Raw genomic sequence first — 57,500 nt, 5'->3', positions numbered from 1 at the left:
TCATCGCATGGCCTCATCGCATGGCCTCATCGCCTGGTCGGATCGCATGGTCTCATCGCATGGCCTCATCGCATGGTCTCATCGCATGGCCTCATCGCATGGTCTCATCGCATGGCCTCATCGCATGGTCTCATCGCATGGTCTCATCGCATGGTCTCATCGCATGGTCTCATCGCATGGTCTCATCGCATGGCCTCATCGCCTGGTCGGATCGCATGGTCTCATCGCATGGTCTCATCGCATGGTCTCATCGCATGGTCTCATCGCATGGTCTCATCGCATGGTCTTATCGCATGGCCTCATCGCATGGTCTCATCGCATGGTCTCATCGCATGGTCTCATCGCATGGCCTCATCGCATGGTCGGATCGCATGGTCTCATCGCATGGCCTCATCGCATGGTCGGATCGCATGGTCTCATCGCATGGTCTCATCGCATGGTCTCATCGCATGATCTCATCGCATGGCCTCATCGCATGGTCTCATCGCATGGCCTCATCGCCTGGTCGGATCGCATGGTCTCATCGCATGGTCTCATCGCATGGTCTTATCGCATGGCCTCATCGCATGGTCTCATCGCATGGCCTCATCGCATGGTCTCATCGCATGACCTCATCGCCTGGTCGGATCGCATGGTCTCATCGCATGGTCTCATCGCATGGTCTCATCGCATGGCCTCATCGCATGGTCGGATCGCATGGTCTCATCGCATGGCCTCATCGCCTGGTCGGATCGCATGGTCTCATCGCATGGTCTCATCGCATGGTCTCATCGCATGGCCTCATCGCATGGTCGGATCGCATGGTCTCATCGCATGGCCTCATCGCATGGTCGGATCGCATGGTCTCATCGCATGGTCGGATCGCATGGTCTCATCGCATGGCCTCATCGCATGGTCTCATCGCATGGCCTCATCGCCTGGTCTCATCGCATGGTCTCATCGCATGGTCTCATCGCATGGTCTCATCGCATGGCCTCATCGCCTGGTCGGATCGCATGGTCTCATCGCATGGTCTCATTGCCTCATCGCCTGGTCGGATCGCATGGTCTCATCGCATGGTCTCATTGCCTCATCTCATTGTCTCATCGCCTCATCTCATTGTCTAATTTTGACACTAATGGCACGCCATACTAACAAGCTGGGCGCAGCGGGGTGTATTCGTTTATACACTTGCCAGAAGGTCTATAACCACTTGTAGCACCCAGCTGAGGCGTTGATATCCTCTAGGCGCGGAAGTTCAAATCAGTTGTGTAGCAAAATGTTCTGAAATCGACTTGGGCATTGAAACAGCAGAATTGCCAGTTATTGATTTTTTGGAAGCTAGTAAACTGCTAGACGTTGATGTTGTTTCTGATCAGCAGTCTTCTGAATCTCGTTTCCAATTTCATCCAGTAGTTTTCATAAGTTTCTTGATTTGTGTGTTCCCCGTAACCCCACAAAAGCTACTGCATGTGCGCGGTTAGAGTGTTCAACGCATGGAAGAAATGGAGAAACAAGCTGCCAACTGAAGAGGGAGCACTCGGGCGGTACATGTCCGTGCATGATCTGCATGTTACGAACAACAGAGAAATGAACTACTGGCTTGCAAGGTTTGTGCATGAAGTTCGGAGACAAGATGGAAAGCCGTATCCACCTTCTACCATGTAGCTGGTTTACAGCGTTCTGTGCGCGCGAGTATCTTTCTATAGCTGGACGCCTAACTACGGTTAATTTTTTCCAGAAGGACGACTCTCAGTTTAGTTTGCTCAGGTCTGCACTTGCTACACGCATGAAAGAACTCATTATGATTACCGTATGCATCGGTAGACCCACGTATTGTTTGTTCTGGCTGACAGATATGTTTCAGTAGCCTAATTGTTATGTTCACGAACAATTCACATCTTGATATACCAGTAGCCCCAGGCAGTTATTCGGCCTGATTTATTGACCGGTCAATATGTAGCGGAAGTGGGATATGTCATTTATTGTAAGCGAATACTGGATACTGATTGGCGCAGACGAAGCTAGGGTGCTACAAATTCTAATGCAAGGTGAGGTATGGATTCACTGTTGCACTCTTATGGAATTTGAAGTCAGGTGTACGTGTAATTGCGATGATAAGTAAGCTACATTCCTTGCTGTGACTTAGTGACATGTGACATGTGGTGTGATTGTGATTGGGCAGTAGACCAGTCGGTATGTTTTGACTGAACTAAACTAGGATAAGAAAGGGAGTTAGTTTGACTGGGTTAGATTTGACTGGGTAGCATAGCCAATAGAAGTTGTGTTAGAGTACATAATATTATATATGGCATGGTCACCGTTGGTGCAGTCTACGTGTCCTGTCTCCTAAGGTGCTCTGTTAGCCTCGATAAGTCTTCGACAGTTGCTCACAACAAGACGATGAAGTCACAAGAAAGATTCAGACACTGTGAATCGGGAAATATTGCTCAGTTACAAAGATCTAGTCTCTCCAATCATAGGAATTTTCTTGCTTTTCTAAATGTTTAGGATCAGTGTGACTTGACACACCGCTTGACTCTTGATGCTAGGTCTGATGCACTAATCATGAGTTAGAATCTGATGATCAACTGAATCTATGCGAGCAGTACAGAAAGTCTGACCATATGTCTTATTTTCACATTGCTTTGTGGTCAGAAAAACACTAGTTCTGATATTTAAGCATCCAAAATTTTTGACAGAACCTTTTAGTATTCTTTTTCTTAAGTTTTCTTTTGACAGTAAAATAATTTGACTGGCTTGTCCATTTATGAGCAGGCTAAATGTCTGACTTGCTGGTGTTTTAGCATATCCTGTATTATTCTGCTTGTCATATGATTTTCATTTACCGTTTAGGTCATGAAATTTAGACTTTGACACACTATGTGTTTGTGCATGTCCATGCACAAGATGAATTAATATTCGTACTCGTGATATTTCATGATTGTGGTTCTCAGTAAAGCTTTGAACAACTAGTGATTGACCATCTTCAGAAGATCTTAGGGTTAATTCAAATGGGCAGTCTTCCTAAAAGTTCTGTTGATGAAAAACACAAAGAGAGAATACAAAACACTATGGAAACAAAAGGTGGAAATGGAAAATATTGTGTTGAGTGCAAATAGTAAAGCATTTTCGAAAGTTTCCATTTATACATGTATCAATAGCAATAAATTTTTGTATTGTGGATTATGTGCAGTTTGGTGAGTTTTGCTTATTTTTGAAGTTTATTTTTGGTATGTACAAAAAGCTTTATTATGCCTTGATATAGAATTGATCTTAAAGCAGGTGTCATCCTAACATCTCTAGGAAATCCCGTTGCTTCTATATGGCGTGCATACCAAACTCTTAAGTCCTACACCGGGTACCACACAATCAGAAGTTTCTCAAAGAAATTTTGTAATTTTTGTAATTTTATGCAACCGCAATTCCTAACCTAAAACACACCAAACATTTTCTCATGCTGTTATCAGGTTTGCCAGATGAATTTGACAAAATGGCTCAAATTGTGTTCCAACAACTGTTGATATTAATATCACTTTTGATAAATTGATATTAAATATGGTAATTTACTTAAGAATGTAGAATACAGAACATCCAAATAATCTACACCACTACTCTGATACAAACATAGAAGGATCTTTACATATTTGATCTCGAAAACACTTCATTAGGCTGAAAACACGTTCTTGTCTTTACAAAGTGTGAAGCAAGAGTGAAGACGGTAAAGCAGCGGTGCTAGCTTTCTACTTATATAGTCTTAATTCTGTACAGTCCTGACGGTACACTATAGCAAAGGTTTCACTGAATAAATATTTTGTGAACTGTCTTTGCACCAACTCTTGATCAACTAACTTGTGTACAATTTATCACATGTCTTATCAAAATTCTTCTGCAAACATGAATTGTTGCATTAAGTGACAAAAAGTCAAGTTTTTAATTAAAACCTTATCAAACTGATAATCTATTATAATAACAATGATTTCTTTTTTTATCCGAGATTACTTACAATATTTTAGCCTGGGGTTACAATTTGACCCATCACTATGGAAATGGTATCCCTGTGTATAGAAACGTGGATTTCCCAAAAAATTGTTAGCACACATGTCAAAGCTGCACTTATGATGTAGAACAGTTTCCTTCTCAAGCAGCAATCTTTTGCCTCTGAATACAACTGTAGGTACGTCAGAAAGAGGACGATTGAGAGTCGCTTCCGGAAAGTCTCAACAGTTCTAGAGTGTCTTCTCCTGACACCACACAGGCTGTGCAGCCACGGTCGCTCAGGTTTTCAAGAAGTTGACTTTGGCCTGTGTCACATAAAAACTGCTATTTCCGGTCTTGGTGTTCAGATAATTAGATAAGTAATATATTTTTTTCAAATTCCATTACTAGTAAACTGTAATACACAAGCTTAGAAAGTACATCGTCTAGCCACTTTGTCTGCTGCTTTGTCAGAACAAGATAGTACATGATAATATCAATGGAGCAGACAAGGTAATGGTTGCCTGATTGTCCTCTAAGGCAGTTGACGCGGGTGTTACTTAGGCAACGCCCATGTAACGCTTCTAATTTCACTCCTATGGTGCTGCAATATTAACTTCTGTTGTTAGCTGCTGCTCTTTCATTACATGACGTACAGGTAATTACACAAGCTACGACATATAATACAAATGCCACAGCACCCAATTTTGACAAGCTCAAGCAATGAATTGCTTCTTCATCTGCAACAGCCAACTCGGAACAGTAACAGCAATCAGATATTCACATATGACTGCCCTCTGCTATAGCGGTGTCCAAGCCATCTACGGAATATCATGCTCAACATATTGGGCAGTAGTCATAGATATTAAAATTTATACATCTTAACTGTTAGTATTCTTCACATACTGTTAAAGTTCGAAGGCAAGTTCCAAATGCATTGTTGTAGCATTGGAGTAATGAACTTTCCCTTTTCACCATCTGTATAGAAGAAACAAAATCTTACTTCCCATGCAAGCGTGGACATAATATGTATACTCTGTACCAGCTGCCAGTTGTGTCTAGTAGTATGTGTGTAACCCAGCAGATGACATAAACCATGACAAAGAAGTATCTAGAGACAAAAACTATAATGTTGTGCCTGTCCTCAAATTTAAATACACACACGTGTGCATGTGCACACACACACACACACACACACAAACATCTGGCATCAACCATTCAATTAAACATTCCAAACGATTTCTTGACTTGATTACGGTATATGTATAACATTCTAGAAAGTCAACCTTACTGGCACTCGTTCATCAAGAGTAGTATTCTCTTCTTTACACTGCTGCTGAATATAAGGCAATGCCAGCACAAGATCGCCTAGACTTGTGTCCCATGGCCCTGAACTTTGAGGTACATTGCCAGGATACATCACCTGTAGAAATAAAATATTATCACAACAAAATACCTGGACGCTATGAACAACATCAATTGAAAGGCAAGTATTAGTGAAAACAGATACAAACACAGTAGTTTTAATTAATATTAATATTAAAAAGGCTTTGGATGAAATGACAGCCTTCAGTAAACTACACCCTGTACTGACCTATCAACACCAGTCGTCCATTTTCTTATTTCACAAGGTTTGGCAAAAACAGACTAGACAATAACTTACATATCTATCAAAAAATCAGCAAGTATGCCAATTCTAAACTGGTGAACAATTTTAATCAAAAAATCTACAAAAAGTACTAAATAAAACTTTAATTAATAAAAATTACATTAATTAAAACAGCTAGAATTAAATTTTTTATAATTAAAATTTAAATTAATTAAACAGCTAAATTTCAACTAAAATTTGGGAAGCCTAACCAAGCAACTCTGGAGACAACTGCAAATGCATGGGGACACATTTAGAGTACACATGGAGAATTACACCATACTAGAACTTGTTTATGTCCAGTGACAAGCTCCAGGGGCGGGGCGGAGCGTGGCATGGGCTAGACGGGGCTATAGCCTCATCATTTCTAGGCGTGGTCTTAAAATTTCTGGGCTTTAAATACGTAATGCTTGGAAATGCACTTTAACCTAGTTAGTTCATGACTTTTACACATTTCATAAATATCAAATAACGATACTTATTGTTCTGTCAAGTAAACTAAATCCCTGGATTAGAGGTGTCACCCTTAGTCTGACCTGAGTAATTCCACTGTTATTGGGTCCACCATAACGTGAGTGACGTTAGTCGTCAGGATGGCAACCTTGCTGGAATAATTGGTCGTCACATGAACTCAGTTAGGCATCAAATGACAACTTGACGACGACTTTTTCAAACACTGATACCGTGATGCTACGTTGTAGATATGAAATTCATCTGGTAATGAGACATGTTTGTATACTATGGTATTCACAAACTTTTAGTGAAACCTCATTAAATTGTCCAAGTTTGCACCAACCTTTTCTCCAGTCTGGATTTGCCACTGATTTAATTAATTAACATATGAGTCAACTAAAAGTCAATAAGTGGGCGTGTCCCATAGCAGCTTGAAGTCGATCTCCCTATTTCTAGAGGTCATGTGCACTCTATGCCCCGGCAAGCTCTAAATTAGCTAAAATAGCCAAGACATTGACATAAAATAGCCAAGTCAACTCTTTGCTAGCCTCGCGTGCCAGACCTTCGGCGGGGGACAGGTACTGTACACGTACAGTGTACTATTAGATCTGATCTGAGTGTGCGAGGACCCCGCGCGCGTACACTGTACGCGGAAGGTCTGGCACGCGAGACAGCCTCTGCCAATATTAATTCAAATATTTAATAATTTATCACATGTTTGAATAAAACCTCTTTGTGTGAGAACGAGAGAACATCTGTGGCAGTGTCACGGCCTCGATATCTCCTGTTCAAACGACGCACAACTTCAGTTTCTTCTAACGCCACGCCAACATCAAGATGCTGGAGACCCAAACACGAAGCAAAGAATTCGGCTATATGATGTAGTTTGTGAACATTCACAGCAACAGAACGCTGCAGATTGTGCACGGTTACCAACATCCGGGAAACAAATTCCTCGAACATCTGACCATTGTTTGCGCAAGTTGCATATACGCTGTACAGTAAATGCTTTATGGCAAATAATTAGATATATTCTACGTATAAAATATCAAAATTTGCGTCTAAAGAAAGTAGTAGGTAAGTATGTGAGACTCGATACCGACGCAGTACGCGCAACATCAACCGGAAGCGCGAGGCTATGTTTACATTCGGGGTACATGTACGTCGCATCAGAAGCTCTGGTTTATTTGGTGTGAACTCGTGAACGGTAAATGGCCGGTAGGGTCACGGAGGCTTCAGTGGACAGTAAGTGTGATTTCTATTTGTCTCAGGAGGCAAAAACAAGACTTTCTTTTGTAGGTCTAGGTAGTCGGCCCACTTCATCATCCAGCTGTGCTAGCGGTCGCGGCGTCTCATTCAATCCGGCCGTCTCGACGTTCAGGCGGATTTCTCCTGGGCGTGATGACGACGGAACGGTGAAGTTTCGTTTCGAGAACAAGAACGCGTTGTCTGACGACCTCGCCTTTCTAGCCACAATGTCAGAAGTCTGCGACATCACTTTTGTGGTCGGCGATGACAAACAGCCGGTTTGCGGTGTAAAGGCTATTCTTGCGGCAAGAAGCAGGTCTGCGTTAGTTTCCTTCCTAGTCTGATACAGCGCGGCAACCGTGCGATTGTTGGTCATATCTTACCTCCTACTGATGTGACTTCTGCACATCATTATGATAGACTTGTGTTCTGTCATATGCACCGGAAGTGGTTAATTTAGAGTGTAGTTGCTACATGTACTCTTGTGGGTGTGGCCTGTAAGTGGTTCTGATCACATAGGAAGCACACTTTGTGCAATATTTTCTAACTAGGCTGTTTTGTGCAAATGTTTGTAATAGAACTCATGGAAGTGTGGTTGGAGGTGGTGGTATCCAAAAAGAGAGTTTTGTGGATGTTTCTATTTATCTGAGGCAGCTGACACTTTAGGAAAGCACTTAAAATGACAGACCATGCTCACCTGTTGTTTCTGATGTGACAACAGCATACATTAACTACTGTACTAAACAATTAGTAGGATCACACCTAACAACCAATTTGGCTGGGACTAAATTTACCAACTGAACACACCTTTAATAAATTAATACATCATCGGAAAATTCAAAATGTCTTTTGACCAAAATAATTTAAATATTAGTAGAGTTAGTGCTAGAATTGAGGTGAACTAATTATTTTACTATTATGCATCTTGTGTGGTATTCTGCATATTGTCCTGTCTGTTGAAAATTCTATAACTAACTGGAATGTTTGATATCTATTTTGTCAGTTTGTCTATTTTATGAATTTTCCTGGGGCTAGGTGTAGTCAGTTGTAATTTAATTAATAGACAAGGTGTGAATAGATGATTTAACAGCTTCTTTTGATAGGTGGGTTGGATATATTTCCTAAATTGCTGCTGTGATAGAACAAGAACAGTATAAATTTACTGTTGTGAATTGGGTTTCACAGTTTCTAGTATATAGTAGTGTAGGTGCCATAGCATCTGTCATTCACAGGAGACTTGTAATTCTGTCCCATGGCCAGATTTGGCACTTTGTAACAATATATGTATGATCTATCTGCTAACAGTTGTCACTTCCACCAAGCTTTAGCAAGTCTTATAATTGTTCCTGTAGCAATGAGATATACAGCTGCAAACTTGTGGAAGTACCTGAGCTATGCAATTCTGTAGGCAGTGTGTGAAGTTTATGGATTTACCTTGGGGAAATGCAACACCACCTTATTTACACATCAGTTAAGTGCTTAGTTAACTGTTTTATGCTAATTACATGAAGAGTAATGAGCTGTGGTTATTACTGAATTTGTTTTGGGACTAAAATAGGAGAGGGGTTAATTAAGGTCTTGCATGTGCCTGTATTTGAAAATGTGAGTAATGTAGGTAGCAATTTTATTATAGGGTGTGGTGTTACATGACATGGGAAAAGAAGCATGTTGCTACAGTACCTCATATTTCAGCAATTATATGTGTTCTTCACCAGCCATGATAAATTGCTAGCTATTATCGCGTGTTCTAACTAGAGCCGGTTTTGCCAGCAAACTGCCAACTGAACATGGTCGCTGCTGGAAATGATCGGTTTTACACTTTGGACATTGATCTCATCGGTTGAATTCAGAACCAAGTATATTGAGGCTTCATGTGTGATTATACACACACACACACACACACACACACACACACACACACACACACACACACACACACACACACACACACACACACACACATATATTTGCAACTGTCAATTAAGCTAATAATTGGTCTGGTTTGCATATCTTAGGTATGTACCTATAATATACTATATTATAGTTTTCACAATGGTTTTTCGATGGTCACAATAATTGAAATTAGACTATCACTCCACCCAGTATACACTGACATGGTTTGATATATATATATATATATATATATATATATATATATATATAGTATTCTGTTTAGACAGGGTTTACACGATGGTTTATAGATAACTTAACAAACAAAACTGCAAGTTGATGCAGCTGTAGTCTCTAACCCTTAGGTACCTAGGTAATTATGAAGGCCCTGCAAGCAGCTAAATAATGCAGTTTTCAACAAGCTTGATCATATGTGAAATTAGTAAGCCTGTGTAGTAGTACCAAGGAGTCACTGATCAGCGGGTATGTTGCATTATACAGACACATTATATATATATATATATATATATATATATATATATATATATATATATATATATATATATATTCATGCTGGATTCCAATTTATACTCTTCTCTCAAGGAGTCCACCAGCATTCATGATCGCGCTCGACTCAACACCGTTTCAAGTCAACACACCAGTGCATGGTTGTGGGAATCCCCAACCCCAACTTAGGCTTCACCATGCCTAGCAAGGAGTTCATCGCACCTTTACGGATCTGGCTGGGAATTCCAGTGTTTCCATGAGCCCTTGCCACCAAGCGATGTACATGTGGTGCAATCATCGATAAGTGTGGTGACCACCTACTTGGATGTAACCAGGAACAGAAGTTGAGAACATAAAACGCCACAATGCCCTGTGTGAAGTAATTTTTAATGCAGTGCTAGTAGATGATCCTCGTTGTCATCGTGAGATGAAATGCAACAGCACTTGCGAAACAAGACCAGGGGATGTTTTCATCTTGACTTTGAACAAGGTCTGCCGACTTACTTTGATCTTACCATTTAGTATTCATTACAGCCTTCGTACCTTGTCAAAGCAACCAGTCATCCAGGAGCAGCAGCTGAAGCCAAGGAGATTGAAAAAGATCAGAAGCATGATGGGATAGTCTCACAGTCTGGTGGTGTATTTCACCCCCTTGTGGTTGAAACTTTAGGACTTTTGGTCACCAAGTAGCCTAGAGGTTTTAAAAGTGATTGCACGTAGAGCATCATTCCATAACAATTCTTCGATTAGTCAGTCTGTATGTAATTTGCACCAGCAACTTTCTGTCGAATTGTGGCTTTTTAATGCAAGAATGTTGATAGCCAGATTAGCACTGGAAAGTAGAGTTGGTCCTGATTGGGACCTGTAAATATATACAATATGATTATATATATATATATATATATATATATATATATATATATATATATATATATATATATATATATATATATATATATATATATATATATATATATGGAAACTTACTCGAAGGAGGTAGTAGCTCTGTATCACCTGTTGTAGATTCAGGTGGCTGACTGTGTAGCAATTAAGAAGCAGACAAATATATGAAGGCACTAACTTGCAAGTTGCTCAAATAGTAGTGCTACACAGACCTAACTATTGACATGCATAGTCACTAGGTATTACACAAAACACTTGAAATTTTTAGCTTGCTTTGGTTGTTTACCCCTGACCAACCCAATCTCTCTTACATGCGTGTTTACCATCACAATTTTATGATGTTATTAAATATGATGTCATCAAACATGTGATACTACTATCGCTGGCTGGCAAAAATTTTCTAGTTAGAATACTGACTGTTTGTTAGTCATCTCTAAGAAAATAATGTAGAAAGTATTGCGTTTGACATAGCTTTGATGCAACTCACATTACTGTTAGTCACTAGTATGAGCAGTAGCTATGTAGGGTATTGTCTAGGCTGCTCTCGAAGGCTTCCTTTTTGATTCAGTCCGCAGGTACATTTATGGTCATCATTCTGTATTGGTGAATGGTCTTCTGGACATCCTCTTGTCTAGCTGGTAACTAGCAACTCGCTTTACCGTTGCTGTCTTAGTGTGTTTTCCATATGATCTTGCCAATGATTATGTCAATTTTCAAAAAGTTGGATTTTTTGGTGATATCCTGCATGAGTACATGCACATGTGCGTGTGTGTTTGCGTATGTGTGAAATTCTGATATGCAATGTTAGCTAAAATAATGTTGTTTGTATACTATTTGGTTATTAAAAGTCACATGTTTTTATTACCTTATTGTTATTATAGTTCTAGTTAGGCAACATGTGTGGTAGAGCAGAATGTGTAGCAGTGTCACTTTTCTTGATTGTACCGTCTGTTTTCAGAGTGTTTCGCCAGATGTTGTTTAAGGAGCGAGATCCTCTGACAAGAAGTGGCTCTACCAAAGCGAGGATGAAGAGTCCAACCATTGCAGAATCTCCTTCTGAATTGTCAAGTAATGGTAGATGCATTACAATAACAGAATTTGAGCCTCTCGTCTTCAAGCAGCTGATGGAGTACATACACACGGGTTGCTGCACATTGCAAGCACAAATGTTACCCGGTCTAATGAATGCTGCTGATCACTATGGTATCGAGGAACTCAAGCGAGCGTGCATAGGATTTGTTGATAACTGTATAAGTACCGACACGGTGTGTTCATTGTTAAACACAGCAGAGAAATACATTCAGTATAAGCCAACCAAACTGCTTGTTCGCAAAATCCTAGAATACATCGACAAACAAGGAGATGAAGTACTCTCTTTGGCAGCATTTGCTACCCTTCCTCAACATGTTGTTACACTTATATTGGAGCGAGAGGATCTGAAAGCTAGTGAGTTGACAAAGTTTAATGCTGCTCACATGTGGGCTGTTTCGCATTGCAAGAAAAATCCCAAAACGAGTCTACAGGAAGCAATGGCTCCTTTGGTGACTGGCATTGCTTTCTACAAAATTCCTGCTATGAAACTTATGAAAGATATTCGGCCACTGAATGTTGTCCCGAATGAAGTGATCATGTTGGCTCTTGCTTATCATGCTGATCCTAACTCGGTGGACGTTGCTCAGTTGAATCCACGCAAACTTAGAACTTCTTCTTCAACACCACAGACTGATGCTCACCTTTCTGTTATCGACCAGTTGTCACGAGAAGACTGTGTTTAGTCAAGGATATGTATAATGCAGGTTTTTCATTACACGATCTCTCTAGAGAGTATATATAATGGAATTCGGATGATTTACCTGTGGAGATCTAACACAGGAGTTTATGATGTTTGGAGAAATTGTACATATCTACTGTTGACTGCACATGCTTATTTATTCATTAACTGAAGACATTAATTAATTGACATTGATTTAGCACACAGAGTATTAAGAGTATTACAGAAAATCACCTTTCAACTGTTTCCTCCTATTTTCAGTAGCTAGAGACCGGCCATATTGTTGGCAGAAACAGCTATTTCTCAGAGCCGCTTCCGCCCACACCGATTTGTTTTCATCTCAGTGTCAGATCGTATGTGAAGGACAGATTGTCCAGCAGTATTTGGCATAATGTGGCACTCTAGTACGCTAATGTACCTTATTAAGGATCATGCAATACCAGGGTATATCAAGGATTGGATAATTACATAGACGTACGAAGTTCTTAAGGTTTTGGTCAAAACCAAGACAGTCATTATAGCATTGGGAGTAATTCAAGTGAGGGAAGAAATGATTGGGGCCATGGCCCCTTTGGCCGCATGGTATGCCTATGTTGTAATCATTTACTTTAATTAACATTGACAAAACATAACATTTTCATTTGCATTTTATTGGGTAACAATAATAACAATGCCAACCAATCAACATAGGTAGATACACCTGTTCCTCAGTAAATGAAAAGAATTCAATGCTTTTAGTTTTCTGGCTTTTCTTCTTCAGAGGCACGGTCTTCTGATTTCGTATCTTTGAGCAGCTCCTTCACATCCGAAGACATCTGATCACCCAAAGTTTCAGTCAGTTTGCAAAGAACGTCTTGTCTGTTCATTTTTTTCATGATGGCAACGAAGTTTTCAAACGTTGCACTTTTCTGCGTTTGCCAGTTAGTTATTACCTCTTTGACTGGATTGGTTTGTCCCCTGAACAAAGCTATGTCTTCTAGAGAAAATCCCAGTTCCCCTGCAAACTTCTCCCAACTTGTACCTGGAGTGGTACCAATGCTGAGAAGACTCGCAGCTTCAAAGAAACCGTAGGGCAACTCTGATATCCGGGTGGAGTGTTCGATCAACACATATTTTGCTGATTTCTGAGCGGTGGAGGAAGAGCTCATGTCTGATACAGAGTCGTCGGTATCAGTTCTTGTAATATGTGTCCACCTGGGTGGTGTTTCCGACGACTTTCTTACTTTACCGATGTTTTCCAACTCGTAGAGATATTTGTTTACTTGTTTCTTAGTCGTTGTACCAAGCAATCTGGCTACATCGAGTGCCCGTAATGGGGTAGGAGCTTTTACAAGCGCGTCTAGGATACGGTCCTTCATTGCAGCAGAATCTGGAAAAGGTGAAAAACAAACAACCTCAACTACATTGCGTAATAGGTCTACGTTTAGTCTAGTCTAGCTACCTTGGTCAGCTGCAGCCATGTCTTGTTGCAGACCGAACAGCTAGCGTGTAATTTAAATGGTAGGCAGTTTCCACAGTGGAATAACGAGACACTGAACGCTTGCTGCAACGCTAGACGCGCTTCTAGCGTGACGTTCTCCGGGGCCAGAATATCCACAGTTTTGATGACGTCGACCCCTAACTTCACCTTTCACTTTGTACTAAAAATAGTAAGTCCCAGACTTCCCCGTGGTAATGAGTTCCCAGTTAATTAATTGTTTTCATCTAGGTAGTTTTGTTGATACACGTCTATATTTTTAATTCTAATACCTCGTTTACACTGACAAGACAAATGAGGACCGGCTTCGAGTATTCCAGCAGGGTGTGAAATTGTTGACCGAGCCAGGACGCGCCTACAGCCTCGACGCTAGACAATCTTCGCATAACGTATGGTAACGCGCGCGAATAACGTAGGCTTCACGTGACCGGAAACGAGTTGCCACCGTAAGGCGAAACCTAGAGACACATTATGCATACACATCCTCACGTGACTCATTATCCAATTAATCAATAATCAATAATCTTTTTTTCAATCACTTTAATAAAGTAAGCTTGTCATCATCACCTCTTACCTACCTAGTGAGCAACCTGGTGAAAATGTTTCCAGCTGAGTAGTCTCCAGATCAAACGACAGCCGGCTGCAGATCAACAGAACATAACAACTCCGTTGAACTGCAAGGATGATGCGGAAGAATCGACAAACACTTGGCGATTGTAGACATGTAGTCTCCGCATGCGCATGCGCCACTCTTTAGATTGTAGAGGTCCTGAGAGGACATCTAGTCACAGAATCTTTGGAGACATGTAAATTACACTGGCAAAGCGGCACCAGTCCTGTGTGTAGTACGTCCGCCATTCTATTGCTAATTAACTAGCTGACTTTACAGGCACCTAGCAATAATCAGTAAGCTAATTTAATTGCATACGTAATGTCTGAACAACCAATCGCAAATTGAGAATGCCATCACGTGACAACCAGTTTGACACCTAAGTCAACTTCGTTTCCAGTCACGTGAAAACTACATTTAATAGCGCGCGTTACTCCACACGTAGCGTCCAACGCGTTTACACTGCGAGGTTACGAACGGGGCTAGATAAGCGTGTTTTATAATCACATAACTGTCACGTGTCTTAATACAGTACAACGTCGCTAATCTGTTCAGTCCCGTGCCAAGCCCCGTTTGGCTTAGTGAATTGTTGGGATTCTCAAAAATGCCAAAACGCAGTATTGGAGGTCAAGACAATGCCTCGGATACCCAGACCACTAGCGCATTGACGTATTTACACACATGCCATGTTTGTGGTAAAGGACACTGTTGCAACGACTACATGTATTTCTAAATTACGTGACAGTCGGGATCTAAATTAGTTAGATAAGCGTACAATAACCGCAACCTGCCCAATAGGATCTGGGTACGCAAGGCAGGGCGTCAAAGGTCTACTGTACGCACGTATAAAACATTACAATTACCGAGGCCTGTGTATACAACCACTAAATTAACTAGTAAATGCTCGGTTAGCATTGTGTTTGGCGAGCGATGGTGTTCTATCTTTACCTATTGAGTGATAATTCGTGTAACAATGGTTGCGTTACGTGGCAATAGTTTCTGTCAAACAAACGCGAGAACTAAGAAAACAGACTTTCAGTTGCTCTTCTATAGTATTTGGCGTTCAATTATCCGATTCAGGCGTTCAATTATCCGTTCCTTACGGCTGTTGTGCAATATCATGGAAAACTGAATAACTTACATAGTCTGCGGTTGGGCAGCTGCTCAAATATCATCATTCATCAGCTGTATAGACGCAATAATTTGTAATTAATCTTGACTTTAGCGTGAATTTTTAGCGTGTGTTGTAGGATAATTTCCTTTGCACTAATCTTGGTGTCCCACGTTTCCGCGGAGGTCTTACTAAGCTGTTGTGAGTGAACTAAATCTACATATCTAGGAAGCCTACAACAACGCCTTGATCCGTCAATCGTGGTGTAATCCGCATACTTTGTAAATCGCGCGTCTTGCGTGATACCATGCAACTGTCAGTCATGCGTCGGAGCGGGTTTATAGCTAATCAAGAGCTCGAGTTTCACTACTTCGCCTTCCCACCTTTCTTGAATCAATCATTTATTGTTCAGCTGAAACGTGAGTGAGCATCCTAGAAAGACGTCATGAAAGAAATGTGCGACTAAAATAATTATTTCTATATTTGTTACTTCTAATTAGGACAGAACATCGGATAATTGAATGCCCGAATCGGATAACTGAACGCCCAATTCGAATAATTGCTTGCCTGAATCGGGTAACTGAACGCTGAGTTCGGATAATTGAACGCAAAACGCTATAGTTGTCTTCAATTCTTCGTTCACGCTTCAGTCGTCTCACTCGTTTACTGAGATAGTCACATAACAATGATTGCATAGTCACGTGACAATGGTTGCGTAGCAATAATTTCTATCAAAGTAACGCGCGGAAACTCAAAAAACAGACTTTTCTCTTCTTTTAGCTTTTCCTTTCCATCCCGTTTGTCACGTATCAGTCTCATTTGCTCTTTAGTCACGTAAGGGAGCAAAATCGAGAGTCGTTTTACTCTTCTCGCCAAGAAATTACAATTAAGTCGACACCTCGAAAAGGGTCCCATGCTTCAATTTTAGCGCATATGTTACGGAGTCAAAATTGCATTCATCTGGCATCGTCGTTTTGTCGATTTGTCTTTCTGTTTTGCCGTAAATCTATATGACAAGTGCTGACGTACGCATATAAATATATAAATATATAAATATATAAATATACTAGTAAATGCTCGGTTAGCATTGTGTTTGGCGAGCCATGGTATTCTGTCTTTACCTATTCGCGTAACAATGGTTGTGTTATGACGCAATAGTTTCTGTCAAACAAACGCGGGAACTCAGGAAACAGACTTTCAGTTGCTCTTCTATGGTATTTTTCTTTCAATTATCCGAATCCGGTGTTCAAGTATCTGAACTCGGCGTTCAATTATCCGTTGTTTACGGCTGTTGTGCAATATCATAACTTACATAGTCTGCGGTTGGGCAGCTGCTCAAATATCATCATTCATCAGCTGTATACACGCAATAATTTGTAATTAATCTTGACTTTAGCGTGAATTTTTAGCGTGTGTTGTACGATAATTTTCTTTGCACTAATCTTGGTGTCTCACGTTTCCACGAAGGTCCAGCTGAGCTGTTGTGAGCGAACTAAATCTACATATCTAGGAAGCCTACAACAACGCCTTGCTCCGTCAATCGTGGTGTGATCCGCATACTTTGTAAATCGCGCGTCTTGCGTGATACCATGCATGCAACAGTCCATCATGCGTCGCAGCGGGTATTTAGCTAATCAAGAGCTCGAATTTCACTACTTTGTCTTTCCACCTTTCTTGAATCAATCATTTATTGTTCAGCTGAAACGTGTGTGAGCATCAAAAGACGTCATGAAAGAAATGTGCGACTAAAATAATTATTTCTATATTTCTTACTTCTAATCAGGACAGAACACCGGATAACTGAATGCCCAAATCGAATAACTGAACGCTCAATTCGGATAATTGCTTGCCTGAATCGGGTAACTAAACGCCGAGTTCGAATATTTGAACGCAAAACACTATAGTTGTCTTCAATTCTTCGTTCACGCTTCAATCGTCTCACTCGTTTATTAGCTGAGATAGTTACGTAACAATGATTGCATAGTCACGTGACAATGGTTGCGTAGCAATAATTTCTGTCAAAGTAACGCGCAGAAACTCAAAAAACAGACTTTTCTCTTCTTTTAGCTTTTCTTTTTCATTTCGTTTGTCACGAATCAGTCTCCTTTGCTCTTTAGTCGCGTAGGGGAGCAAAATCGAGAGTCGTTTGACTCTTCTCGCCTAGAAATTACAATTGAGTCGACCCCTCGAAAGGGGTCTCTTGCTTCAATTTTTAGCGCATATGTTACGGAGTCAAAATTGCATTCATCTGGCATCGTCGTTTTGTCGATTTGTCTTTCTGTTTTGCCGTAAATCCATATGACAAGTGCTGACGTACGTATATAAATATATAAATATATAAATAAAATATATCTCGAGCTCAATTGACATGACAAGAGAGAGGCTCGCTTCGCTCGCCAATAACTAGTAAATGCTCGGTTAGCATTGTGTTTGGCGAGCGATGGTGTTCTGTCTTTGCCTATTCGCGTAACAATGGTTGCGTTCCTAGCAATAGTTTGAACTTTCTGTCAAACAAACGCGGGAACTCAGGAAACAGACTTTCAATTGCTCTTCTAAAGTATTTTGCGTTCAATTTTCCGATTCAGACGTTCAATTATCCGTTGCTTACGGCTGTTGTGCAGCTAAATAACTTACATAGTCTGCGGTTGGGCAGCTGCTCAAATATCATCATTCATCAGCTGTATAGACGCAATAATTTGTAATTAATCTTGACTTTAGCATAAATTTTTAGCGTGTGTTGTAGGATAATTTCTTTTGCATTAATCTTGGTGTTCCACGTTTTCACGGAGGTCTAACTAAGCTGTTGTAAGCGAACTAAATGTACATATCTAGGAAGCCTACAACAACGCCTTGCTCCGTCAATCGTGGTGTAATCCGCATACTTTGTAAATTGCGCGTCTTGCGTGATACCTGCAAACAGTCCATCATGCTTCTTAGCCGGTTTTTAGCTAATCAAGAGCTCGAATTTCACTAATTCGCCTTCCCACCTTTCTTGAATCAATCATTTATCAGGGGCGGCGGAGCGAGTTGAAAGTTGAGGGGGCTGAATTTTAGGAGCAAGGCCCCGCCCACTTATATTTAGGTCACACCCACTCTGAGCGTAATATATGTAGCGGTCTATTCTTTAACGAAAGGGTAAACATTACAGAAAGCAGAAATTCTACAGCATAAAGTTGATAAAGTTGGGGGGGCTCTAGCCCCCCCAGCCCCCCCGGCTCCGCCGCCCCTGTTTATTGTTCAGCTGAAACGTGAGTGAGCATCATAGAAAGACGTCATGAAAGAAATGTGCGCCGTTTTGACTTTACGTATCAGTCTGAAACAATTATTTCTATAAATTTAGTACTTCTAAGACAGAACATCGGATAATTGAATACCTGAGTCGGATAATTGAATGCCCGAATCGGGTAACTGAACGCCCAAATCGGATAATTGATTGCCTGAATCGGATAATTGAACGCAAAATACTATAATCGTCTTCAATTTTTCGTTCACGCTTCAATTGTCTCACTCGTTTACTAAGATAGTCGCGTAACAATGGTCACGTAGTCACGTGATAATGGTTGCGTCACAATAATTTCTGTCAAAGTAACGCGCGGAAACTCAAAAAACAGACTTTTCTCTTCTTTTAGCTTTTCCTTTCCATCCCGTTTGTCACGTATCAGTCTCCTTTGCTCTTTAGTCACGTAAGGGAGCAAAATCGAGAGTCGTTTTACTCTTCTCGCCAAAAAATTACAATTAAGTCGACCCCTCGAAAAGGGTCCCTTGCTTCAATTTTAGCGCATATGTTACGGAGTCAAAATTGCATTCATCTGGCATCGTCGTTTTGTCGATCCGCCTTTCCGTTTTGCCGTAAATCCATATGACAAGTGCTGACGTACGCATATCAATATATAAATATATAAATATATAAATATACTAGTAAATGCTCGGTTAGCATTGTGTTTGGCGAGCGATGGTGTTCCGTCTTTACCTAATTCGTGTAACAATGGTTGCGTTACGTAGCAATAGTTTCTGTCAAACAAACGCGGGAACTCAGGAAACAGACTTTCAGTTGCTCTTCTATAGTATTTGGTGTTCAATTATTCGATTCAGGCGTTCAATTATCCGTTGCTTACGGCTGTTGTGCAATATCATGGAAACTGAATAACTTACATAGTCTGCGGTTGGGCAGCTGCTCAAATATCATCATTCATCAGCTGTATAGACGCAATAATTTGTAATTAATCTTGACTTTAGCGTGAATTTTTAGCGTGTGTTGTAGGATAATTTACTTTGCACTAATCTTGCTGTCCCACGTTTCCACGAAGGTCCAGCTGAGCTGTTGTGAGTGAACTAAATCTACATATCTAGGAAGCCTACAACAACGCCTTGCTCCGCCAATCGTGGTGTAATCCGCATACTTTGTAAATCGCGCGTCTTGCGTGATACCATGCAACAGTCCATCATGCGTCGCAGCTGGTTTTTAGCTAATCAAGAGCTCGAATTTCACTACTTCGCCTTCCCACCTTTCTTGAATCAATCATTTATTGTTCAGCTGAAACGTGAGTGAGCATCCTAGAAAGACGTCATGAAAGAAATGTACGACTAAAATAATTATTTCTATATTTGTTACTTCTAATTAGGACAGAACATCCGATAATTGAATGCCCGAATCGGATAACTGAACGCCGAATTCGAATAATTGCTTACCTGAATCGGGTAACTGAACGCCGAGTTCAGATAATTGAACGCAAAACACTCTAGTTGTCTTCAATTCTTCGTTCACGCTTCAGTCGTCTCACTCGTTTACTGAGATAGTCGCGTAACAATGATCGCATAGTCACGTGACAATGGTTGCGTTGCAATAATTTCTATCAAAGTAACGCGCGGAAACTCAAAAAACAGACTTTTCTCTTCTTTTAGCTTTTCTTTTTCATTCCGTTTGTCCCAAATCAGTCTCCTTTTCTCTTTAGTCGCGTAAGGGAGCAAAATCGAGAGTCGTTTGACTCTCCTCGCCAAGAAATTACAATTGAGTCGACCCCTCAAAAGAGGTCCCATGCTTCAATTTTTAGCGCATATGTTACAGAGCCAAAATTGCATTCATCTGGCATCGTCGTTTTGTTGATTTGTCTTTCTGTTTTGCCGTAAATCCATGTGCTGACGTACGTATATATATAAATATATAAATATATAAATATATAAATATATAAATATATAAATATATAAATATAATATATCTCGAGCTCAATTGACATGACAAGAGAGAGGCTCGCTTCGCTCGCCAAATATATAAATAAAATATATCTCGAGCTCAATTGACATGACAAGAGAGAGGCTCGCTTCGCTCGCCAATTACGTAATTCTTCTTTTACTTTAAATTTGGTCTAATTAATACAATCTCTCAAACTTTGTCCCTAAATTTTTGCGTGTTCTCCTTACGGACTCTTTTTAAAGTTGCACAGGAAATAAATTCACAATAAATAGTACACAATTTGATGTATGCAGTGCATGCAACAGTCAATATTAACAAATAATTTAATCCAATTAATTAATTTAGTATTGTACAGTGTTGACGCATAATTCAATTCAATGAATTAATTCAGTATTATACAGTGGCGGACACAGAAATCTGAGGAGGTGACGCGATTTGAGATGCTAATATATTAAGTACAAACATATACCAATTTGCATAACAATTGTGTTATGTCCGTTCCACGCCCTTGCTCAGAATAGTAGCCCCGCTTACGCTCTGAAATAGTATTAGGCAAACTCACCGGAATAGCTTGAATTTGTCAACACCATGCAAATTTCAACTGAAAAACAGGGCTACACTGACAGGTACCTATACTACCTGCTTACAGATCTGGACAAACGGGTTGGACAACCACATGCGTCTGGGTTTCAAGCTTGCAAACTTGTCTCTAACTTTTCCCTAACCTTTGTGGACGTGAAGCAAAAGGAACGCAGTCATTCTGTCTTCAGTCATGGTACTTCTTCTGTCAGTCTTTACAAGCCTAGATTTGCTATTAGAAACTCTAGATGGTGTCACTATGTACAACTAGCCAACTCATCTCAAGTGTTGTAGCTAGATCTAGCCATAGCTATCAACTCATCGCCTAGACCAACCTCCAGATACAAAGTTCGACAGCGTAGTTTGAGTCTTGCGTCTCCTCTTGGGCGGGGGCTCCGCAGAATCAGGCATGGCCAACACGGAAACGTTTTGCTTGTGGTGTACGTTATAGGTTGAATCACCCTCTGTTAGATTCCTGTCTGTGTCTGGGGCTCTCAGATTCTGCGTCCATGCATGTGCGGTTCACTTTCATTTCTAAATACCAACTTAGTTCGAAAGGGGTGATGCAAGCACTCATGTCGCAGTATGGTAGATCCGTCGCTGTTGTATGTGCGTAGTACACGCACCTAGAAAGATTTTATGAAAATTGAAAGTTTGTTAACTTAATTAGTGCGTCATAATCGCTGACACGATTTGCGGTGCACTAATTTTTACTTGTTACCGTATTACCGCACATAAAAGCGCATGTGCTTATACGTGAAAACCGGCTTTCACCAAAAATTAACGCGTTCATTCCGATATAGGCGCATGCGCTTATATGTGAACAACCATTTTGAGTAAACGACTTGAGGCAATATAGGTAACAGGCAAGACAAAAACTAAGCAAACTAAGATATAAGCGCACCCTGAGATGAATTCACATCGTAGCGCATGCGCTTTTATGTGCGGTGATACGGTATGCGAAATGTAGGAGTTACATTGAATTCACCGTGACTCCAGAAAGCGTGATATCTTAGTGCGTCGCAAATTGTGCCATATAAGTACTATATCTGGGATTAAAATCCTACCACCTGCCGCTCCTCACATTTTTGCATCCTCTTCGGATCTTCGCACCGCCGACTACTATAGAGCTCATACAACCATGTAAGTCGCGCACATCACTGTGTACCCACGACTCTGTGATCAGTATTATATTCTCTTTGTCAACCTTAACTCTCGAGTTCACCTACTTACCGCTATAAGACACACCACTGGGTACCCCCGACTCTCTCATCAGTATTAAATATTCTCCTTGTCGACCACAATTCTCGTGTTTATAACAGCGCCAAAAATGTTTCACAAGTACGATTTCGCAACTAGGCTACCCATGTTTCGGCTACAAATGTTTCTCTTGAGAATAGATGTAGTCCACCCCATCCAACAAACCCACAACAGAGATATACCAACCAGACACATCCAGCCAAGAGAGACGCCACGACGAGCTAGACTATACCATTGGGCGTGAATCATTTTTTCCAAGGCGATACCAGCAGAAACACAACGGCAACAACGATGCTAGAAATACAACCAAAGACGCCAGCAGAGTCGTCTTGACGAGCTAGAAAGCCATTGGCCAAATCCTAGCTTCCCACTCAACAAGAGACATACCAGCAACGAAGATACTAGCAACAACAACGACGATACCAACACCACAGCAGCCACATGCAGTACAGCAGTAACACCACTACAGCAGACACCTGCCCGACCAACGACGATACCACCGCTAGCAAAGAAGAGCGACGACACTAAAGCGAGCAAAGAAGCCCGGCAGAGATGAGTACAGCAGTGGATCCCATCGAAAGACGATAGGCCAAGATATACCCCTACGCCGCTAAGAACGAGAAATAAGTAGACTTACTGAAAGAGGAGAACAGTCTACGCAACCAATCAAGAGCGAAAAACATGTAGACATATCTATCTATCTATCTATCTATCTATCTATATATATATATATATATATATATATATATATATATACATATATATACATATATATATATACATATATATATATATATATATATAGTGGAGAAAAAACGACGCAACCACACGGTGCTATGTCTATACAGGCTACATTTGCGGCTATGGGTTTGCGTGCCAAGAAATCTCTAGTACACCACCTTCTCGTAGAGAACGCCTACGATAACAACCTGTTGTCCGATATATCCAAGGTGGACTACTCCAAGGACACCAAGGGCGTACGACATTGCAAGCTCTTCCAGGACTACCGGTATTTGTCGACGATATCTACATATTTGGCTATCTACGTCCAGAGGATGTCGTGGAAGAACGAGGAACTCTGTCTTGCACTCTAGAATGTGGATCTGCAAAGACTATCATGGCCAAGATACCCCCAGTGGTACGAGAAACCATGGGAGACAAACGAGACAAGGAGACAAGACGTTGCATTGGCGTACACCTATAACTACTATCTACAATATACGCCCAGAGAAACGTAGGGAGTGCAATACGTTCCACCATCGCAAAACTCGAACGCGATACCGACGGCATATCTAGAAAGAGATGGTAGGGAATACGTAGTCGATCCGTAAGGTGTTGTTGCCAAAGCTGATTTGCCCGACATTCCTATAGAAGAAGTACAGGCGGCACTTCCAAAAACTAGATAGGCTTCTGCGGGGACGATTCTTCCAAATACACATTGTGTGGGCGAGAAGGTTGTACTTGCACACTACCCTCGATGGGTATAGTGTGCGAACTAAATTGTACAACAAGATCGTGTCCCAATTCGAAGCGGAAGAAGTCCAGTCCCCCATTGGCGCAAATCTATGCAAGTATGTGCACTGCCCCAACGAACATCTGCGCAAGACCCTTCTACATCCAGACGTCCAGGGTCGAGGTTGCACCCGTATCGAGGTCTCGTCGTATGCCTGTTGTGGCAGCAGGCTTTCCAATACGACCGCAGAACAAGTTGTGGGACAAACACTACAATTGGTGGACTCTTTATGGTACAACCTCCTGCCCAATAATGGAAAAACTTGGCCTCCCATCTAGATGGATGTCTGGTTCTAGCCATTCGTCCTATAGACCAATTCTTTGTGGGTTGGTATGCACACATCACGACAGGTTTTTGTCGTCGCCGGTAAGAAACGACACACTCAGTGCATACCGTCCGAGGTCAGCTTAATTTTGCTGGAGGTCCGATGAGCCATTGCAGAGTAATTCGCTTGCGAGTGGAGGCGGGTCCTCCTGCGATATTGTATATATATACTCAGCACGTTTCCAATCTACGCACTGACCATTACTAAAGTGGACCTCTACGTCTTTGCTCTGGCCGTAGTTTGATGTTATCCAATGCGAACGAGTAGAGGCGGGTCCTCTTGGGATATTTTAGAATATACTCAGCACGTTTCCAACCTACCTACGTATACGCACTAAACAATATTTCTTTCGGAACTCTTATCTTCTTGCTCTGAGTGTAGTTTGATGTCTATGGTAAACAAATCAACTACAGCTTGCTCAGATAACGCAGTCTGATGGGACTGCTGGATAGCTATAGCATTGTGACGTAACAATGGCATGTGAACAAACAATGGATATTGAAAGTGAGCATTGCACTCTTAGTTATGATAAAAACAAAGCTACCATATAAGGTTGAGTTCAAGTAACGGAACTTCCTTCATATTGAGTCTAGCAGGGACATTCAGTTTTCTTCTTGAACGATGAACAGCATTATATCGTTCTACGATGCACCCCAAAAGGGGACCTGACTGAAAAAGCTGGAAGACGACGCCACCCTGCCCATGTTCTTACCCATGCCGAGTTACATCTGTACCCCAAATGTTAGCCTCGCGGGTGATCCGGTCTATCCGGCTATCAAACTTATACATACATACATATATATATATATATATATATATATATATATATATATATATATATATATATATATATATATATATACTAGATACATGACCCGTCCTTCGTACGGGCAGAGTACTGTAGCGTTATGATGGAAGACTCAGTTTGAGCGTGTGTAGACACATCATGTGCAATTATACATCAGTAGTATCTGACTCTCTCTCTCTCTCTCTCTCTCTCTCTCTCTCTCTCTCTCTCTCTCTCTCTCTCTCTCTCTCTCTCTCTCTCTCTCTCTCTCTCTCTCTCTCTCTCTCTGAGCGTATTTTGTGGCTCTTAAAAAGCCGGTTTTTATAGATTCGGTGGAATAGAATAGGCACGTACTGGTCGATCTCTGGGAGAGGTCATATTTACTTGCAAGATGTCAAAGCTTCAGGGTAAACAATGTTGTGTGTCTTTCCCTCTGATGCAAGTACGAACAGATTGCTTGAGGAGCCGACCCTTGAGCACCCCACGTATAGCTGGCCATGTGAGAAGCAGGGCGTGGTAAGACTGAGGCCAGCAATAGTAAGGGACTGCCCTTGAGCCTTGTTGATCGTCATTGAAAAGCTGAGACGCACAGGAAACTGAAACCTCTTGAACTGGTAAGGGAGATCTGAAGGCCTGATTGGTATTTTTGGTATGAAGACGTTGTGTCCTGTACTATTGCCTGTGGTGATGGTTGCTTCGATTACATGGGGTAGAAGCTGCCTAACCACCAATCGTGTTCCATTGCAAAGCGTTGTAGGGTCAAGGTTTCGTAAAAGAATGATAGGCGCACCAACCTTTAGCTCAAGTCTGTGCTGAGGTACACCAGGTAGTTCCAGTGAGTTAAGAAATTCTACAGGATACTGGACTGCTTCGGAGGTATCAAAAACAGTATCGATAGATTTGTACACTTGAACGGCTCCAGGAATCTGGTGGAGGAGGGTTGAGTTGATCTGTCCCACAGCATCATTCTTTGGGGCAAGGATCGCTCTTTTACATAGCCATTTGTGGTCCCTAAAGTGTTGTTGTAGGTTGGGAAAGACTTGTTTATCAGCTCTTCTGTATCGACCACTGTGCCAATGTCTTTCATGGTAATCTGACCATCAGGATCAGGCACCATCTTGCCATTGCCTAGCAGGAGAAGACGCTCAGAAAATATTTCTGCCCGGCGATCTCCATGCAAATGGACCCTCATGTTAGTATTGAGCTGAGCTTGGTAAAATGACGCCATAGATAGGAGGATTTGACACATGCTTGCATCTCGTCAGCTCGTGTTCCTCGAGAAACAACAGGAAGAGTCTGCCTGAAGTCTCCAGCCATAGTAAAAGTCACACCTCCCATGAGACACTTGTTTCCACGAATATCTTGTAGAGTTTTGTCTAAGGCTTCGAAAGCTGCTTTGTGAGACATGGTGCATTCATCCCAGACAATGAGACTACACTGGCTCATAACTTCAGCAAGGGCTGTGCCTTTGGAGATGTTGCAGGTTGGAGTTTCAGCAAGGGAAAGATTGAGGGGTAGTTTGAATACTGAGTGTGCAGTTCTTCCACCAGAGAGGACAGTAGCAGCAATTCCAGAGGAAACGACTGCAAGCGCGATGCGCTTGTTCTGTCGGACAGCTGCTAGAAGGAGGTTGATGACAAACGATTTTCCCGTTCCTCCTGGAGAGTCGAGGAAGAAGAGACACCCCCGGTTTTTCTCTACACTGTCAATAATTCTGCTGTATGCTGCTTTCTGGTCATCCAACATCTTAGGCTCATTCTCAGCGACGAATTCAGCAAGTTCTCTGACGTCGTAGCTGGTTTCTCGAATAATCTCAATTGGAGTGCTCGCTTTTCTTCTGTCTGGTTTAGGGAGACCGTACTCATCAAGAGCCTTGCCACCCAATGAGATCACAGCATCCTCAATAAAGATTAGAGCCTGGTTGAAGACGGTGTTGTCCAAGTCGAAGGACATGTTTCGGTTCTGCTGTCTACCGCGATAGAGGATGCCTTCAGAAAGGCTTTCACGGTGATTCATCCACAGTGTTGGAGGGGAAGAAAGGTCACAGTTGTGAAGCATGATCGCAAATACCTTCGGAGCTGGCATGGTACCTGAGAACCCGACGCCTCTCGGAGAGTCATGTCCCAGTGAGCGTCATCTTCCAGCAATTCTCTCCTCTTGCAAGCTTCTCTGTAAGTAGGACAAATATTGCCAGCAACAGTGAGGAGATCTTGAAATGACTGCGGACCCTTGATCTCGAAGAGAAGCATGCGCAAGAAAAAGCACTCAAACTGGTTTGGATGGATGCTGTATACCCTTCCTAGAACGTCAGAAGACTTGATGCCTGGATGATCCTCGACCTCTTTACCTGCTTTTCGCCTTTGCCACCTCCGGCCACTGGAATTCCAGGTATAGTAGCGTGGTACTTGCCAGTAAAAGAGATTGCGTGCAAATTCACCTTCATGACAGAGCTTGAAAAAGGCTGTGAGTGTTGTGTCTTTAGGTGGCTCTTGTGCCATCTGTGCAGCATTCCGTTCTGTGAAGTAAACTCTCTGTCCATTCTCCAGATAAACTGCAAGATGTTCAATGGCTGGGTGGCGTTCATGTATGGGGAAGCCAAGGATTCTCCGCACTGCTTCGTTGCTTCTGATGTAGCGTCCGGTCTGGTACTGACTGACCTCATCTCTGTCTGTTTCCTTAAGGTTGAAGACTGCCATGTCCGACCCCTTATTGACGTATTTGCAAACATATTTGATTGACTTGACAGAGTTGCAAAATTCGACGTTTATGTGGGCGTTAAAGGCTCGAGAAAGCAAGGGACAGTAAGGAACAATCTACTGGTTATCAATCTCGACTTCTTGGTATTGGCCACTGAGTCGGAAGTTGATCTTGGCTGTCGACCCTCCGTCTTCTAGTTTGCGGCGTTTGTAGAGCGGGTAGCCATGGCGACCAGTCTGAGTCTCTTTCAAGGCTCGCTTAGGGTAGTTCTTTGTGCATTTACCATCCTTCATGCACGGAGAGTTAGGATTGAAGCGACCGCAAGGTCCATGAACCATGTGGCTCTTGATGATATCGTGTAGCTCGGGGTCTTCTTGTTGACTGGGCAGTTCGGCGCTAATAAAAGAGTCAATCTGGGCTGGACGGAGTTTTTGCTGTAGCCAGAGAAGAATGTGGGCGTGGGGCAGGCCACGCTTTTGCCACTCAATCGAGTACATGTCACATCGGGTGAGATCAAAGATGTTGTATTTGGTGAAGAGATCAATTATCTTGACAATCTTCTGTCTGAAGACTCTGGCAATAATGTCGTGACGGTTAGAGGAAGCTTGTCCTGGCAGTAGCTCAGCAGTGATTTCAGCCCACTTTGGATTACACGTGAAAGTAATAAAGAGGTCAGGACGGCCATAATGTTTGACATATGTCAGAGCATCTTTCGTCTTTTCTTGCATGTACCTTGGCCCACCTGTAAAAGTCGCGGGAAGAATAACCATCTTTCCAAGCTCATGGCCATGGGCAGCATCGTTATTGATAGAATCTCGAAGGTGAGCATAATCGTATACCCTAAGCTCTTTCTGATGGCTGACAATGTAAGCAAGTCGCTCACTCTCGATCTTCGCATACATGTCTACCAAGAACTGATGAAAAAGGTCTCGCTCGCGAAAGAGGTGGTCTGAAGAACCTAGCCGTAACATTAGATGGTATGCATAAAACTCCATAGCTGTCACCTTTTTCTCTATTGGACCGCCACCTGAATCTTGCTTGTAGATTTGCCAATAGTAGCCGTTTTCACCTCTGGTGTAGATGAGTGGATATTGAGGACCGTCGTACGCCCTATTAGATGAACTGATCCTCTCCAGTTCATTGTTTCTGTGTCTGATTACGATGTCACGCTGTCCCTTCTCGTACCCAGAAATGACAGCTGCCACCTCAGAAACAACAGGAGCATTGAAGCGACGGCGATGTTCCTCCGAAGGTACCTTGTCAGGATTGATGACAATGTCAAACTCTCTTCCTGGATCGTTTTCAAATGCATACTTGAAACTGCGGACCAAATAGTTGTTTTAGTGAAGCATGTCTTGAAGGGACTGGATAATGGGGAGCCTGGTTCCAGGAATAACCTGACCTTGTCGTTTAGCCTGGTCTTTTGGGTCTCCAATGAAGTAGATCTGGAGAAACTTGGCCTCTTTACCGGCCATTGGAAGAAGACTGCCGATAGTGTGATAAACTTGCCCTTGAACCTTAAAAGTTGGCATGTAGCCGTGCTCAGTGACTTCTTTGTCAGCTCCAAATCTCGTCATCTGAAAACAGCTGTTGTACTTGCGCATGTTATCGAGAAAATGACGGCTTTCTGCTGTTTCTCTCTTTAACAGAGTTTGGAGAGGTTCTGGAGAAGTAAGTGTTGGCAAAGAAACTTTGCCATTCGAGCAGCACATGCCTTTCGTTTCCTTCTGCCATTTCAATGCTCCACATTTCCCGCAGCTCTGAGACATCGATCCAATCTGCGCCGCAATTGAATAATCAAGAGATGAGTCGTAATTGAATGCAGCACCGGAGATCTTCATATATATATATATATATATATATATATATATATATATATATAGAGAGAGAGAGAGAGATAGATAGATAGATAGATAGATAGATAGATAGATTTTATTGAATAATTTCTTTCTCTAGCACAAAAGACTAATGAAAACTGCTGTCTATTCTAATGAACGTAAGACTGAACGTCTGTGAAAGCAAGGTCAAGCGAAGAAAAAGCATAATTTAGTCTTTCCAGCTTCCTTAGAATAACTTTAGCATTGCCTTTCTGAAGTGCAACGCTAATCCGGCGTCTAGACACTGACATAAAATCCTTTTTGTTGTATTGACCATATTCATCCTTGGAGCGATCCCCTAGGGACTTGAGGAAGTTAATGGCTTCCTTGCCCCATCTCCCAAAATGTTCATGTACCAAGGGGATGACATCTGGACGTTGTCCTCCTGGATGGTGAAATTGCTTGTACTTCTCTTTCTTGTGTTGTTCTCGAACAAGGGAGGCATGGCCAGTCACTTTAGCACTAGAGCTAACCACCTCCTTGTTGTAGGGATGAGCTAGCGAGACATCTATCTCAGCATTGGTCAAGCTACCTGAGTCAAAGGTCACAATATCCGGGCGACCAAGGCTGTCGACATAGAGGTTGCGCACTTCCTTCTTGTGGAGAACATCAGCTGAATTTAGACACCTGCACCAGGCCGAGACAATGAAGTCGTGCTGCCAAATTGGGCCACCGTGACGCTTGCATGTCAAGAGGTGGTATGCACCTTCGTCTACTGTAGCTCCACAATCACAGGTGACTGCCCATTGACCAAATATAGGCAAGCCCAAGCGTAAATAAGCCGCTAAGCGATATTCGCGAGTTTCAATAGCGAGCTCATCGTCGGATGGGATTGCGTGAAGCCAAGCTCCAGCTTCCTTTCCTGCAACAGATCTCAAACGAGCAGAACACTGGTCATCGATAGACAAGGCTAGCATAGATAGATAGATAGATAGATAGATAGATAGATAGATAGATTTTATTGAATAATTTCTTTCTCTAGCACAAAAGACTAATGAAAACTGCTGTCTATTCTAATGAACGTAAGACTGAACGTCTGTGAAAGCAAGGTCAGATAGATAGATAGATAGTAGTCTTCGACTGGACCTCTACATAGTACTCCAGAACTCTACTTCTGTTATAGTGCTACCAGTCCTGTAGACGCTTATTGTACTGTATCGTTCGGTATATTACAATAAAGGACCTTTCATAGATGCATAGACATACCACCAACGCGGATCTTCCAGAGAAAGGGCCAATGCATAGCTTGGAATACTATAGCAGTGATACAAGCGCCGGATCCAGAACGGAAAACGCAACTTCAAACACTCGACGACCAGGTGGAGCAAGCGCCAAATTGGGAGAAGAAGCAACCTCTTGATTGTTACGAGCAACGAGTCCACATCCGAAAGATTACACCAAAGAGCTCGAGTTGGCCAAAGGAGAGTACGCGTACAAACGATGCGTCAGAACCATGCCACACACCAATATTCCGCAGTTGATATTGATTACTGACAACATTGAAAACCAGCCAATTCATAGAGACCTCATTTAGTGAAAGTGTAAATTGCTTACTAGCACTATACATAGTATTACTAGGGCCAATTCCATCAAACGATCTTATCAGGAAGTGAGTGTAATTGTCCTGTCCGTATACAGAGATAACGGGCACGCAAATTTATGGGCCATCTAAAACATACGCTAATTAACCGTGTTTATTTAGCAAAGCAACTGTCTCTGAACAAACTTTTTAACGACTAGAACTGCACATTTTATAATATCGTTATGTCAGCAATATAATCTGTTACTTCTAAAAGGCAGCAGGAGCTTAACCGTCACTAAGTAGGCTAGCAAATGACCAAAATTCAAAACAATCTAGCATGCATCTTACACATACATGTTTTCCAAATGGCTGACAACTTCACTAAACGACGGCCGTTCACGGGCTCTCTCTGACCAGCAATCTTGCATTAGTTTCGCATACACTTCCGGGCAATCGTCTGGAACGACGGGACGCTCGCCTCTTTCCACGGCGTCGTCGACTTCGTGCGCAAACCGATACTGCTCGAAAGGAAAGCCACGCGACCAAATCTCCCAAAGCACAATTCCAAAGCTAAAAACAAAATGTTTCATTGAATGCAATAAAATTGACGTCCTCGAGTACCTGTAGACATCGATGGATCCATCGTAGCTCTCACGTCGTGTTAACTCTGGTGCACTCCATCTCACTGTTCCAATACCATCTTCAGACAAGTCTCTCGTCTCAAGCATGAGAAGTTCAGTTTCTGAATTGTTGCTGACTGATGAATCGTTTCGGTTTGATTGTCGATTTTTGTTTGCACCACAAAAAAGTCTTCCAAGACCAAAATCAGCGACTTTGACAATCCAACTTTGACTAACTAATAAGTTCTCACTCTTGATATCTCGATGAATTCTTGGTGGGTCCAATTTGTGAAGAAATTCCATTCCTTTCGCAGCGTCTAAAGCAAAGTCTATTTTACGGTTTTGATTTATTTCAATACTGACTTCATTCAGTACGTGACGTAATGAACCTCGATGCGCAAACTCAACAACGATAAATGGTTGTTCTTGTGGACTTGTTTTACCCGCTCCGATAAAAAGTACAATGTTTGGATGACGCATTGTTTGCATAAATTTAATTTCTCGTGCAAATTCCAACGACGATTGGGATTCATCATCGTCAATCAAAATTTTTACAGCAACGTCTATGTTACGGTATTCCGCTTTCCACACTCTTCCCGATGCTCCTCCTCCTATTTCGTCCTGTAGTTCTATTTCTTGCCAACTGATCTGCCACGCATCATTCAATGTTTGTATGTGACGACGGAAAGCCGTTTCTCGTTCTTTTCGTTTTTTTCTAGTGCGCCATAATACAATAACGAGTAAAGTAATAATACCTATAACAAGAATAACTCCCGTTCCAATGTAATAATAAGTTGCGTCTTGACAGCGAGAACCAGTGAAACCTAGAGTACACGTGCATACGGGAACTTGTGTTAACCTGTTGCTCACCACCAGACATCTGCCATGAAGACAGTAACCCGTGACACAAACTTTGCAGTCGATCAGCCTTATCGAACGCTCTTTCCTCGTCGTCGTTCCATTTGGACATTTGTGGCACTCGTTCGACTCCACGTCAGAGTAAAAACCGACTTTGCAGACGTCGCACGGAACTCGAGAAATGTTGGTCGACCCTAATCCTTGAGGACATCCAGCCTTTATGTAAACTAAATTAGAATGCTCCAAACTTAGCAAATATCCTTGTCGGAAATCCAAAGGTGAAAATATAGAGTTTAGCGGCGTATTTTCTATTTTTTGATGTGCAACGAAATTCCAAGTACGCAAGTGAACCACAAACATCCACAACTCGAAATTTCCCTGAAAATTCCATCTTGTAGCAACTGAAGAACATTTAGCCGCAATCCATAACATTCCAGTGTGAGCTGTCGCCGTGTAAAAGCAAAAATGGTTAAGGAAAGGTGATGGGTTAGTTGCTACTATCAAGCTCCACGAATTGCTAATCATGTTATATCTCCACAATTCTACGTTACTAAAAGTATCATTATTGCTAAATCCCCCAACAACAAACATGTCCACTCCTATGACTGCAGCAGCATGACGATATCGAGGTGAGGGGACGCTCCCTGCAGACTCGATCATTTTCACTTTCTTCCAAATTTTTTGTGTAAGAGAAAATTGCCAAAGATCATTTAAAGGAACGCCGCAACGACACCGACCTCCAAACAGCAACGCTGACGACGAGTTAATAGTGACGACGGAAAAATCCAATCTAAACGGTATAGGACTTGATATTTGTCGTATGTGATCCTTCGACGCGATCAACGTTGTGTACTTGTATGATACAATCAGCCACACATTTTCTTGCATGTGCATGCTTACAATCTTTGATTGCATTATTTCTCTAGTTATATTTATTCCTGTAACGTTGAGATATCCCTCCATTTGCCATTGCGTCGTGAGCAAGTTCATCGACCACATGGCTGGCAGCGCAGATCTTACATCGTAAGATGGAAAGACAATCTTATAATATGTGTCTTTCCACAAAGAATGAAATCCGTAATCTGATGGAAATAGAAGGCTGCTGTCCGTTCTAGCTACATTCCATGAACAATCTCCCGCTACATCATGTCTCTGTAGAATCCACGTACTTGTGACACAAGATTCACCGAACGTAAAAGAGAAGTAATGTTTTACTATTCTACCGCGATTGACAACTCGTAGAGGGTACATAGAGAATCCTAACTTAACATTAAGTGTTCTCGGTTGTTTCCAGAATGGATCATCTAGCTGTATCTTTTCGACGAAAGAGACACCATTAGAAACAGACAACCCAATAACTAAACGTCGTTCAATACTGATAAAGAGTATCTCTCTGGTATCGTTAACAAAAACGATTTCGAGAAAGACATCCTCAACTTTCACCCAACTATCATGTGGAAGGCAGAATTTCGTTTTGTTCCAAATTGATTTCTTTACGGAATATTTCCAAATGCATTCGTCAACCAGAGCCAGCACTGTTGTCTCAAATGACCAACCACCAACTAATTGTACACTATGAAGGAAAGGAATTGTGTAGTTCCCTACTTTTTCCCAACGATACGTTGTATCTTCTTTCAAGCAACTGAGTCTGTACACCAAATGACTTCTTTCGTTAATACGGAAGAAAACGAGAACATCCTGACTGCAGGAGCACAAAGAGTGCTCACCTTCCACGGCTACGGCGCTATAGTCATTACGCATATCCATAGAACTTGGCCCATTGCCCACAATCGTGATTTGGTTCCATTTCAGTTGTTTGAGCAAAAATATCCAAGTTATATTGATAGCATCAGCAGAAACAATGATGGCGCATGAATTACAAAGAGTCATCAGACGGAAATCGATCATCCCTGGAGGCTCGTTCGCCACATTAGCAATTCTCTTCCATGAGTTTGTTTCTTCATAATAAATCCATGTTTGGGTGGAATTTACATAATTAAACTCTGGGTTACTTGTAGATATTCCTCCCAAAATCAGTATCCTGTAATGATCTTTTTGGACTGTCGTCGATGGTTCAGTAGTCAATACTGCAGAGCCAAAGTTCGTTAGCTGTGGTGTATTGCAGGTCCAAGAACTGAAACGTTCAAACTGATTAAATGACTGACCATTACTGTTAGAAACTGAAAACGGTTTAGTATCTTTGTTTGCAGCGGCTCCAGGCAAGATATGGTCAAGCGGCATTTGTTGTACTCTGTTTTTTGTGGTTCGACTTAGAGATGAGCTTTTGCTTAGCTTATTATGTGCAATAAAGAGGGTCAACAGTAATACGTACAAAGAGCATTCCATACTGGCATTCGTCAATGACTTGCTACAACAAAGAGTGATTATGAAACAGAAGCCCGTTGTGACTGTTCAACATTTTTAATTATTTAATAAGAGCTAATATAATATGGCAAAAATAAAATAACAATGTCTGCACATACACGTACTTACTGCGCTATAAATGCAGGCTGGTGTCCGTTTGTATTTGAAATAAAAACAGCAAAAAGACAAACAAACACAAACACAAACCGACAGAGAGATAACAAACAAGCAGACGTTGAGAGAGCTCTATCTAAGGATTACTCTACTTCCTCACACCGAGCGAGTACTAGCAAGGGCGTAGCGTGGCATGAGCTAGACCGGGCTTTAGCGTCCGTCATTGTAGGCGTGGTCATAAAAATTGCTGACTGTAAATACGTCCGAGGACCAAGCTGTGTATAGTATATACACCACCCTTTTACAGTCTGGATCTGCCAGTGATTCTACAGTATCAGACAAGTAGAAGCCAATTTAAGTGAAAGTATCCAAAAGGTGGGCGTGTCACGTAGCATCATGAAGTTCATCCCCCCCATTTCTAGCTATAGAGGTCATGGTATGCCCCTGCGAGTAGCCAGCATATATTTGCTCTACCACAAAAATTTGCGGTGAAGGCATACTACTAGACTATGCGGTCATAGCCGTACAAATATTCGAAATTAGTACTTTCACCAAATTGCGATTGCCGTGGACTTCCGGTATAGACTAAATATAGATAATTAATTTAATGCAATAGAACCCCTCTTGGACTACTACCTCTAACTTTCCATCAAAGTGGTCTCTCAAAAGGGGTGGTCTCTCATCAGGGAAACTGCTTTTTGTTGAACTCGTTAATTAGGTTTTGTGCTACATACTCTCTTTTGTTTCTACAGTGCACTGTACAGTACACATACAAACGACAAGAACAGTATACTAAATTTTATTAACTTTCTAGCCTTGCTGTACTTCCTCTCTGCTCGACCCCCGGTTTCTTATTGCTGTCTAATGCACTTTCTGTTCCTTACAATTCCTTGAATTTGTGTCATAGTTAATTACGCCGAGATTTTCAGCGATTGAGCGACACGAACGGTTTTCTTTTAGCTTGTCCAGCACAGCTATCCTTTCATGAAGTGGTACGATCTTGCGTTTTCGAGACGACATTCGACTGCTACTGTACTGTTGTTGATTGTGACTAAACGCCTTTCTTTGTACATACCCGGATGTGTCGGTGCAGTAGCGGAGACAGGGCAATGCTAAGTGGTCGCTCAACGCGAGGACACGTGACAACTTTGAGCCTACTTTGGTGGTCGCTCGTCGTGTTAGGAGGGTGGTCGCTGAAGAGAGTTACGTGCAATACAAATTTTATCGCGCGCATATATCGGTGCTAGCCTCGTACCAGACCCTCTCGCGCCGTTGTACCCTGTTCCCGTATAACACAACAACGCCGGGAAACCGGGCGCGACGGTGCGAGAGGGTCTGGTACGAGGCTCTACCGGTGCCAAGCCAAACTGGTCGTAAACAAGAGGTAGTCGGTCACGAGGGCGGTCGCTTACGAGGGTGGTCGCTCACGAGGGTGGTTGTCCAAGAGGGAACTACTGTACACTTCATTTCTTTGCTTTGCAGAAGTTGTAGTTCCCTCTAGTTGTAGTTCCCTCTGATGGTATTTCCCGGGGTGATAGTTCCCGGAGGTGGTAGCTCCCGAAGGTGGTAGTTCCCGGAGGTGGTAGACCCGGAAATGGAATCATGCCTCATGACCATAGAAAGCGCTGTATTTCGATTGTACGGCATCGTCTTCCGCAACGACTAGACTTCAATAAAAGAACGGGCATTCGTTTGCCTCTCTTTATTGCAAGGGCATTTTAGTTTGCCCTCTAGTTTACCTTCATCAATAATATTGTCGCTTGCAGACATGAGATGGCTATCGTTGAATTGAAGGAAATACTACACACCCAAGAATCTGCATATCTCTTTTTAGAAATTAACAGCGTTAATTGCGACAAAATTTCTATGATACAGTACAAAAAGGAATTTAGATCACGTGATTAACCACAATCTTTAACGCGCGTTGGGACAAACTAATCTGATTCAGCTTTTGCCGGCTCTGAAATCCAGAAAATAGATATCACAAATCATACGTTGATGTGACGGAGCAATTGATGAGACACAGACCGGTATGCAGCGCATATACCGTTGGGTGACTAATAGCGTGATGGACATGCATCTAATCATACATCCGGCCACAACACCCCTATGCAGCAGGCCGGAATCCAGTCAAGCCATGCATAAACGCTTTGTATAGCTGATTGCCAAGTCTGGTAACTTCTACAAAATCCTATTTCTTACGGCTCATAGATAGCTGAAGTCTCAAGAAATCGTTGTGATTTCCTTCTTTGCTTAGCTACAGCCTTCTCAAAATACATGATTGGAGTTTCAGTTTTAGTATCAAAACGTGGTCTACTTAACTTAATTAATTGAAAAACTTTGCCCTAGCTAAAACAACTTTCAATCAAAACAGTCGTGCGTATGATTAAATAACTAATATATATTCTACGACACTGTACGTGGGGCGTACTTAAATATTCGAGGTCACCACGCTTCTCGATATTCAGCAGTTCTCGTTTTTAGTGTTAAAAGTGTAGGTGAAGAGCGACTAAGATTATTGGCAAGTTTTGAGTGTTGTAATTGTTGAAAAATGAAACCTAATTAGCGTGCGCTAGCTTTCGTGTGACGACGCTCACTTAACGCACAGTAAGCCGAACTACTTTACATTTGCTTCCAACGCCCCTGCAACCTAATGTGTCAATAATTTGCATAGGCAAGGAACGAACGATGCAGATTCTCAGACGCAGGGTAGGCAAACGCCATGCAGAGCGACACTTTATTCTATCTAAGTTAATCAATTAATTTACCAAACCCGTATGCTGCTCACCAAAGTTACTTAGCTGTTTACGCCCAAACCCACAACACATGACCATACCAACTTACGACAATAATTTCGCTTCGTACGGCGTCTTGTTTACCTTCTGTGCTAGTTGCGAAAGCTTTTCTGGAAGAGAAAAGGTCTAGACGACTGGCAGAGGTATAGATGTTGGGAGGCGTTTTCACTAAACACACGGAAGAGATCGGCAGTTGTTCTATTGCGCTTGCGCAGAATGCATGCTAGATCAGGCGTTTGCTTTTCACTCTGGTTTTTCACGATGTGAACGAGTAGGCTGCAGTCGTCTCTGTGATTTAGTGGCGATCGACATGCTACACTCCCGCAGCTATATGAGCATGCGTCTTCTTTTCAATATATTTGTTCACATGCCTGACCGTCTGCTAATTCGCTCTCATTGAAATATTGCATGGCATATTATATTATTATTATTACTGCTTTTGCACTAAAAAGCTACAAGAATTATGTACTGCACATGCAAATACCAGCACAAATGCCCGACGTCACAAAAGCTAGATTATAGATAAACACAAATCAATCAGGCTAAAGATAAACAGAACCCTATACGTCATGTGATTGTCTGATTAGTCGAAACGACAACCAAAACGTCTGATTCTCCTGCATCACCAGCAGTAAAAAAATTGTACGTACAAAAAGATGAACAGTTTCGCAATGACATTCATAGATGATTGTAATATATTAAGAGTTGCACATACGTTGTTATTCAGTCATTCGTGTATTCTAGTGTGGTCTGTTGCCGGTAGTGTTCTCACTCCCGCTCTTGGAATATTCGCTATTGATTCTTGGGTTCGTTGTGTTCTTTTGATAATATATTCTAGTTACCTTTACACGTCTCCACTCTGCTACGCGTGCATGCATGAAGCAATATGGCGACCAGGATGCTGCTTTCCTTGGAAAATTTTGACGGAGTAAAGGAGAATTGGAACTCTTGGAGACACCGTTTTATGCAGTGGTTGTCTCTTAGTCCGTATGGTACAGGTGAGAATGCTGACGTAAAGTGTCGTGCTGCTCTCTGCGCTTTCATTAGCTCAGCAACGTTCAAGCTATTATGCAGCGTTTGCGATCCAGAATAGCCGAAAGATTGCACGTTCGTGGACCTAAAGCAGAAGTTGGATGTGAACAGTTTGGAGTAACAGAGCCGGCGGAGCCCTCCAGATGGTGGGTGGGCCAGGCCTTGCTTAGCTAGGCTCCGCCCACTTGAAAACTTTGACTAAAGCTAGAGCTATGGTGGAGCCTGGCTAAAGACAGCGTTACTAGAGGGTAGTCTAACTTTGTTTGGTTTGTATCATCTGTAGAGATAAACAATAACTAATTTATTTAATCACCTATAACATTTTCCGGAATTTTTTGCCAAACGCCTGTTGGTGGAAGTACCATATTCGAACGATGGATGGGCCATAGCCCACCTGGCCCAACCTGCTCCGCCGGCCCTGAGTAAAGAAACTGGTTTAAGTGGAGAGGTACAATTTCTTCGTTATCGCCAAACGGAGGATCAGTCACTCACAGAATACCTATCGGAACTACGAAGGTTGTCCTTGTCATGTGAGTGGTCCGAAGCATACATAAAAGAGAATCTACAAAATTGTCATGGGCATTTACAATGAGCGTTTATTGCAACAACTTCTGACCCAAGAACATACAAAATTCTTTGATGAGATTTTTCAGGTGGCAGCAACTTTTGAAGCAGCTGCATGAGAATCGCTAAAGCGTGCTAAGGGTATTCATCCTTCTGTTTCTACTAAAGAGTATGTATCAGCTTTTAAAAAGAAGCCCCGAAAGAACATCAAGAGTTTGAAACCAAATTCAAGTCCAAAACAGCCAGATATCTCACTACATGATTAGACAAAATTTCAGTACCAGAAGTGCTACACTTGTAACAGTTGTGGTGGCAGTCATCGACGTAGTTCTTGCCGATTCAGACAGGCAAAGTGTCGTCGATGTTGTAAGATTTGTCGCATAGAGAGAGTATTTAAATCATCTACTGCTGTGGTACAGTCACTGCCAAATTCTGACTATGAGTTTTATCAAATGTTAGTAGAGGAAACATCTGCTATTGTTACTGTCTTCCAAACCTCCAACCGCAAAAACCACAAGGACTGTCAAGGAGGTACCGCCTTTCATCAAACACTACCATTGCCAGAATTGAAAGGAGACTTTGGTTAATGGTTGACTCAGCATCACCACGTACATTTATTAATTGGTTAACGTGGAAGGACGCGTATTGGGTGCCTTTGAAGGTCAGTCTATTAAACCTTTGGGATACTCTATTGTAAAGGCCAGACAAGAGGATCAACTTACGAAATCTAACTTTCTAAGGATGTATGTGTCGAGTAAGGGAGTTAAAATCTTAGTTAGAGATGGGCAGGTGCAACTAGATATACTTGATATACATGCAGGACTTTTCCAATCAGGTCTGGGGTGTTGTACAACAATCAAGGCTGAACTGAAACTGCAAATGGAGAATTTCCAAAAGTTTATACCAAGGAAATTGCCATTTGTTTTCAAGCAAAATGTTGGATTAGAGTTGGATCGCTTGACAAATGAAGGAGTTCTTGAAAAGTCAGTTCTTCTCAATGGGCATCACCAATTGTAGTGGTAAATATACCAAGGGCAACATAAGGATTTCTGCAGACTTCAAAGTATCTCTAAATCCTGTTCTGGTTAATGATGTCTACTCATTGACTATAACAGAAGAGTTGTTTCACAAATTGAATGGTGGATGCAACTTTACGAAGCTAGATTTGGCTGAAGCATATTTACAAGTTGAACTGACAGAGGAGTCTAGTCAATTGGTTGTGATAAATACACACCAAGAACTGTATCGATATAAAAGGCTACCATTCGGCCTAAGCTGTGCAACAGCAATTTTTCAGAAAGTTATAGAGCAAACGGTGGAAGACATTCGTGGAGTGGCATGTTATCTATAGATGATATAGTGGTCACGGGGAAAACTGAACAAGAACACTTACAGAACCTTCAGAAAACGCTGGATCGTTTGAAATCTGCTGGATTCAGGATACGGGTAGAGAAGCGCAAGTTTTCGAGCCGAGCGTGGAGTATTTAGGTCACATCATTTCAAGTGATGGTATTCGACATCAGTCATCTAAGATTCAAGCAATTGTGGAAATGCCAGATCCTCAGAACAAGAAGGAACTTCGTTCATTCCTAGGAATCGCAAACATTACGATAGATTTTCACCTGGATTGGCAACCAAATGTTCTATCTTCAATGTCTTAATAAAGAAAGGTTTGACATGGAAATGGACAGAACAACATTCTAAAGCGGTGGATCTCATTATTTAAGAGTACTTTGACATCTACTCAAATCTTAGCTCATTATGGCCCCAATTTGCCACTATCCCTAGCCTGTGATGCAAGCGATATGGCAATAAGTGCGGTCTTGTTTCCTGGTTATATATTCAAATGGCAAGGAGAAACCGGTGGCGTTCTCATCTAGAAAATTAACGTTTGTTGTACAGAACTACGCCCAAATAGAGCGAGAAGCTTTGACCATTGTCAATGGAGTTCACAAGTTTCGGCAATATTTGTTACGATAAATTTTTTTCTAATCACGGATCATAAACCGTTCACCATCTTCAGTCCTAAAAAGAAAATTCCAGAAATGACGGCCAATAGATTACTTAGGTGGGCTATTATGTTGTCAGCGTATGACTACCAAGTCCTGTATCAACCAACTAACCTACACGGGAATGCAGATGGTCTTTCGCGTTTACCAATTTCATCTACTAAGGAAGAGTTAGAAGAGGTTAGAGAAGAAGAAATCGTACCCACCCTTTGTTGGTTTGTTTCATATTGCTAAAGACTTGCGAACAGAGATCAGGTGTGTATTCGTTTACAGCAAGGTATGCCGTCATACAAAAGGTGTTGGAACGGAAAGGCGTGCACTGCAGTCATTAGCTATGGATGCTGGCCTTTGCGATGCTTCTTACTGTTTAGTTAGCGTATAGAAACGATCGCAAAGACTGTACGGCCATATTGCGTGAAAAAAGGCAACGCGCAGACTCTGTCCTCTCTTGTCGTTGACTAGAAGACGACGCAATAGCGATTAGGCTACCGTACATGTACGCTTTTCTCTTAGTTCAGCTATCATCACGCTCCCGCAATCGATCGAAATCCACTGCGACTACTATACTACCGCCGTCTCTAGGTTTATTTGTTCGCGAACGATGGCAATGTTCAAGACGTGCTAGATGAGTGAGGACTATAAATGTTCTCAGTTTAACATCTGTAGATTCATTCTTTTGTTTGTGGACGTCCGTATGTAGCTAGCTCTTTCGATACAGAGACGATGCAAAGGCTCTTCATGCTCGTCGGGCATTTACAGAAGTCACTATTAACACAATTTATCGCGGTTCCCGACTATTTGCACTCGCATAAAGCAAACTCGGATATCCGATATTAGAGAACAAGATCCGCCCCTCTTCCTCAGCTTTCTAAAGAGCAACGTGCAAAGCTGCCGATCTGTTGTTATCACTGCGAGTAGAAGAGACATGGACCTACTATTTCAAGGTGCAGGCAAGAAACTGTGGTACTGTCGAAAGCAAAGCAACGGAAGTTCTATTTTGTCACCGTGAAGAACAATACGCGTAGTGATCAAGCTGAATCTAGCACGCCGTGTTACCGTGTGACTATACACTCTACATTCATGCCTTAGATACAAGAAATCTTTGTCTGGTTTCCGTACGCCAGAGTCCAATATTGAGGAGTGTCCAATAATTTATGTATGACTCTACGTATATGAGTACAGAGCTGCCAACTCTGAGACGGTGACTCTCCCGCATTGAGCGGGAGACTCCCGAATTTGTGACCCTTCTCCCGCGCACGTCTACGAGTACGACTCTACCCGCATTAGGCGTCAAATCTCCCGCATTGTGACCATTAGTATAGGTGTGACTAAGCTGATGCATGTGCCTAGTCTGCGTAACTGTAGAGTCCAGAATCATATTTCAAAATCGTTATAACTCGGACACCTGTTTGCTGCTATCTACATTTTCTCACTTTCTCGAGGAACAACTCACCTGCACGCAAGAAGACGACTTGCCCGCTTCTCTTACCATGCCTATAGCAGGCAGCCACGCAAACTGTGAGAGCAAATGAACACGCCTAGAACAAGAACAAAGTCCAGCAGCACCTGCAGCAGAAATAGAATTCGCTGTACATGCGGATACTAATTAGTAGTGAGTTCCCATCAGTTGCTCGCTTATCTCAATTTACATGCAGATCATCGTTATGTCTTTATGGCTTAGGGAATGCTGGGATGGGCAGAACCAAAACAGCAAAGGAACCTTACCAGACCCTCTTCCGGCCAACGGAAGTAAAAAAGGGGAGGGGCGAGACTACTCTAATCAATAGGTTTTAGCGTCTGACTACGTTTACGTAATACACTGGGATTACGCTCAGCTGGCGTAAGTTGCTGTAAAGCAGCCCTTAGCCGCTAGACGCGATCGCTGCGTATTTCCGGTCATACGTAATATGGTGGCGTGTACCGTGAAATGTTGAACCGAACTACATCTTGATGAATATTATGGGTCTGCAACAAGCCGTTCGCCTCTTTCTGTAAGAAATGATCGTTCGAAATGTGCATGATGACGAGAGAAGAATAACTTAATCGTGCAGCGAAGCAATTAATTAAATGCTTTCAGTATAAACGTTTTCTTTAGACAAAATCCAACAAAACCTGTATAAAGTACGATAAACCATACGTACTTTACACCGACTGCCATCATTTGACAAAGAAACAACAATTAAGTCACGTCATTGCAAAAGATATTGCACCGTCTAAGCAACACGGAAGGCTCCAAACTTAGCATAAGAGGTATACATGTAAGCGTACACAGTAGAGACAAACTTCATATAGATCCTGTCTCCTTTGCTGGCCATTTTTAGAAGACCAGAATAACAAGTGTGATCTTGATTACCATTTGGTGATGAAAAGTACTGGTAGGTAGAATCAACGTGTTGACTGTTCAAGTAGATGTAGAATCCAGATTGTGTTTGTCCCGACTGTGGAGCAAAATATATCTTTCCGTAAATATAGTAAAGTCCATCTTTCGGCACGGTAATGTATCCGTTACTGTATGTCATTCCACCTCTCAGAATAGGAGAATACCACTTACCGCTACCAGTATACCAGTCCGTAATAATGCTGCCTGATTACAATCAACAACACCAAAATGCATTAGTTTAATAAATTTTTTAAATTGTAGAAGAACAAGAACTTTACCACCACTTTTTGTGCCATAATTATTATTCCCGTGTAAATAAGCAGCAGGTTGATCGTTACTTGCCTGCAATACAACATTATTATAACGATAGTGGGTAGATAAAAAATTTGTATGATTGCGTACCAAAGACTGCAAAGTGAGTTTCATGTTAGATACCTAGCAACACACAATGTAAGCTACATTGACCAACTATACAGGTAGTAATTGAAGCTGGCTCTACACCGTCGATCACTGTATTTACACCTTCGTTTTTACAATTAATCAATTTTCACAATTAATATATATACAACAACATTCAGTTCATTCATTTCGACACACACCAACTTGGCAATAGAATATTTTAGACTTAACTTCAAGTGGTTTCTTCAGTGAGTTCATAATTAACATCAGCAAGCAGCATTCGTCTCGGATTCCTCAGGGCAAACGATTCAATCTCCACGGTACAGTCTAACTGAATGTCCTTGTGTACGAAAAAGAGTATATAAGCAGGTCGTCGAGCCTCGTAGTGCTGCGAAACTCAGTCTAAAGTCTTTACATACGCGAGGGCTGAGTTACTTCTTTCAGCACTTACTTTTTGACCGCATAGTCAGAGGATCCACAAGATTATACCTAGTGCCAGAGCAATTGAGGGCGCTTCCGCATTACATTAGGGAGGCCGGCAAGTGCCGATTGTGGATCTGCCACTGATACGTAGTCCGCAGACCGGAAGTCTTTCTAGTCAAATACATTTTAAGTACGTTTCAAATTTCTGTTTTCAGCTAAAACAAAACTAATAAACTTTCGCTTTTCAAACCAAATTCCAAAATACATAATTTATTGCACTAACACAATTAAATAAAGTAAATCCAATAACTAAATGCAAATACCAACTTTGCAAAATGCTGCGTTATTAACGATTAATTGAATTGTAACGTAGTCCTGCATGCTCGTACAAACTTGACAATAACCTACCTCTCTCTGTAACGTTTTCACAGGACTAAAGTACTTTTCAAGAGTCTCCTGGTCTATCTAAAATAATTAAGACTTACTAAACGTTAAATTTACTTAATAAATTAAATATAATACTGGTTCTCCGGGAATGCCTTGTGGACCCCTCGGGCCTGTTCTACCTGGTATCCCTTTCAGTCCCTATATATGCAAATATATCTTGAGTATAAACCCAATGTTCAAAGCTAACAGGTTCCTACCTTTCCTCCTTTTGAGCCTCGTGGACCAACTGGTCCCGTGTGACCGGCTGCCCCCTAAACCAAACAAGCTTTACATAATAAAACTTATAATTCAATGTTATATTCTATCTAATATCTTTGTTTCTCTAATCTAAGTATAACATTAATTGAATATGCTGGTAATTATTCCTAAAGATTTAAATAGATATATTACATACATATAATTTTAAGAATGATAATAATAATGATAATAAAAATTTTGTAATTCAGATATCTGTATCGCTTGTGACTTACAGGATCTCCATCTGCTCCTTCAATACCTCTTGGCCCCATACTTCCTTTTAGTCCCTACTCGAAATTTGCACATAGTAATACATAATTGCGGCCACATAGTTCAACAATGTATATTTATCTACCTTGTCACCACTTGATCCTTTTGGTCCAGATGAACCAACAGAACCTGTTGAACCCTTAAACATAAATAGAGTTGCAACTATGTTAATAGCAGACATGCACTAGAGACTCAAATCCTAAATGTCTGTAATTAAACACAAAATTAATCAAACATTTTAGTTTTGTTTTATAGTATAGAGATTAAAGATCTATCTACTCGTATAAATTAATTTATATATTTAAATTTTTGTTAAGATTTACTTTGTTTTTACGTTGTCATATAACAGCGCATTTTACAGTAATGGGTTATCAATTAACTTGTATATTTGATCTATATTTGTCTGAAAATGTTATATTTGTTTTCCATCTACATGTATATGCATGCATGGCTGTCTTTTCAACTTTTAATTTGAGTTACTTTCAAAAGTGAGAGGGTTAAACTATATTCCGTTTGACACGCGTCCTCTCTACCCTGAGAGACACGCTCACCTATTACAGACAGCTGTGTGAATCGACATTCTTTACGCAGATATGCTTACAACTGTATACACATACAAAATCCTATATATTTATACACATAATGTGTCAATATAAACTGTAGCTATACTGCAGCTTGCTCAAAGTGCATATTTTTAAAAGAACAGAAGTACATAGTCGAGTCTGCAACAGTGGTCCTTCCTTGGCCAGTACTACTCACCAGTGGAGTCATGATAACCCACAAACTATATAGAGAATGTCATATATATTTGCTCACGCGTGGCCTATCATTAAAAAATCGGACGAAAGTTTAGTTCGCTTTCTCTAAAATTAAAGGTTAATACTTACTGTGGTGAATGCTGTCATGTCTATCTTGTGCATCATGGCACTGCATTGCACTAGCAGCTGATAAAAACTTTATGCTTATTTCGTAAAGTCAGCGTTTTGATGTCCGAAGCATCGGCAAAATGTTCTTATTCGTAAGATGTTCACGAGCGGGGCTGTACCGTGCATGTCATCATGAGTAGGCAAAAATTAACTCGCTTGCCAGATCGTAAGCAGATTTGCAAACGTCACCAGCACAGAAAGTTTAAATTCCTACACTGAGCGAGGAGACTTCAGCCCCGAGCCAACCGCTTCCTACGCCGGTGTTATCAGGGTGGAGTAGCCAGACCTAAATTTTGGAATGTCAAAATTATTATTAAGATTTTTCATTAATATCGACTTATAAAATTTAATGAGATCAATACTAGCTTGCACACAGAACGCTATTATTTAATTTGACAATTATTTTAGGTGTATGAGCGCTCCATGCATGACCAGCTTTATGGTTCGGACTAAGACGTATTAATAGTGTACTATGCCGGTATCTTGGCATGATCTCACAATATCGTTAATTAAAAGAGGATATCAAAAACAATTGAAATTAACTCTTATAAGTAGATTTTACGACAAATTAAAAACCGTTTCTATTTCGAATAATTTCCAAATTCGGTCTGCTCTATTGCTTTTGCCGCTGATTGATCGAAAGTTACAATCACGGATGTGAATTATAAAACGGCCTCTGTAGCACCTGGTAGAAGACGCTGTAAACATATATTTTTGCATATAAAAATTCAACGATAAACCAGCAAAAACATGTCATTTTAGAGAAGCCTTCCCAATGAAGAATTTTGCAAAAAGTCTGACGAAAAGACAGCTCTAGATACCGACACCATTTACTCTAGAGCAGATTTTACAAATACTGACAGTGAGTACGGCAGATCTTCTGTACTCGCATTACAAAAGCACTGCTCGTAGTTTTTAAGGGAATCAAACAGTGTGTGTGTGTGTGTGTGTGTGTGTGTGTGTGTGTGTGTGTGTGTGTGTGTGTGTGTGTGTGTGTGTGTGTGTGTTTGTATATATATATATGAGATCTATACTCATTCAATTGCAAGTTAAGGCTGATTTTTTTAGACTTCCCTTCAATTGCTTTCTGTTTGCAAATTGTATATTTCAACTAATTTATTAATTAATGTCATATTGCATGCCAGTATCATTCTATTCGTCGGACTGTCATAATACAGGTGTAGTGACGTAGACAATAGATTATATGTTTATTAAATCAGTTTGGTTTGTTATATTAGTGACGAAGAAGTTGGACATTTTAGGCGAGATTTGCGTCTAATTGTGTTGAAATAGAGCCAGAGCCTGGGTCACAGTGGTGACGGTAACCAGTTTTGTCGCTACATTTGTGGGCTTAGGCGAATTGGTTAGTTGTAGTTTGAGTCGTTTGAGTTTGAGTCGTTTGAGTCGTTTGAGTTTGAGTCGTTTGAGTTTGAGACTTGTTTGCCACGAAGTTTCAGTGGTGTGATGTTTGGTGTACGTGTTGTGTGAGACCGCTCTGGCGTGTTCACAATCGAGGTATAATTTACGTAGTACAACTAAGGCACGGAGCGATATGGACGGCGATAGCACAAATCTTCGCCATCTCCTTGAGGAGAAAGAGACGGCGCTACAGCTGGCATTGTGTCGTGCAGCATTAGCGTAGCAAACGATTGCAGCAATGAAAAATGCAGATTGTGCAGCAGAGAAGGCGCGAAGGATTGTCTGCTTCAAGTTGGAAGTGCGAGAGGAAACTAGAGAGAAACGTGAGAAGCAATTGGCTGACTTGAATTCAGGACACCCACAGCCAAGAAATTTGCCGTTGTCAGTCTCTGTTTAAGCAACAGGAAACAGAAATGGCTGAATTGACGGACCGTTTGCGTATATTTGCAGTGGCGGGAAGGCAGAATGAGCAGATTGGAGTGGATACGGACACGACTGCAGCGTACGCGGAGGCGCCTGTTGCAGGTGTAGAGGTGACTGAGGTAGATGCAACAGCGACGGGTGTACGTACACGTAGTCCAACTATGCCAGATGCACTATCCGGAGGGGAGGAGTCACTCAATAGAGAAGCTGTTATCCTCCTTTGGTTTCTCTACGTAGTCCTGTTTTGTGCAATTCTTTACTCTTCCTTTCTTGTCTAGATTTTTAGGCGACAAATCTGATAATGAAGAATCTGTTGAGCAGTTTGTGCGAGAGTTTGCACGTCATGCTCAGTTGTCTCAATGGGAAGGGGAAGTCAAACGTCTTCAACTGAAGTCCATTTGGCTGGGAGAACACTATGGTTGTATGAGTCATTACCTAGTCACGTGAGACAGGACTTCAACATGGCACTGTCGGAATGAAAAGAAAGATGCAACCTCTGCAGCTTGAATCTTATCGCCGCGGTTTATTCGACAGCAGAAACAAGTGCACCAGTGAAAGTGTAATTAAATAATATTACGCTACTGACTTACAAAAGTTACTGAAGAAGGCCTTTTCCCAGTCACATGATCGACCCTACTTTGATAGATCAAATATTACTCGGACAATTTGAACAAAGTTGGTTGGTTAAGTGAAAACGGCAATTAAAATACCCAATTAATTAATGCATTCGATGATGCTTTGCAGCAGGCCCGGGTAGCAGAAGCTGTAGAAGTGCAGCTTGTTTTGGAAAAGGTATCGGAAAATACACAACATTTTGTCGTACCAATCTCTAATCCTTGACCTAATGAGATCCACCGTTCAACTGGCAATATCTGGTGTTTTTAATTCCAGCAGAAGGGCCATCGGTCAGTTGACTGTACTAGCAAAGAAGTTCAAAACTACCACTTAAAACATCACGCGTTTTAAATGTCAAAAAATGGAGACTATGCCTCTCATTGTAGAAACTGTGGAAAACAAAACAGTCTGCAGAAGCCAAAAGGAAAAGTGTCAGTTATTCACAGATCGGGGGACGGTGACAACCTTACTACAAATGATATAAACTCTATGGCTATTGATCAGCAGTTGGCTAGGAAGGAAAAAGAGCTCACAGTTTTGAAACTCAAGAAGTTACAGCAGTCTTGCATTGAAGTTGCACCGGAGAACCCAGCTCAAGTTCAAACGCTAAATATATCTATGGGACTGTTAGCATATGCAGACATAGTGGCAGGTGGTGTGCCCGTTAAGTGGAATGCTGGACATCTCCACTTTAGTTGTGCCTCTTTAGCAAATGGAAGACATCAAGAAGAAGCTATTGACACACCATGACATATTTGCACTGGATGAGTATGACTTTGGTCGAACAGAGCTAATCGAACACAAAGTTTGCACAGGTACCCACCCTCCTATTTGTCAATTAGCAAGGCGTGAAGCGTTCGCGCTGAGGCCAATCATACAGAAGATGATACAGGATATGCTCAAACACGGTATATTAGACCATCTAATAGTCTTTGGGCTAGCCCGGTCGTGTTGGTGGAAAATGGCATGAAAAATTCAGGTTTTGTATCTACTATAGAATGCTCAACGCAGTCACGAGGATAAATGATTATCCTTGCCTGGAGTTGCCGACTTGATGGCTGGTCTCAGGGAGCCAAAATATTTAGCTGTATCGATGAAGCTTCTGGTTACTGGCAAGTGCCCATGCATGCAAATTCAAGGCAGAAGACAGCATTCCAAACAGACAACGGAGTATATCAGTTTAAAGTCTTATCCGTTGGGCTCTGCATTTATCTTTCAGTGACTGATACAAGTGATATTGGCTGGTTTGGAAGCTTTCAGCAGTGTTTACCTGGATGATATCATTGTGTACTCTCACGACGTGGAGAAACAATTAACTCATTTGGAAGCTGCTTTTCTAGTTTACGATGAGCTGGCTTAAAATAAGCGGCAAAAGTGTCACTTTTTCAAGTCTGAAATTCGATTGTTAGGTCATACCCTGACGAATCAAGGATTTTGGCAGATCTAGCAAAGACCAAAACAGCCCTAAATTTTATGACACCTGCCACACTCAAATCTTTACATTCCTTTCTCTGATTAGTATCTTACTACCGCCGATTTGTTCGTGGTTTTCCCAGATTGCTTATCCCTTACATCACTTGCTTAAGCATGATGTGCCTTTTCTTTGGTCAGAACAATGTTAGAAGTCTTTTGATCGACTGAAGACTGCCTTAGTTTTTTCAAGTTTGGCATATCCTAATTTCGACAAGCCATTTGTTGTAGAGACAAATGGAAGTTGTTATGGGTTAAAATCAGTTGTTGAACAACAGCAGTCAGATAGTCAATGTCACCAAGTGGCATATGCCAGACGGACTCTGCTTCCTCATAAGAAATCATATTGGGCGACAGAGCTAGAAGCATTTGTAGTAGTGTGGGCACTGAAAACATTTCGCCCTTACTTGCTTGGACCACTCCCCACTGAAATCGCTTTTTAGCATATCACACCATTCTGAAAAACTTGCTCGATAAGCTATGGTTATTTAGAAAATCAATCGTAACATTTGCTACAGGTCAGGACGACGTAATGGAAATGAGGATGCACTTTTCCGAGCACCTGTTCTGGAAAGTTAGACAGGTCTTATCCAGCATGTTACCTCACATGAGGGCGATGGTTCTCTTGATGCGAAGGACAATGACCAGATTAATTCTGAATGGGACGATGAGGACTGTTCTGCTCACATTTAGACTAAATGGCGAGTGAACAACGCAAGGACCCATTTTTGACGGACATCATAGAGTTTATGGAAACTGGCACTCTTCCAGATGATGGGGCTCGATCTAAACGGCTGGAGCTCGAGAGGCCTTCTTTTGGTTTGATCGATGGAGTGTTGTATTATTGTGAGACGAAACCGCTACACCGGATGTGGATTGCTGTACCTGCACAACTGCAGAACGTATTATTATCCAAAGCACACAGTGGCCGATTTTAAAGCCATTTTGCTGAGAGGGCGTTATTCAAGGTCCTAGAAAAGCGATTTGGTGGGAAGGTATGCGAAATGATGTTCATACAACGAGTAGAAGTTGCCTCTTATGTGCAACCAGACAGGAATCCAGCAAGAAACGCAAGCCACCGCTTTGTCAGATCCCTTTAGGAGGGCCTTTGCAACGGGTTGCAGTGGATCTTCTGCAGCTACCATTTACCCAGAAAGGAAATAAGTATGCAGTAGTCTTTAGAGACAATTTGACAAATTGGCTTAAAGTATTTGCGACAAGCGATAAGACTGCTGAGATTATTGCAAAGTTACTAGTGGAACACAATGTCATCATATGTCAACATGGCGTCCCAGAAAAGTTATTATCTGATCGAGGACTAAAATTTGCATCTGATTTGATTCAGGAAATTTGACAACTTGTCGGAATGAAAAATATATACCAGAGCATATCATTCACAGACAGATGGTATATCATCCACAGACAGATGGTATGCTGGAGAAGTTTGACTCTACTGTTACGACCATGATTGCGAAGCATGCCGCAGTAGATGGAGCCCAGTGGGACACGTTTCTCTGCTAGTTGTTGTTTGAATACCGTGTGAAGTGCCATGAATCCACAAAGAAATCTCCATTCTTTTTGTTGCATGGGAGAGATGCTCGCATTCTGACAGAATCTACCTTGACACAGCAACGTAAATTGAGTCAAGTAGACTTGAATAACTATAAGCTCGATATGCTGAATGGCTTCGCTACGGCTTGGAAAATTGCACAACGGATTACGTAGGCAGCCCAGCACCGATATAAGAAACAGTATGATAAGACAGCAAGTTAAGTCTCGTATTACACTAGAAATCGAGTATTTGTCTTTATGCAGGAGGAGACAAAAGGTCGACTTCGGAAATTAGCCAGACCATATTATGGCCATTATCGAGCCCTGTCAAGTTCTGCTACCGGCGTAACAGCTGTTCCCGTTGACAAGCTTTCCCAACTTGCCATGGATGTCCATTTCAACAGAGTTAGACCTTGTTACCCGGAGATTCAGAACACTTCCTGGCGTGGTAAGCGAAAAACAGCGACCGGCCGCATAGTTACCCATGGGGAAGATTCTACTTAAGCCCGGTTTGGGCCTGTGACTGAGGAGAGGAATAGTTAATGACGTAGACCATAAATACTGTGTTAATTAATTCAGTTCGGATTGTTCTGTATTAGTGACGTAGACGTTATACGTTTTAGGCTCGAGATGAGCCTGGTTGTGTTGAAATGGAGTGGGTCACAGTGCTCACCGTAGCCAGTGTTGTCGCTACACATGTGCTAACAGAGTTTTGTTAAGGGTAATGTCAGTGGGAGGAGCTATACGGCGTCTTGAGACGATTTACACAGGTAATAATGATTGTATAGGGCGTAGTTTCACCGGTAGTATGAATGTAATGATGAGATAACGTTGCGTAAGTGTTTGCATGTCAATGTGAGTCTGTGTGAGTTTGTAAGGGGTGGATACAGGGACACCTTTGCCTGGGGCCACCGAGACAGCTATTTATCTGTTCCGGATGATTTCACACAGACCAGACTATGAGCGCGTTCTTCCAGAAGAGTCTGGAAGAGCACGCTCCTCTTCCAAATTCTTCCAGAGCAGAGCTGATAGAGGTGGAAGAGGGGCGGTGCGTGCTCTTCCAACCAGCAAAAGAGTCGGTAGAGTTGGCTCTTCCGACTTGGGCGGCAGAACTGTAAAAGGTTGGGAGAGGGACGTGCACACGGAATCTCTTCTGAAAAACCCCAATCGAACGCTCGCACCCCATGTCATGCGGTGGCTGCACTCACCTGAGTAGGTCGTCACCTCTCCATCACTGAGTATGCTCTCCCGGTTGGTTCCTCACAGACCAGAACATGGCATTCAGTACATTTACAGCTAGGGTCCTTCTACCATTAACGTAGAACAATTGCTTTCAGGTATGCAAAGAGTCAAATTGCAGTCTTTTAACCCCAGTCTAGTACTGCACTGCTGGGGGGCAGGTGCCCCAGGTGCCCCAGGTGCCCAATCCTGTATCCGCCCCTGTCTATGTAAGCTTAGTAGGAGATGGATAGATGCGCTGAAGTTATTAGATATTCTCTTATCGACTATTGAGTTCTCAGTAGCTTTTCAGTGCCAGCCACGTTAAGTCACGATTCTAATTGCAATCTGAAGCCGGCTCGCTGTGTGCTGACTTTTCATTCACGTTCAACATCTGGGGTTAGCTCAGGCGGGAAAGTATGTTAAGATGAAATACAGAAGAGCGACTAATTGAACTAGGAGAGAAGATAAACTTGAAGGTGAGAAACTCCATGAGTTTGTCCATCAACAGCAACTTAAGCCATTGAACGAAATGAGAGATCGAAGAAACGAGAAGAAAGAGAAAGACAGATTAGAAGAGGGAAAGATGAGGAGACTGCAGTTAGAGGAAAAAGAAAGAAGAACCAAAGAAGAGCTTTAAGAATGCAGCTAGAGATGGAGAACTGCATAAAAGAACAATAACACATGCCGAAGCGAAGCCGGAAATGATCGTGAAAGCAAGCTACCAAAGCTTTCGCCATTCCAAGACGGCATAAAGACGAGTTGGATATTTATTAAGTATTTTCAGTTGTTTGAAGACGAGTTGGATATTTATTAAGTATTTGCAATTGTTTGAACGATCAACTATACACAGGTCCGAGAAGGCCTATTTTGACAGTTCGTAATAAAAGAGTAATTTTTTAATTTGTTTCTCAAGGATAATGCAGCGCATTCGAGAAAGACAGTTAGCTAGCCTTGGAGACATGGCAACTAGCGAACTAAAGATTCCAGACGGCGCATGACAGACGCTTCCACGTGACTGATTGTTATTCGAACAGTTGAAGGCACGTTTCTTGACGTTCCCAAGAATGCACTTCCATCTGATAATGTTCTGTGCCTGATATGCCAGCGTTTGGGCTATCGCGCTGTCGCCTCAAGGCCTCGGGGCGAAAGGTGGTGCTTTCAAATGCAACAAGGTTTGCCATGAAGCACACGATTGCTGGGGCGGTCCGCGCCGTTTCCCTACAAAGCCGATGTCACAGTATCTAATATCCGTCGTATATTTTATCCCCACTGGATAAAATATCTTGGTAATATAATCCTCCAGATAAAATACTCCAGTGTATTTTAGCCCAACCAAAAAATGTTTTACCCTACCCGGTTAGACTATGCTACTATTCCTTCGGATAGAATATTCTAGTCTATTTCATTCCAACTAGAAAATGCTGCATCCTACCCAGTTAGACTACCCTAGGACAGTCATCCCCCGGTAGATTTCTTTGCCTTGGTTAGATATTCTATTCCCCAGTTTGAATATCCTAGAACATTCTACTCCTCCCCAATAGAATTTAGATATTTGCTAGGGTCACTTCTACCGGATTAAAATAGCATAGCTTATTTGTTCGTCTCTGTCACAGATAATACGCTTGAGTCTAATGTCACCAGATTCACGGTCAGTAAAAAAGGAAACGCTCCTTCCTCTCGAACCTAATGGAGCCTCTTGTCTTATTAATTAAGGGCACGCTTTTAGCGCCCATGGGATATGTACGTCCCTTCTTTACTCACAAAATGTATTGGTACAACATATCATGCCGCTCTTTCGTTAGAGCCAAAATTTGCACACGTTCGAACGAGATAGAACGTTTCCAGATAATTGGGAAAAATGAACGTTCCCGGATAATTTACGCAGCAATGTCTGGTGTCCACTGCTTCCGCAGAAACGCTCACACGCGTGTCAGTCCTACTGTACTAAATAACACTAGTTCTAACTCATATGCGTGTCTACTTTAGTTACATATAACCAGTTCTTGTATTTCGAACATTTACATTGATGATGCACGTTCATGCTCTAATTTTACCAGGAAAGACACAGTGCACTAAGACATTCTATCTGGGTAAGATAAAAGCAATTACGGTGGGATCAAGTATCTTATAGAAATTTTATGCAGGAGGATAGTGTATTCTATCCGGGGGGGATAAAAACGTGGTGGAATGAAGTATACTGTCACACTGGTCATCAAAACAAGAGTCGCTGTTCGGAAGTAAGAATTAATAATTACAGTCAGAAGAATCAAGTGAAGAGCCGATTAGAGAAACTTCTGCCACGTGTTCGATTCAAGCCGACGCTTTACGTGAAGCCACGTGGCTCGATCTCCAACGTTATCTATGAGGTTGGTTGGTTAGAGTTAGCGAATGGACGCCGAGTTCCGTGCGTCAGTGGCTTCTATGAGAATAGTTTAGAAATGCGGACAGTGGGGAAAATGCCAGTTGTCCGTGGTCTGATTGCAATGGTGTTTGGCAGTGCGCGATACGCGATGTAGTGGCGTTGTCTTCAAGCAACCACTAGTGAAACCAAGTCAAATTATTGATATAAACATGCATTTATGCGGATGATAACACAGTGAGCAGGGTTCCTAAAGCAATGGTCACGCTGAATACGCGATATATTACATTGATACCGTGGATGTATTGCGTCCGCCTGACGCATCATGTAACACAATCATCGGAACATTCTTGGAGCGCGAGCCACAAAAAATTCTGACCCAACGTGGAGGGAGGCTATTGTTCAAGCAAAGGACAAAGGTGTAAGTCGCCCGTTGGTCATATCAGCACCGTAACGTACAATGGAAGGACGTCGATTACGATGAGATACCATGCACGATTGCAACGAGAAGACACATCAATTCAGAAGTATAGATCCAAAACCAGTCCCATCATCAAGAGAGATCCGGACGTCACATTCCAAGAAACAGATACTGTCCTGCATGTATCGAATTTATAGGCATCCCCAGGTAGACAAAGGAGAACTAATATACGACAAGTGATTGTATATATTGAGAAAGCAAGTACTGCAGGTAGCCCACGAAGTCAGTTAGGGCAGGCCATCCTAAAGCCAAGAAGACGACACAGAAAATCTTAAGGGATTTCTTTTGGCCCAGAGTTAGAAGTGATGTGGCAAGGTTCTGTACATGTCACTCGTTTGAAATTAGTCAGAAGACAGTGTTCAAGAGTACAAACGCTAGAGCACCGGCTAGCAAAATGCCATCAAAGATTGCAAGAGAAGAACTGGAAAACACCCGGCGGAAGTACAAGTTACACTATGATCGCAGCACCAAGAGACGTACGTACTCTGCGGGAGACGAATTACTGATATCGCTGCCAGCAGAGAGTAACAAGCTACTAATGATCAAGATGGAGAGGACATTCCTAAACTCGGATCACAAGATTAATGTGGACGGCAAGGTGAAGATCTACAACGTCAACCTACTCAAGAGATTTGGTCAACGTCTCAATCACACGATCGATTGAGTAGTCTTCTCACTGGAAACATAGAAAATGTATTTTCAAGACTATTCGTGCCGCAGAGAAGCCGTCAAGGAAAGCGATAACCGAGGAGCTGACTGTCTCAATTGAGTGACGTAAGCACCGTGGATTTGAGTTGAAAGAAACTGTCGCAGTTTTTTGATCTGGGGGGGGGGGCGTATGTCAAAATCCACGTGCTAGTTCAGTTGTGTCATGACTACTGTCAGTGGGAGGAGCTACACCGGCATCTTGAGACGATTGACTCACATAACAATGACTGGATAGGGTGTGGCTTATGTACGATGAGAGAAGATTGCGTTAGTATGCGTGAGTGTGTGTGTGTGTGTGTGTGTGTGTGTGTGTGTGTGTGTGTGTGTGTGTGTGTGTGTGTGTGTGTGTGTGTGTGTGTGTGTGTGTGTGTGTGTGTTGAGCAGAGAGACAGATAGATGTGATGAAGTTATTATTTATTCTTTAATTAATTGATCGACTATTGAGTCATCAGTGTACATCTCTCCAGTTCCAGGTCACGTCACTATTCT

The 57,500-nt window shown here is 41.9% G+C and overlaps 8 protein-coding genes across 9 annotated transcripts; 1 reads left to right on the top strand and 7 right to left on the bottom strand.

Annotated features, from left to right (window-relative positions):
* Window positions 1-4,574: 4,574 nt before the first annotated feature.
* LOC134193230 (endoribonuclease YbeY-like) lies at window positions 4,575-6,997 on the bottom strand. Of its 2 annotated transcripts, none has more exons than XR_009972036.1 (5): window positions 6,788-6,997; window positions 5,244-5,380; window positions 5,000-5,068; window positions 4,836-4,935; window positions 4,575-4,778 (listed from the first exon to the last, which is right to left on the bottom strand). XR_009972036.1 is itself a non-coding variant. In XM_062662047.1 (5 exons), exons 1-4 carry the CDS (start codon window positions 6,995-6,997, stop codon window positions 4,846-4,848), a joined length of 501 nt encoding a protein of 166 aa, XP_062518031.1. In that variant the 3' UTR covers window positions 4,575-4,778; window positions 4,836-4,845. The 2 variants fall into 2 exon arrangements, 1 of the variants encoding a protein (XP_062518031.1); XM_062662047.1 differs by having other exon boundaries at window positions 5,249-5,380.
* Window positions 6,998-7,196: 199 nt separating this feature from the next.
* Window positions 7,197-12,618, top strand: LOC134193272 (serine-enriched protein-like). Its single transcript, XM_062662094.1, has 3 exons — window positions 7,197-7,303; window positions 7,358-7,622; window positions 11,565-12,618. Exons 1-3 carry the CDS (start codon window positions 7,270-7,272, stop codon window positions 12,379-12,381), a joined length of 1,116 nt encoding a protein of 371 aa, XP_062518078.1. The 5' UTR covers window positions 7,197-7,269; the 3' UTR covers window positions 12,382-12,618.
* A 355-nt stretch (window positions 12,619-12,973) lies between these two features.
* On the bottom strand, window positions 12,974-14,209 carry LOC134193116 (tumor necrosis factor receptor superfamily member 16-like). The gene is made up of 3 exons (XM_062661904.1): window positions 14,127-14,209; window positions 13,819-14,017; window positions 12,974-13,746 (listed from the first exon to the last, which is right to left on the bottom strand). The coding sequence occupies exons 2-3, from the start codon at window positions 13,835-13,837 to the stop codon at window positions 13,112-13,114; spliced, it is 654 nt and encodes a 217-aa protein (XP_062517888.1). The 5' UTR covers window positions 13,838-14,017; window positions 14,127-14,209; the 3' UTR covers window positions 12,974-13,111.
* Window positions 14,210-26,418: 12,209 nt separating this feature from the next.
* On the bottom strand, window positions 26,419-27,183 carry LOC134193519 (ATP-dependent DNA helicase pif1-like). Its single transcript, XM_062662347.1, has one exon. The coding sequence runs from the start codon at window positions 27,181-27,183 to the stop codon at window positions 26,419-26,421; it is 765 nt and encodes a 254-aa protein (XP_062518331.1).
* A 59-nt stretch (window positions 27,184-27,242) lies between these two features.
* Window positions 27,243-27,926, bottom strand: LOC134193518 (uncharacterized). Its single transcript, XM_062662345.1, has one exon. The coding sequence runs from the start codon at window positions 27,924-27,926 to the stop codon at window positions 27,243-27,245; it is 684 nt and encodes a 227-aa protein (XP_062518329.1).
* Window positions 27,927-28,043: 117 nt separating this feature from the next.
* Window positions 28,044-29,696, bottom strand: LOC134193517 (uncharacterized). The gene is made up of 2 exons (XM_062662344.1): window positions 29,293-29,696; window positions 28,044-29,247 (listed from the first exon to the last, which is right to left on the bottom strand). Exons 1-2 carry the CDS (start codon window positions 29,694-29,696, stop codon window positions 28,044-28,046), a joined length of 1,608 nt encoding a protein of 535 aa, XP_062518328.1.
* Window positions 29,697-29,853: 157 nt separating this feature from the next.
* LOC134193516 (uncharacterized) lies at window positions 29,854-30,721 on the bottom strand. Its single transcript, XM_062662343.1, has one exon. It carries the CDS (start codon window positions 30,719-30,721, stop codon window positions 29,915-29,917), a length of 807 nt encoding a protein of 268 aa, XP_062518327.1. The 3' UTR covers window positions 29,854-29,914.
* A 13,174-nt stretch (window positions 30,722-43,895) lies between these two features.
* Window positions 43,896-46,609, bottom strand: LOC134193514 (collagen alpha-2(VIII) chain-like). Its single transcript, XM_062662342.1, has 9 exons — window positions 46,598-46,609; window positions 45,924-45,977; window positions 45,802-45,855; window positions 45,529-45,582; window positions 45,407-45,469; window positions 45,293-45,349; window positions 44,465-44,497; window positions 44,341-44,404; window positions 43,896-44,266 (listed from the first exon to the last, which is right to left on the bottom strand). The coding sequence occupies exons 1-9, from the start codon at window positions 46,607-46,609 to the stop codon at window positions 43,896-43,898; spliced, it is 762 nt and encodes a 253-aa protein (XP_062518326.1).
* Between the last annotated feature and the right edge of the window lie 10,891 nt (window positions 46,610-57,500).

The sequence above is a fragment of the Corticium candelabrum genome, chromosome 17 (genome assembly GCF_963422355.1).
Source record: "Corticium candelabrum chromosome 17, ooCorCand1.1, whole genome shotgun sequence".
NCBI classification, from domain to species: domain Eukaryota; kingdom Metazoa; phylum Porifera; class Homoscleromorpha; order Homosclerophorida; family Plakinidae; genus Corticium; species Corticium candelabrum.
The sequence above is the reverse complement of the archived record's forward strand: the minus strand, read 5'-3'. Positions and strand labels throughout refer to the sequence as shown.

Excerpts from the sequence above, each read along its gene's own strand:
- LOC134193272 (XM_062662094.1), top strand. The coding sequence starts at position 7,270 with ATGGCCGGTAGGGTCACGGAGGCTTCAGTGGACA. Across the intron at positions 7,304-7,357 it reads CACGGAGGCTTCAGTGGACA|GTCTAGGTAGTCGGCCCACT; the intron begins GTAAGTGTGATT and ends TTTCTTTTGTAG. Across the intron at positions 7,623-11,564 it reads ATTCTTGCGGCAAGAAGCAG|AGTGTTTCGCCAGATGTTGT; the intron begins GTCTGCGTTAGT and ends GTCTGTTTTCAG.
- LOC134193516 (XM_062662343.1), bottom strand. The coding sequence starts at position 30,721 with ATGCTAGCCTTGTCTATCGATGACCAGTGTTCTGCTCGTTTGAGATCT.
- LOC134193514 (XM_062662342.1), bottom strand. Across the intron at positions 44,405-44,464 it reads AACTCACTTTGCAGTCTTTG|GCAAGTAACGATCAACCTGC; the intron begins GTACGCAATCAT and ends GTTGTATTGCAG. Across the intron at positions 44,267-44,340 it reads TTATGGCACAAAAAGTGGTG|GCAGCATTATTACGGACTGG; the intron begins GTAAAGTTCTTG and ends GATTGTAATCAG.
- LOC134193230 (XM_062662047.1), bottom strand. The coding sequence starts at position 6,997 with ATGTTGGTAACCGTGCACAATCTGCAGCGTTCTGTTGCTGTGAATGTT. Across the intron at positions 5,381-6,787 it reads TCTCGTTCTCACACAAAGAG|GTGATGTATCCTGGCAATGT; the intron begins GTTTTATTCAAA and ends TTATTTCTACAG. Across the intron at positions 4,936-4,999 it reads CTAGACACAACTGGCAGCTG|ATGGTGAAAAGGGAAAGTTC; the intron begins GTACAGAGTATA and ends TCTTCTATACAG.
- LOC134193517 (XM_062662344.1), bottom strand. The coding sequence starts at position 29,696 with ATGTCTCAGAGCTGCGGGAAATGTGGAGCATTGAAATGGCAGAAGGAA. Across the intron at positions 29,248-29,292 it reads ACCAGGCTCCCCATTATCCA|TTTCAAGTATGCATTTGAAA; the intron begins GTCCCTTCAAGA and ends TTTGGTCCGCAG.
- LOC134193519 (XM_062662347.1), bottom strand. The coding sequence starts at position 27,183 with ATGTCCTTCGACTTGGACAACACCGTCTTCAACCAGGCTCTAATCTTT.
- LOC134193518 (XM_062662345.1), bottom strand. The coding sequence starts at position 27,926 with ATGGCAGTCTTCAACCTTAAGGAAACAGACAGAGATGAGGTCAGTCAG.